This window comes from Triticum aestivum, chromosome 2B (genome assembly GCF_018294505.1).
Source record: "Triticum aestivum cultivar Chinese Spring chromosome 2B, IWGSC CS RefSeq v2.1, whole genome shotgun sequence".
Taxonomy (NCBI): domain Eukaryota; kingdom Viridiplantae; phylum Streptophyta; class Magnoliopsida; order Poales; family Poaceae; genus Triticum; species Triticum aestivum.
This window is the reverse complement of record NC_057798.1, coordinates 716,564,691-716,636,779: the sequence shown is the minus strand read 5'-3', so window position 1 is coordinate 716,636,779 and position 72,089 is coordinate 716,564,691. Positions and strand designations below refer to the sequence as shown.

Below are 72,089 nucleotides of genomic sequence, written 5' to 3'. Positions count from 1 at the left end.
GTGCTTGTGGGTGACTAGTAGTGTTGATTACATCTTGTAGTTGATTACTATATGGTTTATTTGGTGGAACATTATATGTTCAGATCCATTATGCTATTTAATACCCTTCTGATCTTAAGCATGATTATCATTTGTGAGTAGTTACTTTTGTTCTTGAGGTCACGGGAGAAGTCATGTTGCAAGTAACACTACTAGGGAAAACCTTATACACAACATCTTAGCAGTAGCGTTGGACAAAATCATGCGCTACTGCTACTTAGTAGCAGTGCGTATTATTAAACCGCGCTACTGCTATAACTTTATCAGTAGCGCATACTAGCAAAAAAGCGCTGCTGCTATGCTTGAACTGGGCGCACATGGCTAGCCCAACTTAGCAGTAGCGCGTATCCTCGCCCAGCGCTACTGCTATTCTCCTTAGCTGTAGCGCCTTTCTCGGACCCGCGCTACTACTAACCCTACCTTATCCTCCCCACGTGGCCGACCCTCTCTCTCTCTCTCTCTCTCTCTCTCTTGATGACCCACAAGTATAGGGGATCTATCGTAGTTCTTTCGATAAGTAAAAGTGTCGAACCCAACGAGGAGCAGAAGGAAATGACAAGCAGTTTTCAGTAAGGTTTTCTCTGCAAGCACTGAAATTGTAGGTAACAGATAGTTTTGTGATAAAGATAAATTGTAATGAGTAACAAGCAATGAAAGTAAATAAAGTGCAGCAAGGTGGCCCAATCCTTTTTGTAGCAAAGTAAAAGCCTGGACAATTTCTTATAATAATAAAAGAGCTCCCGAGGACACATGGGAATTATTGTCAAGCTAGTTTTCATCACGCTCATATGATTCACGTTCGGTACTTTGATAATTTGATATGTGGGTGGACCGGTGCTTGGGTACTGCCCTTACTTGGACAAGCATCCCACTTATAATTAACCCCTATTGCAAGCATCCGCAACTACAAAAGAAGTATTAAGGTAAACCTAACCATACCATTAGACATGTGGATCCAAATCAGCCCCTTACGAAGCAACGCATAAACTAGGGTTTAAGCTTATGTCACTCTAGCAACCCATCATCTACTTATTACTTCCCAATGCCTTACTCTAGGCCCAAATAATGGTGAAGTGTCATGTAGTCTATATTCACATAACACCACTAGAGGAAAGACAACATACATCTCATCAAAATATCGAACAAATACCAAATTCACATGACTACTAATAGCAAGACTTCACCCATGTCCTCAGGAACAAACGTAACTACTCACAAAACATATTCATGTTCATAATCAAAGAGTAATAATATGCATTAAGGATCTGAACATATGATCTTCCACCAAGTAAACCAATTAGCATCAACTACAAGGAGTAATCAACACTACTAACAACCCACAGGTACCAATTTGTGGTTTTGGATACAAGAGATGAACTAGGGTATTGAGAGGAGATGGTGCTGGTGAATATGTTGATGGATATTGACCCCCTCCCGATGAGAGGATCGTTGGTGATGACGATGGTGATGATTTCCCCCTCCCGGAGGGAAGTTTCCCTGGCAGAACAGCTCTGCCGGAACTCTAGATTGGTTCCACCAAGGTTCTGCCTCGTGGCGGCGGAGTTTCATCCCGCAAGCTTGCCTCTGATTTTTTTCCAAGGTAAAAGCCTTCATATAGCAGAAGATGGGCACCGGAGGGCCACCAGGGTGCCCAGGAGAGTAGGGGTGGGCGCGCCCCCCACCCTCTTGGCCAGGGTGTGGGCCCCCTCGTGTGCTTTCTTCGCTCAATAATTCTTATTAATTCCAAAAATAGCTTTCATGGAGTTTCAAGATTTTTGGAGTTGTGTAGAATAGGTTTCCAATATTTGAACCTTTTCCAGCCAGAATTCCAGCTACCGGCATTCCCCCTCTTCATGGTAAACCTTGTAAAATAAGAGAGAATAGCCATAAGTATTGAGATATAAAGTGTAATACCAACCCATAATGCAATAAATATTGATATAAAAGCATGCTGCAAAATGGACGTATCAACTCCCCCAAGCTTAGACCTCGCTTGTCCTCAATCGGAAGCCGAAATCGAAAAATATGTCCACATCTTTAGAGATAGAGGTGTCGATAAAATTAAAATATGGACATGAGGGCATCATGATCATTCTTATAACAGCAATATATATATATATATATATATATATATATATATATATATATATATAGAGAGAGAGAGAGAGAGAGAGATTTTGTCATATGATTTCTTATGCTCAAGTAACAATCAATTCACAATGTCAAGTATGGTTCAGAAACTTCATTGGGAACTAACAAACTATAATCTCAGTCATTGAAGCAATTGCAATTTATCATAACATCAGAAAGAGTCAAGAAGAGAGCCTTTCAGCAAGTCCACATACTCAACTATCATGCAGTCTTCTACAATTGCTAACACTCACGCAATACTTGTGGTTATGGAGTTTCAACCGGACACTGAGAAATATAGGGGCTTATTGTGTTGCCTCCCAACGTATTCACCTTTGGGTGATGTCAACAATAATAACTCATGCTAACTTACATCCAATTGGATATATATATCAAGATCTTTCAAACACGAGGAGCTTGCCAAAGGACAAAATGAAAAAAAGAGAAAGGTGAAGATCACCTTGACTCGAGCATAAAGTAAAAAGGTAAAGTAAAAGATAGGCCCTTCGCAGAGGGAAGCAGAGGTTTTCATGTGCTTTTAGGGTTGGATGCACAAAATCTTAATGCAAAAGAATGTCACTTTATATTGCCACTTGTATATGGACCTTTATTATGCAGTCCGTCGCTTTTATTGCTTCCATAACAAGATCGTATAAAGCTTATTTTCTCTGCACTAATAAGTCATACATATTTAGAGGGCAATTTTTATTGCCTGCAACATGACAACTTACTTGAAGGATCTTGCTCAATCCATAGGTAGGTATGGTGGACTCTCATGGCAAAAACTGGGTTTAACGATATTTGGAAGCACAAGTAGTATCTCTACTTGGTGCAAGAAATTTGGCTAGCATGAGGGGGAAAGGCAAGCTCAACATGTTGGGAAGATCAATGACAACATAATTTAACTGAGATGTGAGAAAACATAAACCATTACATTGTCTTCCTTGTCCAACATCAACTCTTTTAGCATGTCATACTTAATGAGTGCTCACAATCATAAAAGATGTCCAAGATAATATATTTGCATGTGAAAACCTCTCTTTCCTTATTACTTCCTATTAATTGCAACGATGACCAAAACTACGTTTATCAATTCTCCACAACTTTTATGCCTCATACTTTCTATGTGTGAAGTCATTACTATTCATAAGATCAATATGAACTCTTTTATTCTTTTTATTCTTTCTACTTTCTCAAGATCATGGCAAGATAGCAAAGCCCTTGACTCAACACTAATCTTTATTATAGATAGCTCACGGACTCGAATACATAAAGAGATCACAAAGCAAAACTCAAAACTAATTGCTACCAAAACTTCAATCTACTAGATCAAGATACTGCTAAAAGGATCGAACTAAATAAAACGGTAAAGATAGGAGTGTGATGGTATACCGGGGCACCTCCCCCAAGCTTGGCAGTTGCCAAGGGGAGTGCCCATACCCATGTGATTATGTCCCCGGAGGTGGTGAAGTAGGAGTTGTTGATGATGTAGGCTTTGATATGTCTCCAACGTATCTACTTTTCCAAACACTTTTGCCCTTGTTTTGGACTCTAACTTGCATGATTTGAATGAAACTAACCCGGAATGACGTTGTTTTCAGCAGAACTGCCATGATGTTGTTTTATGTGTAGAAAAGAAAAGTTCTCGGAATGTCTTGAAAATCCACGGAGGCACTTTTTGGAATTAATAAGAATTTCTGGGCGAAAGAAATACACCAGGGGGCCCAGGGCCTGTCCACGAGACAGGGGGCGCCCCCCCTATAGGGCGCGCCCCCTGGAGCTCCATCGACCTCAACTCCAACTCCATATATTCCGTCTCGCGGAGAAAAAAATCAGAGAGAAAGTTTCATCGCGTTTTACGACACGGAGCCGCCGCCAAGCCCTAATCTCTCTCGGGAGGGCTGATCTAGAGTCCGTTCGGGGCTCCGGAGAGGGGGATTCGTCGCCGTCGTCATCATCAACCATCCTCCATCACCAATTTCATGATGCTCACCGCCGTGCGTGAGTAATTCCATCGTAGGCTTGCTGGACGGTGATGGGTTGGATGAGATTTACCATGTAATCAAGTTAGTTTTGTTATGGTTTGATCCCTAGTATCCACTATGTTCTGAGATTGATGTTGCTATGACTTTGCTATGCTTAATGCTTGTCACTATGGCCCGAGTGCCATGATTTCAGATCTGAACCTATTATGTTTTCATGAATATATGTGTGTTCTTGATCCTATCTTGCAAGTCTATAGTCACCTATTATGTGTTATGATCCGACAACCCCGAAGTGACAATAATCGGGATACTTCTCGGTGATGACCGTAGTTTGAGGAGTTCATGTATTCACTATGTGTTAATGCTTTGGTCTGATTCTCTATTAAAAGGAGGCCTTAATATCCCTTAGTTTCCGCTAGGACCCCACTGCCACGGGAGGGTAGGACAAAAGATGTCATGCAAGTTCTTTTCCATAAGCACGTATGACTATTTACGGAATACATGCCTACATTACATTGATGAACTGGAGCTAGTTCTGTGTCACCCTATGTTATAACTATTACATGAGGAATCGCATCCAGCATAATTATCCATCACTAAACCATTGCCCATGAGCTTTTCATATATTGTTCTTCGCTTGTTTACTTTTCTGTTGCTGCTGTTACAACTACTACAAAAACCCAAAAACATTTATCTTTACTGTTGCTACCGTTACCATTACTATCATACTACTTTGCTACTAAATACTTTGCTGCAGATACTAAGATATCCAGGTGTGGTTGAATTGACAACTCAACTGCTAATACTCAAGAATATTCTTTGGCTCCCCTTGTGTTGAATCAATAAATTTGGGTTGTACTTCACCCTCGAAAGCTGTTGCGATCCCCTACACTTGTGGGTTATCAGGCTTCTTCCTCAATTTACGCTTGAGTATAGTATTTTGCTCCTTTAGGTCATCGATCTCCTGCTCAAGACTTAATATTCTTTTGCATAATTCCTGTTTATTTTCCTGCAAGAGACGAAAAGGGATAAACTCGATCTTTGGCTTCTTTGCTCTGTCAGGGAGGCTTGATTTTTTAAACTCCACATGCATGTCCCCAGGTTGAGGTAATGGGGCTTCGTCTTCGTCTGAACTCGTCTCCTCCTTTCCCTTAGGCTCATAGTCTTCCTCTTCTTCAGTGGTCCAGCCACCATGCCCCAAGTTCCTGTAGACCTTAAGGTCTGCAAGGTAATCAACCACATAGCTTTCCCCTTCTGAATCCTGAGACGACATATTGCTCTAAATCTGTAACAGAAACAACTCGAAACGAAAATAGAGGATATTTGCGTGATACGGTGGTCAAAACCGTCGGGAGATTACATAATGAATTTTTACCGACCAAAATACGTAACGTGCAAGAAAACGGAGTCCGAGAGGCACACGAGGTGGCCACGAGACAGGGGGGCGCGCCCTCCACCATCGTGGAGGCCACTGTCCTTCCCGGACTACTTCTTTCTTTCCAAAATTTTTAAATATTCCAAAACGGATAAAATTGCCATTAGAATTGTTTTGGAGTCGGTTTACTTACCGTACCACATACCTATTCCTTTTCGGAGTCTGGAACGTTCTGGAAAGTGTCCCTTATGTATTCCTCCGGGGTTACGATTTCAACAATATAAGTTTCAACATTGATAGGATTACCCGAGATATAATGTTTGATTCTTTGACCGTTCACCACCCTCGGACTTGTGCCTTCGAAGTTGTTGATTTTTATGGCACCGGAACGATAGACCTCCTCGATAAAGGACCTTCCCATTTAGAGAGAAGTATTCCTGCAAAAAATCTTAAACGAGAGTTGAATAATAACACATAATCACCTACATTAAACTCACGCTTTTGTATCCTTTTGTCATGCCAGCGTTTGACTTTTTCTTTGAATAGCTTGGCATTCTCATAGGCTTGGGTTCTCCATTCATCAAGTGAGCTAATATCAAATAACCTCTTCTCACCGGCAAGTTTGAAGTCATAATTGAGCTCTTTAATAGCCCAATATGCTTTATGTTCAAGTTCAAGAGGTAAGTGACATGCTTTTCCATAAACCATCTTATACGGAGACATACCCATAGGATTTTTGTATGCAGTTCTATAGGCCCATAATGTATCATCAAGTTTTTTGGACCAGTTCTTTCTAGATCTATTCACAGTCTTTTGCAAAATTAATTTGAGCTCTCTGTTGCTCAACTCTACTTGACCACTAGACTGCGGGTGATAAGGAGATGCAATTCTAAGATTAACATCATACTTAGCAAGCATCTTGCGGAAAGCACCATGAATAAAATGTGAACCACCATCAGTCATAAGATATCTAGGGACTCCAAACCTCGGAAAAATAACTTCCTTAAGCATTTTAATAGAAGTGTTATGATCATCACTACTAGTTGGAATAGCTTCTACCCACTTAGTAACGTAATCAACAACAACTAAAATATGTGTATAACCATTAGAGGCAGGAAAAGGTCCCATATAATCAAAGCCCCAAAGATCAAATGGTTCAATAACAAGAGAATAATTCATAGGCATTTCTTGACGTCTATTAATATTACCAATTCTTTGACATTCATCACAAGACAAGACAAACTTACGAGCATCTTTGAAGAGAGTAGGCCTATAAAAACCAGATTGCAATACCTTATGTGCAGTTCTATCTCCAGCGTGGTGCCCTTCATATTATTCAGAGTGACACTTGCGTAGGATCTGTTCCTGTTCATGCTCAGGTACACAACGTCTAATAACACCATCTACTCCTTCTTTATAAAGGTGTGGGTCATCCCAGAAGTAATGTCTTAAATCGTAAAAGAACTTTTTCTTTTGCTGCTATGTGAAACTAGGTGGTATAAATTTAGCAACAATGTAATTAGCATAATCAGCATACCAAGGAGCAGTACGAGAAGCATTAATGTCCGCTAATTGTTCATCAGGAAAGCTATCATCAATAGGCAGTGGGTCATCAAGAACATTCTCTAACCTAGACAAGTTGTCTGCAACGGGGTTCTCAGCTCCCTTTCTATCAATAATATGCAAATCAAATTCTTGGAGCAAGAGAACCCATCTAATTAGTCTAGGCTTAGCATCTTTCTTTTTCATAAGATATTGAATAGCAGCATGATCAGTGTGAATAGTAACTTTGGAATCAACAATATAAGGTCTAAAGTTATCACAAGCAAACACAACTGCTAAGAACTCTTTTTCAGTAGTAGCATAATTTCTCTGGACAGTATCAAGAGTTTTACTAGCATACTGGATAACATTCAATTTCTTATCAACTCTTTGCCCTAGAACATCACCTACAGCATAATCACTAGCATCACACATAATTTCAAAAGGTAAATTCCAATTAGGTGGCTGAACAATAGGTGTAGTGATCAAAGCTTTCTTAAGTATTTCAAATGCTTCTACACAATCATCATCAAAGAGAAAAGGAATATCTTTTTGCAATAAATTAGTCAAAGGCCTAGAGATTTTAGAAAAGTCCTGAATGAACCTCCTATAAAAACCGGTGTGACCAAGGAAACTTCTTATACCTTTTATGTCCTTGGGACATGGCATCTTTTCAATAGCATCAACTTTAGCTTTACCAACTTCAATACCTCTCTTAGAAATCTTATGCCCCAAGACAATGCCTTCATTAACCATCAAGTAGCACTTTTCCCAATTCAACACGAGACTAGTGTCTTCACATCTCTGCAAAACTCGATCAAGGTTGCTCAAGCAATCATCAAAAGAGGATCCATAAACGGAGAAATCATCCATGAATACCTCACAAATCTTTTCACAAAAATCAGAGAATATAGCCATCATGCATCTTTGAAAGGTAGCAGGTGCATTACATAAACCAAAAGGCATACATCTATAAGCAAAAGTACCAAAAGGGCAAGTAAAAGTAGTTTTTGATTGATCCTTTGCTGACACAGGTATTTGAGAGAAATCGGAATAATCATCTAGAAAGCAGAAATATGTGTGTTTGGATAGTCTTTCTAGCATTTGATTGATAAAAGGTAAAGGGTAATGATCTTTCTTAGTAGCTTTATTTAATTTACAGAAATCGATTACCATCCTATAACCTGTAATAATTCTTTGCGGGATCAATTCATCTTTATCATTAGGAACGACAGTAATACCTCCCTTTTTAGGAACACAATGGATAGGGCTTACCCAATCACTATCAGCAACGGGATAAATTATACCTGCCTCAAGGAGCTTTAGTATCTCCTTTCTTACCACTTCTTTCATCTTAGGATTCAATCGTCGTTGAGGATCTCTAACTAGTTTGGCATCGTCCTCCAAATTAATTTTGTGTTGGCATAACATGGGACTAATGCCCTTGAGATCATCCAGAGTATATCCAATAGCAGCACGGTGCTTCTTCAGAGTTTTCAATAATCTTTCTTCTTCTTGCTCTGAAAGGTTAGCACTAATAATAATAGGATATATTTTCTTTTCATCAAGATAAGCATACTTAGGATTATCAGGTAATGGTTTGAGTTCAAACACAGGATCACCCTTGGGTGGGGGGGGTCCCCTAGAATTTCAACGGTTAGATTGTGTTTTAGAATAGGTTCCTGTTGAAGGAACACTTTATCTATTTCCCTTCTTTCATTCATAAACATATCATTTTCATGGTCTAGCAAATATTGTTCTAACGGATCAGTAGGAGGCACGACAATAGAAGCAAGACCAATAATCTCATCCTTACTAGGTGATTCTTTATCACGGGATTGTCTACGAAACTTAGCAGAATTAAACTCATGAGACATATCCCCTAAGCCAATTGTAACAGTATCCTTTTCACAATCAATCCTAGCATTAACAGTATTCAAGAAGGGTCTACCAAATATAATGGGACAAAAATCATCTTGTGGGGAACTAATAACAAGAAAATCAGCAGGATATTTAACCTTCCCACACAAGACTTCAACATCTCTAACAATCCCAATTGGTGAAATAGTATCTCTATTGGCAAGCTTGATAGTAACATCAATACCTTCCAATTCAACAGGTGCAATATCATGCATAATTTCTTTATATAGGTCATAGGGTATTGCACTAGCACCCATATCACATAAGCCATGATAACAATGATCTCCTATTTTAACAGAAATAACAGGCATGCCTACAACAGGTCTATGTATCTTAGTATCTAGTCTAACAATATTAGCCGTCTCAAGAGATCTTTAACCATAGCAATACTAGGTTCAACTTTAATTTGCTCAGGAGGTGTATAAGTCCTAGTATTACTCTTACGAGCAACAGTTGAAGTTTTAGCATGATCCTTTATCCTAACAGGAAAAGGAGGTTTCTCAACATAAGTAGTAGGAACAATAGGATCACTATAACAATCTTTTCTTCAACTATAATAGGTGCAACTACTTTTACTTCAATGGGAGGATTATATTTAAACCACTTCTCCTTAGGGAGATCAACATGAGCAGTAAAAGATTCACAGAAAGAAGCTACTATCTCAGAGTCAAGTCCATATTTAGAGCTAAATCCATGAAAAACATCGGTATCCATAAAAGATTGAACACAATCAAACTTAGGTGTCATACCTGACTCCTTACCATCATCGGAACCCCAATCTTCAGAGTTGTGTTTAATTCTTTCCAATAAGTCCCATTTTAATTCAACAGTCTTCAGCATATACGAACCAGCACAGTAAGTATCGAGCATGTTGCGATCATTGGAAGAAAGTCGAGCATAATTTTTTTGAATAATCATTTCTCTTGAGAGCTCATGATTGGGGCATGAATATAACATTGACTTAAGCCTCCCCCAAGCTTGAGCGATGCTTTCTCCTTCACAAGGACATAAATTATATATGTAATTATGATCACGACGAACAAGATGCATAGGATAGAACTTCTGGTGAAATTCTAACTTCAATCATTTATAATTCCAAGATCCCGTATCATCACATAGCTTATACCATGTCAATGCATCTCCCTTAAAAGATAAAGGGAAGACCTTCCTTTTGACAACATCATCGGGAATACCTGCAAGCTTAAATAATCCACAAACTTCATCCACAAATATAAGGTGTAAATCGGGATGCAATGTTCCATCTCCTGTAAAGGGATTAGCTAGCAGTTTCTCTATCATACCCGAAGGAATCTCAAAGTAAATATTTTCAGTAGGTTCAGTAGGCTGAGGAGCAACTCTTTGCTCTTCTGGTCGGGGTGAAGATACCCCGAACAAGCCCCTCAAAGGATTAGTTTCCATGGTAACAAGCGACAAAAAATTTCAGCACACTATATAAATGTTTCCTTACCAAGTTCCACTCACCAAAGGGGCTTCACTCCTCGGCAACGGCGCCAGAAAAAAGTCTTGATGACCCACAACTATAGGGGATCTATCGTACTCCTTTTGATAAGTAAAAGTGTCGAACCCAACGAGGAGTAGAAGGAAATTACAAGCGGTTTTCAGTAAGGTTTTCTCTGCAAGCACTGAAATTGTAGGTAACATATAGTTTTGTTATAAGATGAATTGTAACGAGTAACAAGCAATGAAACTAAATAAAGTGCAGCAAGGTGGCCTGATACGTCCATTTTGCATCATGATTTTATATCAATATTTATTGCATTATGGGCTATTATTACACATTATATCTCAATACTTATGGATATTCTCTCTTATTTTACAAGGTTTACCATGAAGAGGGGGAATGCCGGCAGCTGGAATTCTGGCTGGAAAAGGAGCAAACATTGGAAACCTATTATGCACAACTCCAAAAGTCCTGAAACTCCCCGGAACAACTTTTTGGATTTATTAAGAATTTATGAGCGAAAGAAATAGGCCAGGGGGCCCACACCCTGTCCAGGAGATAGGGGGCGCCCCCCCCTATAGGGCGCGGCCCCCTATCTCCTGGGCCCCCTGGTGGGCCTTCGGCGTCCATGTTCTGCTATATCATCACTCTTTCCCTGGAAAAAATCGTGGGCAAGCTTACGGGACGAAACTCCGCTGCCACTAGGCGGAACCTTGGCGGAATCAATCTAGGGCTCTGGCGGAGCTGTTCTGCTGGGGACACTTCCCTCCGGGAGGGGGAAATCATCACCAACGTCATAACCAACGATCCTCTCATTGGGAGGGGGTCAATCTCCATCAACATCTTCACCAGCACCATCTCCTGTCAAAACCCCAGTTCATCTCTTGTATCCAATCTTGTATCAAACCACAAATTGGTACTTGTGGGTTGCTAGTAGTGTTGATTACTCCTTGTAGTTGATACTAATTGGTTTACTTGGTGGAAGATCATATGTTCAGATCCTTTATGCATATTATTACTCCTCTGATTATGAACATGAATATGCTTTGTGAGTAGTTACGTTTGTTCCTGAGGACATGGGTGAAGTCTTGCTATAAGTAGTCATGTGAATTTGGTATTCGTTCGATATTTTGATGAGATGTATGTTGTCTTTCCTCTAGTGGTGTTATGTGAACGTCGACTACATGACACTTCACCATTATTTGGGCCTAGAGGAAGGCATAGGGAAGTAATAAGTAGATGATGGGTTGCTAGAGTGATAGAAGCTTAAACCCTAGTTTATGCGTTGCTTCGTTAGGGGTTGATATGGACCCATATGTTTAATGTTGTGGTTAGGTTTACCTTAATACTCTTTTTTGTAGTTGCGGATGCTTGCAATAGGGGTTAATCATAAGTGGGATGCTTGTCCAAGTTAGGGCAGTACCCAAGTGCCGGTCCACCCACATATCAGATTATCAAAGTACCGAACGCGAATCTTATGAACGTGATGGAAACTAGCTTGACGATAATTCCCAATGTGTCCCCGGGAGCTTCTCATTATTAGAATTTGTCCAGGCTTATCCTTTGCTACATAAAGGATTGGGCCACCTTGCTGCACTTTATTTACTTTATTTACTTTTTGCTCGTTACTATTTATCTTATCACAAAACTATCTATCACCTACTATTTCAGTGCTTGAAGAGAAAACCTTACTGAAACCGCTTATCATTTCCTTCTGCTCCTCGTTGGGTTCGACACTCTTACTTATCGAAAGGACTACGATAGATCGCCTACACTTGTGGGTCATCAAGACTCTTTTCTGGCGCCGTTACCGGGGAGTGTAGCGCTTTTGGTGAGTGGAACTTGGTATGGAAACATTTATGTAGTGTGCTGAAATTTTCTGTTACTTGTCACTATGGAAACTAATCCTTTGAGGGGCTTGTTTGGGGTATCTTCACCCCAACCAGAAGAGCAAAGAGATGCTCCTCAACCTACTGAACCTTATGAAAATATTCACTTTGAGATTCCTTCGGGTATGATAGAAAAACTGCTAGCTAATCCTTTTGCAGGAGACAGAACATTGCATCCCGACTTACACCTTATCTTTGTGGATGAAGTTTGTGGATTATTTAAGCTTGCAGGTATCCCCGATGATGTTGTCAAAAGGAAGGTCTTCCCTTTATCTTTGAAGGGAGATGCAATGACATGGTATAGGCTATGTGATGATACGAGATTTTGGAATTATAAGCGACTGAAGTTGGAATTTCACTAGAAGTTCTATCCTATGCATCTTGTTCATCGTGATCGTAATTACATGTATAATTTCTGGCCTCGCGAAGGAGAAAGCATCGCTCAAGCTTGGGGGAGGATTAAGTCAATGTTATATTCATGCCCCAATCATGAGCTCTCTCGGGAAATGATTATTCAAAATTTTTATGCTCGACTTTCTCTTGATAATCGCAACCTGCTCGATCCTTCCTGTGCTAGTTCCTATATGCTAAAGACTATTGATTTCAAATGGGACTTATTGGAAAGAATTAAACGCAACTCTGAATATTGGGGTTCCGACGATGGTAAGGAGTCAGGTATGACACCTAAGTTCGATTGTGTTAAATCTTTTATGGATACCGATGCTTTCCGTGGATTTAGCTCTAAGTATGGACTTGACTCTGAGATAGTAGCTACCTTTTGTGAAACTTTTGCTACTCACGTTGATCTCCCTAAAGAGAAGTGGTTTAAATATAACCCTCCTGTTGAAGTGAAAGTAGTTGCACCTATTACAGTCGAAGAAAAGACTATTACATATAGTGATCCTATTATTCCTACCGCTTATGTTGAAAAACCTCCTTTTCCTATTAGGATAAAAGATCATGTTAAAGCTTCGACTGTTGTTCATAAGAGTAATACTAGGACCTATACACCTCCTGAGCAAATTAATGTTGAACCTGGTATTTCTATGATTAAAGATCTCTTGGATGAGGACTTAGATGGGCATGTTATCTCTTTCTTGGGTGAAACTGCTAATATTCCTAGATCCGATACTAAGACACGAAGACATGTTGTAGGCACGCCTATTATTCCTGTTAGAATAGTCGATCATTGTTATGATGGCTTACGTGATATGGGTGCTAGTGCTAATGCGATACCTTATGATCTTTATAAAGAAATTATGCACGATATTGCACCTGTTGAATTAGAAGACATTGATGTTACTATTAAGCTTGCTAATAGGGACACCATTAAACCTATTGGGATTGTTAGAGATGTTGAAGTCTTGTGTGGGAAGATTAAATACCCTGCTGATTTTCTTGTTCTTGGTTCCCCACAAGATGATTTTTGTCCCATTATTTTTGGTAGACCCTTCTTGAATACTGCTAGTGCTAAGATTAATTGTGAAAAGAATATTGTCACTATTGGCATAGATGGTATGTCTCATGAGTTTAATTTTGCTAAGTTTAGTAGACAACCTCGTGAAAGGGAACCACCTAGTAAGGATGAAATTATTGGTCTTGCTTCCATTGCTGTTCCTCCAACTGATCCGTTAGAACAATATTTGTTAGACCATGAAAACGATATGTTTATGAAGGAAAGGGAAGAAATAGATGAAGTGTTCCTTAAACAAGAACCTATGCTAAAACATAACCTTCCCATTGAAATTCTTGGGGATCCCCCTCCACCCAAGGGTGATCCCGTGTTCGAACTCAAACCTTTACCTGATAATCTCAAGTATGCTTATCTTAATGAAAAAGAAATATATCATGTTATTATTAGTGCTAACCTTTCAGAGAAAGAAGAAGAAAGATTATTGAAAACTCCGAAGAAGCACCGAGCTGCTATTGGATATACTCTGGACGATCTTAAGGGCATTAGTCCCACATTATGTCAACACAAAATTTCAGTGGAGAAAGATGTCAAACCAGTTAGAGATCTGCAAAGACGATTAAACCCCAAAATGAAGGAAGTGGTAAGAAAGGAGATTCTAAAACTCCTTGAGGCAGGTATTATCTATCCCGTTGCTGATAGTGAATGGGTAAGCCCTGTCCATTGTGTCCCTAAAAAGGGAGGTATTACCGTTGTTCCTAATGATAAAGATGAATTGATCCCGCAAAGAATTATTACAGGCTATAGGATGGTAATTGATTTCCGTAAGTTAAATAAAGCTACTAAGAAAGATCATTACCCTTTACCTTTTATTGATCAAATGCTAGAAAGGCTATCCAAACACACACATTTTTGCTTTCTAGATGGTTATTCTGGCTTCTCTCAAATACCTGTGTCCGCGAAGGATCAATCTAAAACTACTTTTACTTGCCGTTTTGGTACTTTTGCTTATAGACGTATGCCTTTTGGTTTATGTAATGCACCTGCTACCTTTCAAAGATGCATGATGGCTATATTCTCTGATTTTTGTGAAAAGATTTGTGATATATTCATGGATGACTTCTCCGTCTATGGATCCTCTTTTGATGATTGTTTGAGTAACCTTGATCGAGTTTTGCAGAGATGCGAAGACACTAGTCTCGTCCTGAATTGGGAAAAGTGTCACTTTATGGTTAATGAAGGCATTGTCTTGGGGCACAAGATCTCCAAGAGAGGTATTGAAGTTGATAAAGCCAAAGTTGATGCTATTGAAAAGATGCCATGTCCCAAGGACATAAAAGGTATAAGAAGTTTCCTTGGTCATGCCGGTTTTTATAGGAGGTTCATAAGGACTTCTCTAAAATCTCTATGCCTCTGACTAATTTATTGCAAAAAGATATTCCTTTTGTCTTTGATGATGATTGTGTAGAAGCATTTGAAACACTTAAGAGAGCTTTGATCACAACACCTATTGTTCAGCCACCTGATTGGAATTTACCTTTTGAAATTATGTGTGATGCTAGTGATTATGCTGTCGATGCTGTTTTAGGGCAAAGAGTCGATAAGAAATTGAATGTTATCTAGTATGCTAGTAAGACTTTTGAATCTACCAAGAGAAATTATGCTACTACTGAAAAAGAGTTCTTAGCAGTTGTATTTGCATGTGATAAGTTTAGACCTTATATTGTTGATTCCAAAGTTACTATTCACACTGATCATGCTGCTATTAAATATCTTATGGAAAAGAAAGATGCTAAGCCTAGACTCATTAGATGGGTTCTCTTGCTCCAAGAATTTGACTTGCATATTATTGATAGAAAGGGAGCTGAGAACCCCGTTGCAGACAACTTGTCTAGGTTAGAGAAGGTTCTTGATGGCCCACTGCCTATTAATGATAGTTTTCCTGATGAACAATTAGCGGTTTTCAATGCTTCTCGTACTGCTCCTTGGTATGCTGATTATGCTAATTACATTGTTGCTAAATATATACCGCCTAGTTTCACATACCAGCAAAAGAAAAAGTTCTTTTATGATTTAAGACATTACTTCTGGGATGATCCACACCTTTATAAAGAAGGAGTAGATGGTATTATTAGATGTTGTGTGCCTGAGCATGAACAGGAACAAATCCTACGCAAGTGTCACTCTGAATCTTATGGAGGACACCACGCTGGAGATAGAACTGCACAAAAGGTATTACAATTTGGTTTTTATTGGCCTACTCTCTTCAAAGATGCTCGTAAGTTTGTCTTATCTTGTGATGAATGTCAAAGAATAGGTAACATTAGTAGACGTCAAGAAATGCCTATGAATTATTCTCTTGTTATTGAACCGTTTGATGTTTGGGGCTTTGATTATATGGGACCTTTTCCTGCCTCTAATGGTTATACACATATTTTAGTTGTTGTTGATTACGTTACTAAGTGGGTAGAAGCTATTCCAACTAGTAGTGCTGATCATAAAACTTCTATTAAAATGCTTAAAGAAGTTATTTTTCCGAGGTTTGGAGTCCCTAGATATCTTATGACTGATGGTGGTTCACACTTTATTCATGGTGCTTTCCGTAAGATGCTTGCTAAGTATGATGTCAATCATAGAATCGCATCTCCTTATCACCCGCAGTCTAGTGGTCAAGTAGAGTTGAGCAATAGAGAGCTCAAATTAGTTTTGCAAAAGACTGTGAATAGATCTAGAAAGAATTGGTCCAAAAAATTTGATGATGCATTATGGGCCTATAGAACTGCATACAAAAATCCTATGGGTATGTCTCCATATAAGATGGTTTATGGAAAAGCATGTCATTTACCTCTCGAACTTGAACATAAAGCATATTGGGCTATTAAAGAGCTCAATTATGACTTCAAACTTGCCAGTGAGAAGAGGTTGTTTGATATTAGCTCACCTTATGAATGGAGAACCGAAGCATATGAGAATGCCAAGCTTTTCAAAGAAAAAGTCAAACGCTGGCATGATAAGAAAATACAAAAGCGCGAGTTTAACGTAGGAGATTATGTGTTATTATTCAACTCTCGTTTAAGATTTTTTGTAGGAAAACTTCTCTCACAATGGGAAGGTCCCTACGTCATCGAGGAGGTCTATCATTCTGGTGCTTTAAAAATCAACAACTTCGAAGGCACAAATCTGAGGGTGGTAAACGGTCAAAGAATTAGACATTATATTTCAGGTAATCCTATCAATGTTGAAACTAACATTATTGAAACCCTAACCCCTGAGGAATACATAAGAGACACTTTCCAGAATGTTCCAGACTCGAAAAGGCATAGGTACGTGGTACGGTAAGTAAACCGACTCCAAAACAACTCTAATGGCAATTTTCATTAGTTTTAGATTATTTAATAATTTTAGGAAGAAAGAAGTAGTCCGAAAGGGACATGAGGCTCCCACGAGAGAGGAGGCCGCGCCCCCTGTCTCGTGGGCACCTCGTGTGCCTCCCGGGCTCCGTTTTCTTGTATGTTACATTTTATGGTCGGTAAAAATTCATTATATATACTCTCGAAGGTTTTGACCATCGTATCATGCAATTATCCTTTGTTTTCATTTCGAGCTATTCCTGTTGCAGAATAAAGCAAGATGTCTTCTCAGGAATCAGTTGGGGAGAGTCGGGTGTCTCACCCAACGCTAGGTCCAGGAGCGAATAACGATGCCTATCACTTTGGACCATTAACGGAGGATGAGATGGAGGCTGATTTGAAAAGGATAGATGCCATGGAGGAAGATCAAGAAGTTACCTCTCGTCTCCAAGCAGAATTCACTATAGGGGAACTACCTAGCCTGGCTGTCCCTGCTCCGGTCATCCCTTCCAACTCTAGATTTCTTTCTTATGAAAATATGAAAAAGAGTTTTACATGTTCTCCAGAAGCTATGCAACATCCTTGGGTAAAAGGAGCTTTGGCCATTACGGGCAAGCTCCATAAAGAAATTATGGACCTCAAACAACAAGTCAATAAGCTCGAGGAGGAGAACCGTATCCTGAAGGGCATCATCGCCAAGAAGATCATAACACCAACCGTGAAGAAGGAGAAATAATCACATGGGTATGGGCACTCCCCTTGGCAACTGCCAAGCTTGGGGGAGGTGCCCCGGTATCGTATCACCATCACAGTACTCCTACCTTTACCGCTTTATTCAGTTCGATCCTTTTAGTAGTATCTTGATCTAGTAGATTGAAGTTTTGATATCAAGTAGTTTTGAGTTTTGCATTGTGATCTCTTTATGTAAGCGAGTCTGTGTGCTATCTATAATAAAGATTAGTGTTGAGTCAAGGGCTTTGCTATGTTGCTATGATCTTGTGAAAGTAGAAAGAACAAAAGGAGTTTATATTGATCTTATGGATAGTGATAACTTCACACATAGAAAGTATGAGGCATAAAAATTGTTGAGAGTTGATGAACGTAGCCTTGGTCATCGTTGCAATTAATAGGAAGTGATAATGAAAGAGGGGTTCACATATAGATATATTATCTTGGACATCTTTTATGATTGTGAAGCACTCATTAAGTATGACATGCTAAAGGAGTTGATGTTGGACAAGGAAGACAATGTAATGGTATATATTTTCCGACATCTCAGTTAAAGTATATTGTCATTGACCTTCCAAACATGTTGAGCTTGCCTTTCCCCCTCTTGCTAGCCAAATTCCTTGCACCAAGTAGAGATACTACTTGTGCTTCCAAATATCCTCAAACCCAGTTTGCCATGAGAGTCCACTATACCTACCTATGGATTGAGTAAGATCCTTCAAGTAAGTTGTCATCGGTGCAAGCAATAAAAATTGTTTTGTAAATATGTATGACTTATTAGTGCAGAGAAAATAAGCTTTGTACGAACTTGTTGTGGAAGTAATAAAAGCGACAGATTGCATAATAAAGGTCCACATACAAGGGGCAATATAAAGTGACGTACTTTTGCATTAAGATTTCGTGCATCAACCCTAAATGCGCATGACAACCTCTGCTTCCCTCTGCGAAGGGCCTATCTTTTACTTTATGTTTTTACTTTTTGCTTGAGTCAAGGTGATCTTCACCTTTCCCTTTTTCATTTTATCCTTTGGCAAGCTCATCGTGTTTGAAAGATCATGATACATATATCCAATTGGATGCAAGTTGGCATAGGCTATTATTGTTGACATCACCTAAAGGTGAATACGGGGGAGGCAACACAATAAGCCCCTATCTTTCTCAGTATCCGGCTGAAACTCTATAACCACAAGTATTGCGTGAGTGTTAGCAATTATGGGAGACTACAAGATAGTTGAGTGTGTGAGCTTGTTGAAAAGTTTTATTGTTGACTCTTTCTGATGTTACGATAAATTGCAATTGCTTCAATGACTGAGATTATAGTTTGTTAGTTCCCAATGAAGTTTATGAACCATACTTGACATTGTGAATTGCTTATTACTTGAGCATAGAAAATAATATGACAAAATCTATATATGTTGCTATTATTAGAATGATCATGATGCCCTCATGTCCGTATTTTATTTTTATCGACACCTCTATCTCTAAACATGCGAACATATTTTTTGATTTCGGCTTCCGCTTGAGGACAAGCGAGGTCTAAGCTTGGGGGAGTTGATACGTCCATTTTGCACCATGCTTTTATATCAATATTTATTGCATTATGGGCTATTATTACAAATTATATCTCAATACTTATGGCTATTCTCTCTTATTTTACAAGGTTTACCATGAAGAGGGGGAATGTCGGCAGCTGGAATTCTGGCTGGATAAGGAGCAAACGTTGGAAACCTATTCTGCACAACTCCAAAAGTCCTGAAACTCCTGAAACAAAGTTTTGGATTTATTAAGAATTTATGAGCGAAAGAAATAGGCCAGGGGGCCCACACCCTGTCCAGGAGATAGGGGGGCGCCCCCCTATAGGGCGTGGCCCCCTATCTCCTGGGCCCCCTGGTGGGCCTCTGGCGTCCATCTTCTGCTATATCATCACTCTTTCCCTGGAAAAAATCGTGGGCAAGCTTACAGGATGAAACTCCGCCGCCACGAGGCAGAACCTTGGCGGAATCAATCTAGGGCTCTGGCGGAGCTGTTCTGCCGGGGACACTTCCCTCCGGCAGGGGGAAATCATCACCAACATCATCACCAATGATCCTCTCATCGGGAGGGGGTCAATCTCCATCAACATCTTCACCAGCACCATCTCCTCTCAAAACCCTAGATCATCTCTTGTATCCAATCTTGTATCAAAACCACAAATTGGTATCTGTTGGTTGCTAGTAGTGTTGATTACTCCTTGTAGTTGATACTAATTGGTTTACTTGGTGGAAGATCATATGTTCAGATCCTTTATGCATATTATTACTCCTCTGATTATGAACATGAATATGCTTTGTGAGTAGTTGCGTTTGTTCCTGAGGACATGGGTGAAGTCTTGCTATAAGTAGTCATGTGAATTTGGTATTCGTTCGATATTTTGATGAGATGTATGTTGTCTTTCCTCTAGTGGTGTTATGTGAACGTCGACTACATGACACTTCACCATTATTTGGGCCTAGAGGAAGGCATAGGGAAGTAATAAGTAGATGATGGGTTGCTAGAGTGACAGAAGCTTAAACCCTAGTTCATGCGTTGCTTCGTCAGGGGTTGATATGGACCCACATGTTTAATGCTGTGGTTAGGTTTACCTTAATACTCCTTTTTGTAGTTGCGGATGCTTGCAATAGGGGTTAATCATAAGTGGGCTGCTTGTCCAAGTTAGGGCAGTACCCAAGTGCCAGTCCACCCACATATCAAATTATCAAAGTACCAAATGCGAATCTTATGAACGTGATGAAAACTAGCTTGAGGATAATTCCCAATGTGTCCTCGGGAGCTCCTTTCTCATTATTAGAATTTGTCCAGGCTTATCCTGTGCTACATAAAGGATTGGGCCACCTTGCCCAGGCGTTTGATACCCGTCTGTCTAGATGAAAAAATCATGATCTATCAGTGCCCGGGCATACGAGGCGCCCGGCTGTAGATGCTCGCCGATCGGGAAGAAAACGATGCTCTGGCAGAAGAAAACAATCAAGCAAGGTGGCCCAATCCTTTTTGTAGCAAAGGAAAAGCCTGGACAATTTCTTATAATGAGAAAAGAGCTCCCGAGGACACATGGGAGTTATCGTCAAGCTAGTTTTCATCACGCTCATATGATTCGCGTTCGGTACTTTGATAATTTGATATGTGGGTGGACCGGTGCTTGGGTATTTCCCTTACTTGGACAAGCATCCCACTTATTATTAACCCCTATTGCAAGCATCCGCAACTACAAAAGAAGTATTAAGGTAAACCTAACCATAGCATTAGACATATGGATCCAAATCAGCCCCTTACGAAGCAACACATAAACTAGGGTTTAAGCTTCTGTCACTCTAGCAACCCATCATCTACTTATTACTTCCCAATGCCTTCCTCTAGGCCCAAATAATGGTGAAGTGTCATGTAGTCGACGTTCACATAACACCACTAGAGGAAAGACAGATACATCTCATCAAAATATCGAACGAATACCAAATTCACATGACTACTAATAGCAAGACTTCACCCATGTCCTTAGGAACAAACGTAACTACTCACAAAACATATTCATGTTCATAATTAGAGGAGTAATAATATGCATAAAGGATCTGAACATATGATCTTCCACCAAGTAAACCAATTAGCATCAACTGCAAGGAGTAATCAACACTACTAGCAACCCACATGTACCAATTTGTGGTTTTGGATACAAGATTGGATACAAGAGATGAACTAGGGTTTGGTGAGGAGATGGTGCTGGTGAAGATGTTGATGGAGATTGACCCCCTCCCGATGAGAGGATTGTTGGGGATGAGATGGTGATGATTTCCCCCTCCCTAAGGGAAGTTTCCCTAGCAGAACAGCTCTGCCGGGGCTCTAGATTGGTTCCGCCAAGGTTCCGCCTCGTGGCGGCGGAGTTTCGTCCCGTAAGCTTGCCTCTGATTTTTTCCAGGGTAAAAGCCTTCATATAGTAGAAGATGGGCACTCGAGGGCCACCTGGGGGCCCAGAAGACAGGGGGCGCGCCCAATAGGGGTGGGCGCGCCCCCACCCTCCTGGCCAGGGTGTGGGCCCCCTCATGTGCTTTCTTCGCTCAATAATTCTTATTAATTCCAAAAATAGCTTTCGTGGAGTTTCAGGATTTTTGGAGCTGTGTAGAATAGGTTTCCAATATTTGCTCCTTTTCCAGCCAGAATTCCAGCTGTCGGCATTCCCCCTCTTCATGGTAAACCTTGTAAAATAAGAGAGAATAGCCATAAGTATTGAGATATAAAGTGTAATAACAGCCCATGATGCAATAAATATTGATATAAAAGCATGATGCAAAATGGACGTATCATCTCTCAGTCACTCTTGCCCACGCCGATACCCGTCGTCCGCTGTCGCCGCCGCCGTCGTCCGTCCGCCACCGAGGTACTCCCTCCTTCCATCCCTCCTCCTCCCACCGTGCCCTCCTCCCTCCTCCTCCCACCATGCCCTCCTTCCTCCGCCTCCGACCGCCCCCTCCTCCCTCCTCCACCGACAACCCTCCTCCCACCGCCCCTCCCTCCTCCTCCTCCGGCCGGCCCCTCGCCCTCCTCCTCCAGCCGCCCCTCCCCCTCCTCTCTCCTCCCTCCTTTCCTTGTCTCTGTTCTTGCAAATTTTAAGTAATTTAAATGTAGATTTAAGAATGTAGACATCGTAGAATGAAGGTTTTTTAATAGAATATTTTTTTGACTATTTTAGGTGTTTTGAATAAAACAGAAGTAAGAAAATTTAGGGTAGGAATAGGGTAGTAGAATTTTTAGCAAGTGTTTAATAGAAATAGTTTATTTAGTAAGTGATTAATATAACTAGTTTATTTATATTAAGTGCTTAACAGAACTAGTTTATTTAGTAAGTGCTTAATAGAACTAGTTTATTTATTGTAAGTGCTTAATAGAACTAGTTTATTTAGTAAGTAGTTAATAAAACTAGTTTATTTCATAAGTAGTTAATAAAACTAGTTTATTTAGTGTTAGGATTATATATAAGATATTTTGAAATGTTTTTGTTCATATTTTCAACCATTGAAATGCAATGACCATCGATACGTGGCCTATGAGTGTCGATTAATTTCCATTCCGACAAATTTCAGGCACTCAATATGTCCTTTCTTACCAAAGGTCATGCCGTATTTTTTGGGTTTTGCCATTGAGTTATAATTTTGAATTTTGAACATAGGAGATGTCTAATGACGATGGGATCTCGGAGTGCAGGTACTGCTACGATGACCGGGGTTTGTGCGATAGGTTTCCTCACCTGCAAAACGATAGGTTTTTCACCATGAAGCTGGAAAAGACCTTTGATGTTTGCACGGTACGCAATGACAAGCATTTCATCGTAACTAATATCATCACTTGTGCTTCTTTTGTTCAACGTGTAATTTATGGATTTTTTTTTTCAATTCGATTAGTACATCCCGTGCCATGCTAGAACATATGTATTGGAGAAGCTTGGTTTTGGTTTAGATGACTTTGAGAATGTGGAGACGAGGAGGGCTCACTTAAGAACTAAACATGGTTATGAGTTTCTGGTTAAGATGTACAATGAGGTCGATCGCTCCCATTTCGGTTGCTATAATTGGGAAGCTCTCTGCAAAGCATATGGATTTGAGGAGGGAATGCGAATAAGATTTTATATTCACCTCGAAGATTATGATGATGATGATAATATCGACATCTGGGTGGATGTGGATATGCCTCCAGTTTTGCCTAGATGTGAGTTTGTCGAACTAATTTGCTAAGTTCAGTAATTTATGTTGTTAATTTAAAAATATTTGGTGTTCGTCGGTACTAAACTTATTTATTTATAATTGTCAGCTTATTTCTTAGCTTCAAGAAATACTCGGAAGGTAGTAGACAACACATACTATAGCTATGATTCCAAGCTTAATTGTGAGGAGAAAGGTTATCTTGTCTCATTCATAGAAGATGTTGAGGCCTTTAAAACCAGTCACTCTATCAGCCCAAATTATACTAGATACGTGCCACTAGTCCATAAATTGCTTGATGGTAACTTCATTGCCAAAAACTTGGTAAGATTTTGTTAATGATGGTAAATTCATTGCATACATTATTTTTAAGTAAAGTACATTGCTAACTATATATGTTACTATTATGTTTTTGAACAGAGGCTCCCGAAGCAGGTTGTGCCTGACATGCTATTTACCGAAGGTGATATGCATATGGTTAGCTTACGACCAACTCCTTTGAAGGCTTACCATACTGCATACTCGATTTCTTCAGATGATGGAAGGCTCAAAATCAAAGAATGGAGCAGAATGATGAATGTGCACACGCAAATATTGGAGACAAAATGAATGTGCACAAGCCACAAGTTGGAGATAGGTTTATGTCCATTCTCCATTATGGTGAAGGACCGGTTTATCTGTTTTATGGTATTTTAGCTAGGAGAGAGGAGTAGGTCCTAAGTATTAAGAAAAATTAGTTAGTGTTGATTATATATGACTATGATGATGATGAGAGGCTTTTATTATGTGCTACAATGTCTTAGACTTGATGGTGATGCTGAGTAGGAGTAGTGATTATGAGTACTATGATGATGATTATGAGGAGTTGTCATTATAACTAGTGACCAAGCTTTTATATGATGTCTCATGGATGAAAATGATGATGAGGAGGAGTTATATGACAATCATATATTATGATGATAAGTTGTTAATGATATTATGATGATGATGATGATGGTGATGATGATGATGATGATAAGTTATTATGTCATTGGGTGAAAGAACCGCAGATTAGTTTCAAATGGATGGATCCAAAGTGACCATTGGTTACTTTGGATCCATGCACTTGAAACTAATCCAAGGTTCTTTCACCTAGTGATTTAATAACTCATTATAATGTAAAAACATTCTCTAAATTGCTACTGCATGAAAAATTGTATAAAGGTGTATGAATACGACCTAAAATTCAAAAGAAATAGAATACGGAATAATAGTAGTAGCGGTTGTTTTGGAAAGCGCTACTAGTAATAAGCAGTAGCGGTTGTTCTGGAAAGAGCTACTACTAAGCAGATATAGCAGTAGCGAGTGCCAATAGGCGCTACTGCTAAGCTTTAGCTGTAGCGCTACTGATAGGCCAAAAACCAGCGCTACTGCTAGGCTTTTCCCTAATAGTGTAATCATGTGAACTTGATATGTGTTCGATGTTTTGATGATATGTATGTTGTGATTCCCTTAGTGATGTCTATGAACGTCGACTACACGATACTTCACCATATTTGGGCCTAAGGGAATGCATTGTGGAGTAGTTATTAGATGATGGGTTGCTAGAATGACAGAAGCTTAAACCCTAGTTTATGTGCTATTTTGTAAGGGACTGATTTGGATCCTAAAGTTTAATGCTATGGTTAGATTTTATCTTAATACTTTTGTCGTAGTTGCGGATGCTTGCGAGGGAGTTAATCATAAGTAGGAGGTTTGTTCAAGTAAGAACAACACCTAAGCACGGGTCCACCCACAATCAAATTATCAAAGTAGCGAATGCAAATCAAACCAACATGATGAAAGTGATATGATGAAATTTCCGTGTACCCCCAAGAACGCTTTGCTTATCATAAGAGACCATTTTGGCATGTCCTTTGCCACAAAAGGATTGGGCTACCTTGATGCACTTTATTTACCGTTACCGTTACTTGCTTGTTACAAATTATCTTGCTATCAAACTACCTGTTACCGATTATTTTAGTGCTTGTAGAAAATACCTTGCTAAAAACCACTTCTCATTTACTTCTGCTCCTCGCTGGGTTCGACACTCTTACTTATCGAAAGGACTACGATTGATCCCCTATACTTGTGGGCATCAGCGGCCACATCACATAATCATCGTGTTTTCGCTGCAAAGTCAACCACCCGGCATCAACAAGGCCCTCCCAGGCATTTTGATCCAGCGCGGCGAGCACCTTAGCTTCATCGAGCAGTCGACCGGTTGTCTTCTTCTCGCATTGTAGGTGTTCGACCAATTGCTTACAACCTATTCTTTGCTTTCTTGTTTGTGTTGTGCACCAATGACGGCCAATAGGTTGGAGCAACGTAGAATGTCGCACCGGGCGGCTTGCACCTTCTACGACCAACAACCAGTGAGTTTATAACACATTCTTCTTGGGTGTGTCTGAGGGAGTCCTGGATTAGGGGGTGTCCGGATGGCCGGACTATGACCTTTGGCCTGACTCCCAGACTATGAAGATACAAGATTGAAGACTTCGTCCCGTGTGCGGATAGGACTTTCCTTGGCGTGGAAGGCAAGCTTGGCGATTCGATATGAAGATCTCCTCCCATTGTAACCGACTCTGTGTAACCCTAGCCCTCTCCGATGTCTATATAAACTGGAGAGTTTTAGTCCGTAGGACGAACAACAATCATACCATAGGCTAGCTTCTAGGGTTTAGCCTCTCTGATCTCGTGGTAGATCAACTCTTGTACTACCCATATCATCAATATTAATCAAGCAGGAGTAGGGTTTTACCTCCATCAAGAGGGCCCGAACCTGGGTAAAAACATCGTGTCCCTTGTCTCTTGTTACCATCCGCCTAGACGCACAGTTCGGGACCCCCTACCCGAGATCCGCCGATTTTGACACCGACATTGGTGCTTTCATTGAGAGTTCCTCTGTGTCGTCACCTTTAGGCCCGCTGGCTTCTTCGATCATCAACCACGACGTGGTCCAGGCTGAGACTTTTCTCCCCGGACAGATCTTCGTATTCGGCGGCTTCGCACTGCGGGCCAACTCGCTTGGCCATCTGGAGCAGATCGAAAGCTACGCCCCTGGCCATCAGGTCAGATTTGGAAGCTTAAACTACACGGGCGACATCCGCGGGGACTTGATATTCGACGGATTCGAGCCACGATCGAGCGTGCCGCACTGTCACGATGGGCATGATCTAGCTCTGCCGCCGGACAGCGCCCAGAGCGCCGCTCAGGTGTCCGCTCCGACCCCTAGCTCGGAGCCGACCACGCCAGTTGGGGACGGACGGTTGGACGCCGCCCCAGGAGCCGCAATTTCTACGGCGATCGAGCCGAATACCGGCCTAGTCCTTTGCGAGGCCTGTGACTCCAAGGTGCCGGACTCCTTTCCGGACTCCGAATCTTCCGCACCCCTTCCGATCGAACCCGATTGGGCTCCGATCATGGAGTTCACCGCCGCGGACGTCTTTCAGCACTCGCCCTTTGGCGATATCCTGAATTCACTAAATTCTCTCTCTTTGTCAGGAGAGCCCTGGCCGGACTATGGTCAGCAAGGTTGGGATGCGGACGACGAAGAAATTCGAAACCCACCCACCACCCACTTCGTAGCCACTGTCGACGATCTAACCGACATGCTCGACTTCGACTCCGAAGACATCGACGGTATGGACGCCGATGAAGGAGACGACCAAGAACCAACACCTATAGGGCACTGGAAAGCCACCTCGTCATATGACATATACATGGTGGACACCCCTAAAGCAGGGGATGGCGATGAAAAAACGGAGGACGACCCCTCCAAGAAGCAACCCAAGCGCCAACGTCAGCGGCGCCGCTCTAAATCCCGCCAAAGCAAAAACGGCGAGTCCGGCACTGGAGACAACAACACCCCGGACAGTGCCGAAGACAACCCCCTCCAGCAGGATTCAGCGCAGGAGGACGGAGGAGCCAGCCCTCATGAGAGAGCGGCAGACAGGGAGGTCGAGGACGACAATTATATGCCTCCCTCCGAAGACGAGGCAAGCCTCGACGACGATGAATTCGTCGTGCCAGAGGATCCCGTCGAACAAGAGCGTTTCAAACGCAGGCTTATGGCCACGGCAAGCAGCCTCAAGAAAAAACAGCAACAACTTAGAGCTGACCAAGACTTGCTAGCCGACAGATGGACTGAAGTCCTGGCGGCCGAAGAGTATAAACTCGAACGCCCCTCCAAGAGCTACCCAAAGCGCAGGCTGCTACCCCAACTAGAGGAGGAAGCAACTAAACCTACATCACCAGCGTACGATGCGCCCGATCGGCCACCCCGTGGCCGCGACAGAGAGGCCTTTCGGCCCTCAACTCAAGCTGCACCCCGGCGCCGCTCCAAAAATACCAGAGCACGGGGAAACGCAACAGACCTGCGAGACATATTGGAGGATAAGGCAAGGCAAACAAGATCGATCTACGGATCGCGTGGGCGCCCCACGTCACGTGACGATAACCGTCACGCCGGATATGATAAATACGGCCAGGCCGAACACAACAGACAAAGCTCATCCGAGCTACGTCGCGATATAGCCCAGTACAGGGGCGCCGCACACCCACTATGCTTCACAGACGAAGTAATGGATCATCAAATCCCCGAGGGTTTTAAACCCGTAAACATCGAATCATACGATGGCACAACAGATCCCGCGGTATGGATCGAGGATTATCTCCTTCATATCCACATGGCCCGTGGTGATGATCTACACGCCATCAAATACCTCCCGCTCAAGCTTAAAGGACCAGCTCGGCATTGGCTTAACAGCCTGCCAGCAGAGTCAATTAGTTGCTGGGAGGACCTGGAATCCGCATTCCTTGACAACTTCCAGGGCACTTATGTGCGACCACCAGACGCCGATGACCTAAGCCACATAATCCAGCAGCCAGAGGAATCGGCCAGACAATTCTGGACACGGTTCCTAACCAAGAAAAATCAAATAGTCGACTGTCCGGACGCAGAGGCCCTTGCAGCCTTCAGGCACAACATCCGAGACGAATGGCTTGCCCGGCACCTAGGACAGGAAAAGCCGAAATCTATGGCAGCCCTCACGACACTCATGACCCGCTTTTGCGCGGGAGAAGACAGCTGGCTAGCTCGTAGCAATAACATAACCAAGAGCCCTGGCAATTCGGATACCAAGGACAACAATGGCAGGTCACGTCGCAACAAGCACAAGCGCCGCATTAACGGCGACAATACTGAGGATACGGCAGTTAATGCCGGATTCAGAGGCTCTAAACCCGGTCAGCGGAAGAAGCCATTCAAAAGAAACCCTCCGGGCCCATCCAGTTTAGACCGGATACTCGATCGCTCGTGCCAGATACACGGCACCCCCGAACAACCAGCCAACCACACCAACAGGGATTGTTGGGTGTTCAAGCAGGCAGGCAAGTTAAGTGCCGAAACCAGAGACAAGGGGCTGCATAGCGATGACGAGGAGGAGCCCCGGCCGCCGAACAACAGAGGACAGAAGGGCTTCCCCCCGCAAGTGCGGACGGTGAACATGATATACGCAACCCATATCCCCAAAAGGGAGCGGAAGCGTGCTCTCAAGGACGTCTATGCGTTGGAGCCAGTCGCCCCAAAGTTCAACCCATGGTCCTCCTGCCCGATCACTTTTGATCGAAGGGACCACCCCACTAGCATTCGTCACGGCGGATTCGCCGCATTGGTCCTAGACCCAATCATTGACGGATTTCACCTCACTAGAGTCCTCATGGACGGCGGCAGCAGCCTGAACCTGCTTTATCAGGATACAGTGCGAAAAATGGGTATAGATCCCTCAAGGATTAAACCCACAAAGACAACCTTTAAAGGCGTCATACCAGGTGTAGAAGCCAGCTGTACAGGCTCGGTTACACTCGAAGTGGTCTTCGGATCCCCGGATAATTTCCGAAGCGAAGAGTTAATCTTCGACATAGTCCCATTCCGCAGTGGCTATCACGCCCTGCTCGGACGAACCGCATTCGCAAAATTCAATGCGGTGCCGCACTACGCATATCTCAAGCTCAAGATGCCAGGCCCTCGCGGAGTCATTACGGTCAATGGAAACACCGAACGCTCTCTCCGAACGGAGGAGCACACGGCGGCCCTGGCGGCGGAAGTACAAAGTAGCCTCTCAAGGCAATTCTCCAATCCGGGTGTTAAACATCCGGACAACGTCAACCGTGCCTGAAGTAACCTACAACAAAACCGGCTGGCACGTTCCGAGCAAGCATAGCAGTGCGGCCCCAACCCCAGCCCTCGCCAAATGGCGATAGCGGTACCACGCGTACATAATTACGCTCTGGAAATACCATGGGCACAAGGGGAGGGGCACAACCACGGCACGCCCAGAATGCGGCTCAACCGCACTAGGGGCTCCCTATTCTGCCGTTTCCTTTTTTATATATACTTTCAGGACCCAACTATCCGGAAGGCCTGTCCGGCAATACACTCGCCGAACACACGATGCAACAGCCAGGGAGACAACAAGCCACGTCAAATGTCCAGGTGGTCTCTATAACGAGCTAAATACCTGTTTTACTTAAAATCTTGCAGCTTGCCCCTGGGGGGGGGGGCATGTAAAATAACCCCATCTCTTGCTTATCGCACTATTTGTATCGTTCTGCTTTCATAGCAGCCCTTTTTAATAAACAATACATAGCTCTTATCTATTATTGTATTCATTTATTTTTATACAAATATGTTCAGTCATGACATTATGCAACCGTACACTTTGGTACGGCCAATACACCAGGGGCTTAAGCACCCCATAATACGGTGTGAGAAGACCGAACACTCTCATGAGTGCGGCACCCCGAACTTATAGCACTATATGCATCGGCTCCGAATCATGTCTTGGGTCAATAGTTGGGTTTTCCCGGCTCCCATGTTTTGGTACCTTACGTTCCGCAATGTTGGCTAAGGTAGCGCTGGGAGAACTACTGCGATTGTGCCCCAGTTGAGCTAGGTTAACACCTCAGTAGAGAAAGCTAAAACTGACCGTCATGATAGTGCGAGAGACCGGTCGCTGTTCGCGAGGTTTTTCGAGTCCCTAAAGACTCATGCCGCTTAGAGCGAGGAGCCGGATTTATCCGGCCTAGGCGTGGATAGGGCCCCGAACTCGGTCTTCCGAATACTAGGGGCTTCGCCGAAATTTAAAATTATAGAATTCTATGGCTAGGTGAGAGTGATAAAGCATTATAAGTCTGATGGCCTTGTTCGTTGTGATGAGCGCCTCCCTAGATGGAGCCAAGAATGGGAACAAGAGCGCTCAGGTTTATCCCGAACACCCCAGCACTCGTGGCATGGGGGTAGAAGCCGACGACTTGCATTTCTCAGATTTCATAAACGGCCGCACAGAAGGTAATATTATAAATTCAAAAAGCGTTGCTTAGCGCATCTGAACAAGTTTTCAGCGCACAGGATAAACACGAGCGAGTTTACTAAAAAATTACATCCATGGTACATTCCTCCGCCACAAGACGGGCACCCTTTAGGACACCCTCATAATACATCTCGGGCTTGCGATGCTCCTTCCCCTCCGGTGGCCCATCCTTCACCAGCTTCTCAGCATCTTTAGCACGGGCAAAAGCCCTACGGGCGCCCTCGATACACACAGAACACTTGATAACTTCAAGCCATGGACATGCATCCACCAGCCGCCGCACCAGCCCAAAGTAGCTCAAAGGCAAGACCTCACCAGGCCACAGCCGGCCTATCAGGCCCTTCATGGCCTGTTCGGCCGCCTTATGAAGCTCGACCGGCTGCTTCAGCTGGTCGCTCAAGGGCACCGGGTGTCTGGCCTCAGCATACTGGGACCAGAACACTTTCTCCGTTGAGCTTCCTTCCTCGGATCGGTAGAATGCGGCGGCATCGGATACACTGCGGGGCAGATCTGCGAATGCTCCTAGAGAGCTCCGGATTCGGGTAAGTAACAGGTAATTTACTTTCACATGCTTGCTTTGCATAAAGAATGCCTTACCCGCCGCAATCTTTTTCATCGCCTCAATCTCCTGGAGGGCTTTTTGGGCTTCGGCCTTGGCAGATTTGGCGCTTTCAAGTGCCGAGGCAAGCTCGGACTCCCGAGTCTTCGAGTCAAGCTCTAACCTCTCATGTTTTTTCACAAGAGCATCGAGCTCTTGCCGCACCTCCGCCGCATGCGCCTCTTGCTTCTCTCGCTCTGAGCGCTCCATGGCCGCATTGTCTTCGGCCTTGGAAAGCGCTTCCTTCAGGGTTGCCACCTGAGTTGTGGCCCCTGCAACATTCACGTTGGTCCTGTCATTATTTGCAACCAGGTATTTCTATATACATTTACATACGGTATTACATACCCTCCTTGTCCTCGAGCTGCTTCTTGGCACGGCCGAGCTCGTTCTCGGACCGCTCGAGGTTCTGCTTCAATGCGTCGACCTCCGCAGTCAGTGCGGCAGAGGTCAGCAGCGCAGCCTGCATTCGCATATTGACATATTTATATTAGACTCCTGCGTATATCTTTTTAGATCCTCAGTCCGGCTTTTCTTTCGGAACACCAAACTGAGCATCAGGGGCTACTGTCTATGCGGTAACATTTTTATATGTTTTGAATACATACCTCAAAGCCTGTTAGCAGGCTGGTACAGGCTTCTGTCAGCCCGCTCTTGGCGGACTGAACCTTCTGAATCACCGCACTCATAACAGTGCGGTGCTCCTCGTTGATGGAGGCGCCGTTAAGCACATCCAGCAAATTGCCCGGCGTCTCCGGTTGGACGGAGGCCGCCGGCGTCGTAGGCGTGCCCTTCTTGCGAAGGCGCCGCCTACCGGACTCTGGAACCGTTGGTGGTTCCGGAGCGGTGTCCGGGCCAGGGCCGGACTTAGATCCCTCTGGGGCTTTACCCCCTTTGGGCCTGGAGTCCGGGAGGTCGCCTTGCGGCGCCTCCAGGACCACCTCCTCCTGGTTTAGTCCCTTTTGGGACTCCACCTCGGCGTCGTCCGTAGGGAGAGGGGAGGAGGCCGTCGGAAGTGAAGCGCTATTCACATCCGACGAATCCAGGGAGCCGCTCGACGAATCGCCGAGCTGAGCCTTGGGCGGACTGCATGATTGAATTCGGCGTCAGAAGGTACCATACATTAGAGGAGCGCCATAAGTTATTCTGGTATCCGGATACTTACGATTTTGCCAGGGGCTTGACCCTGGATGTCCATTCCTCCCCGCCGTCTTCGGCATCGGAGGCGTAGTCCGGCAGAAGGGTCCTCCCCTTCTTGGACCCTCCGGCCTCCCCAGTTGGGGCGGCCTTCCTTTTCTTTCCTCCCCCCGCTGGAGGGGGAGAGGCTTCTTCTTCTTCCTCCTCCTCGTCCTCAGAGGCGGAGGGTGCTTCGGGGTTGTCAGGCGATGAATCCGACACCACCAGGCACCGGGAACTCTTTCGAGTCCCCGTGACCTTCTTCTTGGCCTTCTTCTCCAGCACCACGTGAGGTGCCGGAACCAGCAGCTTCGTCAATCTTGCGTCTGCTGGGCCTTCGGGCAAAGTGGCCGGACAGTCAAACTGTCCGGACGTCCTCTTCCAGTCCTGTCAAAGGAGCAGGAGTTTAGATCCTACATGGAGTCAAACTATGAAAATCAAGTGTCCCGTGGAGGACTAAAAGCAAGCTTACTTCGGTGGCTTGGCGCTTGGCGCAGAATCCGCGACCCTCGGTGACGAGAGGGGAGACCTCGGAGCTCTTGAATAGCACCTTCCAGGCGTCCTCGTGCTTTGTGTCGAAGAGCCGGGACAGAGTCTGGTGCTGGGCCGGGTTGAACTCCCACAAGTTGAAGGCCCGTCGTTGACATGGAAGGATCTGGTGGAAGAGCATGACCTGGACTACGTTGACAAGCTTAACCTTCTTGTTCAACAGGTCTCGGACGCAGGTTTGGAGTCCGGTCACCTCTTCCGGACTACCCCACAACAGGCCCGTCTCTTTCCAAGATGTGAGCCGTGTGGGGATGCCAGATCGGAATTCGGGGGCCGCTGCCCATTCAGGTCACGCGGCTCGGTGATATAGAACCACCCCGATTGCCACCCTTTGATGGTCTCTACGAAGGCGCCCTCGAGCCATGTAACGTTGGCTATCTTGCCCACCATGGCGCCTCCGCACTCCGCTTGGCGGCCGCCCACGACCTTCGGCTTGACGCTGAAGATCTTCAGCCATAGGCCAAAGTGAGGCTGGATGCGGAGGAAGGCCTCACACACGACGATAAACGCCGAGATGTTGAGGATGAAGTTCGGGGCCAGATCGTGGAAGTCCAGGCCGTAGTAGAACATGAGCCCCCGGACGAACGGGTGAAGGGGAAAGCCCAGTCCGCGGAGGAAATGGGGGAGAAATACGACCCTCTCATGGGGCCTAGGGGTGGGGATGAGTTGCCCCTCATCTGGAAGCCGGTGCGCGATGTCGTCAGACAAGTATCCGGCCTTCCTCAACTTTTTGATTTGCCCCTCCGTGACGGAGGAGGCCATCCATCTACCTCCCGCTCCGGACATGATTGGAGAAGGTTGAGGTGGGAAGTGCGGACTTGGGCGCTGGAGCTCGAGTGCGCAGGGAATGGATAAGCAAAGGAGGAAGAAGGCGTAAATGGAAAGGGTGGATCCTTATCCCCTTATATGGGCGGCCGAAACTATAAGCCCCCACCAGCCTAATAAAACTCGCTTATCTCCCAAGCGCCGCGGTTAATGGCGCGGTTGGGTTACCCACGCCCGTATTGATGAGAATCCCGGAATAAGGGGACACGATCTCTGCTTTGACAAGACGTGCCAAGGAAACCGCCTCGCTAAACGCGCTGAGGTGGAACAGTAAAATGATTCGAATAAAGGCTTGGCCGTGGCGTGATGTCACGCTGCGGAATACGTCAGCAGATTAGATTTGTGCAGATATTATTCTCTCTACGATGGTATGTGGAACTTATTTTGCAGAGCCGAACACTATCCTTGTGTTCAACATCTTCTATGAAGTATTCGGAGGAGGAACCCGCCTTGCAATGCCGAAGACAATTTGCGCGCCAAACTCGTCGTCATTGAAGCCTGGTTCAGGGGCTACTGAGGGAGTCCTGGATTAGGGGGTGTCCGGATGGCCGGACTATGACCTTTGGCCGGACTCCCGGACTATGAAGATACAAGATTGAAGGCTTCGTCCCGTGTTCGGATAGGACTTTCCTTGGCGTGGAAGGCAAGCTTGGCGATTCGATATGAAGATCTCCTCCTATTGTAACCGACTCTGTGTAACCCTAGCCCTCTCCGATGTCTATATAAACCGGAGAGTTTTAGTCCGTAGGACGAACAACAATCATACCATAGGCTAGCTTCTAGGGTTTAGCCTCTCTGATCTCGTGGTAGATCAACTCTTGTACTACCCATATCATCAATATTAATCAAGCAGGAGTAGGGTTTTGCCTCCATCGAGAGGGCCCGAACCTGGGTAAAAACATCATGTCCCTTGTCTCCTGTTACCATCCGCCTAGACGCACAGTTCAAAACCCCCTACCCGAGATCCGCCGGTTTTGACACCGACAGTGTCCTTGCGAGAGAGGTGTGAACGGTCATCCCCAAGCATTGGGGAAAGCATGAGTGGATTCCTACAATGGACAGGAACCTGGTGGATTGGTGGGTGAGCAAAGAAACTGCAGGCAGCTCACCAGTGACATTCGGACGACGATCTTGCTTGTTTGATGGACCTTTAGATACAGGAACCACATGGTGTATAATGGCGTAACCCCTAGGTATGTACTCCAAAATGTCCAATGAGAAGGGACTAACTGGAGGATGACTACCTGTGCTACGGGCCTCGTAGATGGGTTGAGATGTAGCGAGTAGTCGGTTTTTCGGTTTTCAGTTTTTGTCTTCTCTCTCTTGGAGAGGGCGTTGTAGCCGTTCCTCATGTTGTACCTGGCGTCTTGTCTTCCGTTCTACACTACCACGTGCAACTTAAACGTATCCTTGAAAAAAATGTAGGATGAATGCTATGTATGTCTATGTCACTTCCGTATCTCCTATCAAATCTCAGCCTTCATGTTCTGGAAAATAAAGCAGAGTCAATGGACCAAAAGTGAATTGTCACGCAAACACAATATTTAGAGTTGGGTCAGTTGTCGGCATGGGCAGAATGCAACTATCTAGTGCTTCCATGCCGGCCGAAGAGAGAAAAACTTGATTAAATTGAGTAAACAAAAGGCCAAAAAATAGGATTAAATTCAGAGAGAATGCAATCACACCATGTCGGTGTGCAAACGTCATTCGTTTTCCTTTTCTTTTTCTTGAAGTAGTCGGTTTTTCGGTTTTCAGTTTTTTTTTCTTACCCCTCTTGGGGAGGGTGTATCATGCGTCTTGTCTTCCATCCTACACTACTAGTATGTGTAGTTTAAACATATCGTTAAAAGAAAACTATTATAATGTGAGATGAATGCTATATATGTCTATGTCACTTCCGTATCTCCTATCAAATCTCACCTTTCATGTTTTGGAAATAAATGCAGAGTGAACGCATCAAAAGTGAACTGTCACGCAAACACAGTATTTAGAGCCGAATCCAGTTCTCGGCATGGGAAGAACTTTGTCACGGTCTAGTGCTTCCATGCCAGCCGAAGAGAGAAAAAACTTGATTAAATTGAGTAAACAGAAGGCCAAAAAAAAGTATGTGTGAGAGAAAAATGCAATCACACCATGTCGGTGTGCATTTATTTTGTTTTCTTTTTCTCTTCCTTCTCCTCCTTTTTCTTCTTCTTCTTCCACAATAATTGTCATAACTTAACTTAAGATAGCTGATCACACATGTCATGTGGTGCTAGTAATGCCCGGGGAGCGGCTTATAAATTAGCCGGACTTAATCAAGCTAAGCAGTATGGTACTAATACAAAAGAACAGACTCTCTACATCTGCGTGACTGCGTCACCGCGGCTCCAGCCGGACGCTACACGTTGGCCCATAGAGCTGGAAGTGCTTACGGCTGACGGGCCAGAAAGGCTGAATTAAGCCCCATTTTCATACAATCAAATATTATCATTCCTCAAAAAAAAATACAATCAAATATTATCGCTCATGCCTAGCTTCGCATATATTGATGCTAGGATTTCCTAAAAAAAATCTGATGCTAGGAAAGAGTTTTCTTCATTCTTTGTTCAAATAAAAAATCAGAATACATTCTTTAGGAATATTGCTAAAATTCTAAATATATAAGTTATTAACAAAATTATATAATAAAGTCAAAAGTTTAAAAGGAATATTTTATGAAGAAGTATTTAAAATCACAATTTAAAACAATAACTGAAAACTGTAATTTTAAGTTAACAACATAATTAATAAAGATAAAAATAAAAAAAATAAAACCGTACATGAATTTTTTAAAGGAAAAAATGTCAACGGCCTCGGGCCCAACCGCGCTACACCCCAGTGCGGACCCAGAGAGCATGCCCCAGCGCCGATGCCTCGGGCGCTTACTGGGTCGGCCCAACGCACGTCGCCTTAGCGTGTCCCGCAGACCCCCGAGGTATAGTACCACCTCGCCGCGCAAGGAGTGCGTCGACCGGCTTAAATAGCCGATCAGGCCCCACCACGTCAATCTACTGTAAATATTACGCCCCATGTTTTGACGTGGCCACCTTGTGGGGCCCGACCGTCGCTGCTGCTGATGCCGAAAGGCCTGTTCTGGGCGCTTTTTTGTGAAAAACTAGAAATGTCTTCATAGACGAGGTGGCACCGGCGGATCGGATGGGCAAACTTCTATGTGTCCAAACCGCTCGTATGTCCCAGAAAAAGACCATACGGTAGTGGGTATATGTTCTTGTCGAAAGACCATATTGTCCTTATATGAGGGGGGTGTACCGAAGTGAAGCTCTTGATCTAATAGAATGTACAAATGAGTCATATATATTGTCAAAATAACCAATCTTTTAAACCTAAAGCCGACTAAAGATCATTTATGCACAATTATATTTAGTTACATAATATTTTAGTGGCTACGGAACCACACTATTATTATGCATATACTGCTAATATCAAAGAAGTCATAAAATTAATTCTCATTTTTTTTAAAAACATTAAAGAAGTTGCCCTCACATAGTTGTAAGAAAAAGGAAAGGAAGATGGGAAATAGGGACCATCACTGGAGTTTTGGGTATGAACAAATAGGTCGGTCACGTATAGAGTTTTTGGGTCTGAACAAATAGGTCAGTCACATATAGATTTCCGGGGCTTTGAAAATAGGAGATATTGCTCCAGTTTAACTGGTGAGCTTGGTGTACCACACATACCCTTTTTTGCAGAAATAAAACTTGTATTATTCAATCATAATGTTCTTACAATCATCAAGCACCACTTCTAGGACCTTTGGGGACCCGAGCCGATCCATGTAACAGTTCTATCTTCAACTCTAGTGAAACTAGCAAGGCAATCACTAGCCTTATCCTGACTACGATTTACATGAGTAATACATGTTTCTTGAAGGCTTCCCAGATGCTTGATTTCCTTCAAAGGGAAGCGTAGACTGATCTATCTATTCCAATATCTTGGATCATGGCAACCGCCGTAAGCAAATCCATCTCGATGGCAATGGGAGAGTTACTCGGTTGAATTGCAAATGACAAACCTTCGATACATGCACACAACTCCGCCTCCAGTGCATCCCGACATTTGAATAATTGCTTGCAAGCAGAGAAAATAATACCTGCTACTATAGTTAGAACTGCAAAAGACGATGGTGACTGATTTTACAACGTGTGCATACGGGTGCGCCGAAAAGGATATGCTAGACCGAATGGTTGTCTCAACTTGTCAGGGACGGCTTGATAAGGCCACAAATTAAATAATGTGTGTTGATGTGAGGTTAGACACATCATCTCATCAAACTTATAGATATGGTGACTGGTTGTCAGCAAGGCGATTTTGGGTTGATGCATGTATTTGTTTTATCTAATTTTATTTTATGTATAATAAAAAGACTGTGCACCGGCCGGGTTATCCTGCTTAGGAAAAAAAAAGATAGCGCTAGCGTACCATTTAAAGAATTTCAAGATTCCTGAGGCAATGATACTTATTTCTTTTTGAGTCAAGACAATGATACATGACGCTGGACTAGTGAGTGACCTCACATCGGAAGACGGCGACTTACGCCGGCCGCGACCATTGAAAATGACAGTTGACATGATAAGCAATTCGGCATGCCAAACAACAAGAAAACACATGACCGGACGACTCGAGTAAACATGACTCGGTCGACTCTTATTGCAATGGCTAGACTGACACAGACAATGCCATGCGACGGGGCATAATTTCCCCCCTTGTGCATAATCGGACGCAACGGGGCATAATATTTCTTCTTCGAGATCACCGGCTAGAGGCCCCGCCGGCCGCCGCCGTGGCCGGAGCTCCAGGCGCGCCCGGCGCGGTGGACGCCGAGGTGGAACCTCAGCATGGCCGCGACGAAGGCGCCAGCCTGCTCCGCGTCCGGGGCCAGCACCCCGACGACGCCGCGCACCGTGCGCTCGCGGAGCGCGTCGCCCGCGGCCAGCAGCACGCGGAGCGACCGCCCCACCGCGGCCACGGCCTCGTCGGCCTGGACGCCGTTCCGCGGGTGCTGCCGGCGCTGGCGCAGCGCCTCCAGCACGCGTGGCCCCGCCAGCGACTCCTGCACGGCCGCCACCTCCCGGTCCACCTCCTTCTCGGCCGCCGCCGTGGCCGCGCGCAGGTCCTCCAGCTCGCGGCGCTGGCGCGGGCCCACGGCGCCGCCGTCCACGAAGCGGAACACCAGCGCGGGCCGCCACCCCCACGCCCACAGGAAGGTGCGCTCCAGCGGGTTGAGCCAGCGCTGGTCGAGCGCCGCCACCACGTCGCGGTCGGCGAGGCTCGCCTTGTGCTCGTAGTAGGTGGCCACGTGGTCCATGGCGGCGTCCACGAGCGGCGCCAGCGCGTCGCGCCGGCGCGCCCCGAGCGCGGCCGTGAGGTCGGACACCATCTCCTCCTCGCGGCCCACCCAGGCGTCGTAGAAAGCCACCATGTCACCAGCGTGCGCCATGTACCAACTACCAACTGCGGCGTTCTTGGGGTGCGGCGGCATCTTGCTGGGCGCGGGAGGGCTGGCATAAATCGGCGCGTTTTCTTGGCCTGGAAGGGTTGGGACGTGGTTTGCTTAGGCGCGGAGGCAATCATGCTCGTGCACGGCAGTCGGCAGGGGAAGACGGATAAGCTTGGGCGGTCGCGAGGAAGGAGACGACCCTTAGATCAGACAGTGCGCAGGCCGGTGGCCTCGTGCTGGCATGCTCTGGTTTGTTTACTCCCATGCAGTGCAGCAGTCGAATAGAGCAACCGCTTTGACCTTTCCAGTTCGGGGCTAGCCTCTGTCTCCGGCTGTCAGGCAGGCAAACCGCGTTACCAGGGCACGTGATGCATATTCTGCACCAGTATGCCGATGCGATTTCTCCTCCGTTTCTTGGACGACATATGGGGAGACAGCTTCAGCTCGGCTCACATTAGGGCATCTTCAGCCGTTGGCCCCTCCAGGACGCATACAAATCACTTCATGGAAACGAGCCGGCGATACACTCGGCGCTGGGGGCGGTTTTGCGCCCAGTCGTCGCCCCCAGCTCGCCCCAGGCACCGAAATTGGCCCACTTTGCAGCCCAATTTCGGCGAATAAACGGCTCATATGGGCGAGAATAGGCCCATATTCGGCGTGGTTTCGCCGTGTCTCGGCGTTCAATTATCAACACAATTATTCCTTATCACATATTTCATTACAGAAAAATCAAATACTTCAACAAAATACTACAACAACAAATAGTTCAATATAAATTATATAGTTCAACAAATAAAAACTCGTATTTCATCACGCGGCGTCCCCCTTGAGCCTCCATAGGTGCTCAATCAGATCTTTCTGCAGTTGATGATGCACCTGTGGGTCTCGGATCTCCTGACGCATACTGAGATAGGCAGTCCAAGTTGCCGGGTCTCGAACTCCCGGATGGAATTCATAATCCTGAGGAAGAGCTTTCGGCTCATCCGATAACGGCGCCGAAATGTTCTCTCGCCATGAAGTGGAGCATCGGCGAAGTAGTCGGAGTAGAGCATGCAGTAGCCTTGCAGACGATGCCGGTTCTTTGCTTTCACCCGCCCCGGCGCCAAGCCACCTCGACGCGGCTTTTCATTGCTCGCCAGCAGCTGGGCGAGGGCGGCGAGCACCATCAGATGCTCTTCTTCCTAGACGTCGGCCGCGGCTTCCTCCTCCAGCAGCGCGGCGAGCTCTTCCTCCTCATCCGAGTCCATCGCAGAGACAGTCAAAACGCCGAACACCTTGCGCTCGGTGGGCGTGTACCCGACGTTAAACCGCGCCTCCGCGGCCGGAAACGGCGGTCGGAAACGCCCAACTGTTGCGGGAGGGGCTGCCGCAGCGAAGCGCTGCTATTTTCCGGCGGGGAATGGCTATCTAGCGGAGTAGGCCGGCGGCCGTCGCCGGGATATAGCTAGTGGTGGCCGAGGACGCGGGGGTGCGAGGCGAGTCGGAGGAAGAAAACCTTGACTTTTCCCTTGTCGGTGTGGGCTAGGCGTGCTTCTCCCTAGCGCCGGAGCCTCCAACGGCTCCCCAGCGCGCCGGGTTCGGCCTGTGACCGCCGGGCGAAAAAAGATCCGAACCGGCGATTTTCGGCGTCCTGGAGGCGCGACTGAGCCGTTTTTTGGGCGCAGGCGCCAAAAAAAATGGTCTAGGGGGGCCTGTTGGGGGCGCGGCTGGACATGCCCTTAGTTGCTGTGCTAGTGGCTCCCTCCAGGCTACATAAGTACATAGCTCCCCAGTAAAAGCGGTGCAAAGGCCAAAGGGTACTTGGGCAAGCACTACTTTTTCTTGTGTGTACGTATAAAGGAAATGTGCACACGATTCCTTGAGTCTAAAAGCATCTTTAAATCCGTTAAAAATGTTAGAGAAGTCAAAAATCGGTTTTACTCTAAACTGATCCCTTATTGGCGCCATAGGGTAAAAAATTTAGGACGCTGATAGCGCCCACACGTGTGATGAGAGCAACACCCACCTACACACCCTATACAATAAATTGCATCACATCACGGCATGCATGCATACATATCCGAATCTTTTTAGATTTCCAGTTTCTAAGAGGAGGCACTTCAATGGCAAGCTGAGAAGAGGATTTGACTCCATTACGATCATAATTGCCTGGGCACTATGAAAGCAATGAAATGCATGAGTATTCAACAATATTTCAAGGCAAAGATCGGCGGCTCAACTTAAGGAAGAGATCCTTGATGAGATTGATGACCGGAGGAAGGCCTAGCTTGGCCGAGTTGGTGCTTTAGACCCTTTCGTGAGATAGTAGTCTTAGTAGCTAGGGCGTAGGTGTTAAGTGGGTTTGCCCTACGATTTGTTTGCATCTCGTCAGGGCTCTTGTATATAATTCTCTGCCTTCTATAAAAATACGATATGCCATTGGCATACTCTCGAAAAAAAATATGTTATATCTCTTACATGAAAAATCCGATTGAAGATCCGTTTTCACCATTAAATCCATCACGACGAGATCTTCGAAATTAGATCTCATATCAATATGTTTCGACGACCTTTTTTATTTGTTAAAAGTTGTCATGTCTATTGCACATGAATTGCCATGGTGTTTATGTTGGGGAACGTAGCATGCAATTTTTTTTAAAAAAACCGTACGCTCACGCAAGATCTATGTAGGAAATGCATAGCAACGAGGGGGAGAGTGTGTCTACGTACCCTCGTAGACCGAAAGCGGAAGCGTTTCACAATGTGGTTGATGTAGTCGAACTTTCTTCGCGATCCACCGATCGAGTACTGAACGTACGACACCTCCGAGTTTGGCACACGTTCAGTTCGGTGACGTCCCTCGCCTTCTTGATCCAGCAAGAGGTCGAGGTAGTAGATGAGTCCCGTCAGCACGACAGCGTGGTGACGGTGACGGTGAATTGATCTCCGCAGGGCTTCGCTTAAGCACTACGAAGTTATGACCAGAGGCGTAAACTGTGGAGGGGGGGGTGCCGCACACGGCTAAGATAATGCCTGGGGTGTGCTAGGCGCCCCTCCTCCCACATATATATAGGTAGGAAGGAGGGGGCAGCCAGGGGGCGCCCCAAGTAGGATCCGAATCCTACTTGGGTTTTCCCCAAGTGGCGCCCCCTGCATTTTTTCACCGGAGAAGAAAGGAAAGGGGAAGAGAGAAAGGAAGGGGGAGGGGGAGGGGGTGAGGCAGTCCTGGATAAGGGGGTATCCGGATAGCCGGACTATATACTTTGGCCGAACTGTTGGACTATGAAGATACAAGATTGAAGACTTCGTCCCGTGTCCGGATGGGACTCTCCTTTGCATGGAAGGGAAGCTTGGCGATCCGGATGATAGATCTCCTTCTCTGTAACTGACTCTGTGTAACCCTAGCCCCCTCCGGTGTCTATATAAACCGGAGGGTTTAGTCCATAGGCCAACAATCATACCATAGGCTAGCTTCTAGGGTTTAGCCTCTACGATCTCGTGGTAGATCAACTCTTGTAATACTCATATCATCAGGATCAATCAAGCAGGAAGTAGGGTATTGTTGGGGAACGTAGTAATTTCAAAAAAATTCCTACGCACACGCAAGATCATGGTGATGCGTAGCAATGAGAGGGGAGAGTGTGTCCACGTACCCTCATAGACCGAAAGCGGAAGCGTTATGACAACGCGGTTGATGTAGTTGTACGTCTTCACGATCCGACCGATCCAAGCACCGAACGTACGGCACCTCCGAGTTCAGCACACGTTCCGCTCGATGACGATCCCCGGACTCCGATCCAGTAGGGTGTCGGGGATGAGTTCCGTCAGCACGACGGCGTGGTGACAATGATGATGTTCTACCGACGCAGGGCTTCGCCTAAGCACAGCAACGATATGACCGAGGTGGAATATGGTGGAGGGGGGCACCGCACACGGCTAAGGAACGATCACGAAGATCAACTTGTGTTGTCTAGAGGTGCCCCCTGCCCCCTTATATAAAGGAGGGAGGGGGAGGTGCGGCCGGCCCCCTTGGGGTGCGCCTGGAGGAGTGCTACTCCCACCGGGAGTAGGACTCCCCCCTCTTGCCTTGTTGGAGAAGGAAGGGGAAGGGGGAAAGAGGAAAGGGGGGCGCCGCCCCCCCTTCCTTGTCCTATTCGGACTAGGGGGGAGGGGGCGCGCGGCCTGCCCTGGCCGGCCCTCCTCTTCTCCCTTATGGCCAATGTAGGCCCATTAACCCCCGGGGAGGTTCCGGTAACCCCCCGGTACTCCGGTAAAATCCCGATTTCACCCGGAACGATTCCGATATCCAAATATAGGCTTCCAATATATCAATCTTTATGTCTCGACCATTTCGAGACTCCTCGTCATGTCCGTGATCACATCCGGGACTCCGAACAACCTTCGGTACATCAAAACTTATAAACTCATAATAAAACTGTCATCGTAACATTAAGCGTGCGGACCCTACGGGTTCGAGAACTATGTAGACATGACCTAGAACTGTTTCCAGTCAATAACCAATAGCGGAACCTGGATGCTCATATTGGCTCCTACATATTCTACGAAGATCTTTATCGGTCAAACCGCATAACAACATACGTTGTTCCCTTTGTCATCGGTATGTTACTTGTCCGAGATTCGATCGTCGGTATCCAATACCTAGTTCAATCTCATTACTGGCAAGTCTCTTTACTCATTATGTAATGCATCATTCTGCAACCAACTCATTGGTCACATTGCTTGCAAGGCTTATAGTGATGTGCATTACCGAGAGGTCCCAGAGATACCTCTCCGACAATTGGAGTGACAAAACCTAATCTCAAAATACGCCAACTCAACATCTACCTTTGGAGACACCTGTAGAGCTCCTTTATAATCACCCAGTTACGTTGTGAGGTTTGGTAGCACACAAAGTGTTCCTCCGGTAAACGGGAGTTGCATAATCTCATAGTCACAGGAACATGTATAAGTCATGAAGAAAGCAATAGCAACATACTAAACGATCAAGTGCTAAGCTAACGGAATGGGTCAAGTCAATCACATCATTCTCCTAATGATGTGATCCCGTTAATCAAATGACAACTCTTTTGTCCATGGCTAGGAAACATAACCATCTTTGATAAACGAGCTAGTCAAGTAGAGACATACTAGTGACACTATGTTTGACTATGTATTCACACATGTATTATGTTTCCGGTTAATACAATTCTCGCATGAATAATAAACATTTATCATGATATAAGGAAATAAATAATAACTTCATTATTGCCTCTAGGGCATATTTCCTTCAGTCTCCCACTTGCACTAGAGTCAATAATCTAGTTCACATCATCATGTGATTTAACACCAATATACACATCTGTATGTGATTAATACCCATAGTTCACATCGTCATGTGATCAACACCCAAAGGGTTTACTAGAGTCAATAATCTAGTTCACATCGCTATGTGATTAACACCCAAAAGAGTACTAAGGTATGATCTTGTTTTGCTCATGAGAGAAGTTTAGTCAACGGGTCTGTCACATTCAGCGCCGTATGTATTTTGCAAATATTCTATGTCTTCAATGCTCTGCACGGAGCTACTCTAGCTAATTGCTCCCACTTTCAATATGTATCCAGATTGAGACTTAGAGTCATCTGGATCAGTGTAAAAGTTTCCACCGATGTAAATTTTACGATGAACACCTCCATAATCGAGAAACATCTCCTTAGTCCTCACTAAGGATATTCTTGACCGCTGTCTAATGATCTACTATTAGATCAAAATTGTGTTCCTTGCCAAACTTAGAGCAAGGTATACAATAGGTCTGGTACACAGCATAGCATACTTTATAGAACCTATGACTAAGGCATATGGAGTGACTTTTCATTCTCTTTCTATTTTCTGCCGTGGTCGGGATTTGAGTCTTACTCAATTTCACACCTTGCAACACAGGCAAGAACTCCTTTGACTGTTCCAGTTTGAAGTATTTCAAAAAAAATTTATCAAGGTATGTACTCATTGAAAAATCTTATCAAGCGTCTTGATCTATCTATATAGATCTTGATGCTCAATGTGTAAGCATCTTCACCGAGGTCTTGCTTTGAAAAACTCTTATTCAAGTATCCTTTCATGCTATCCAGAATTTCTATATCATTTCCAATCAACAATATGTCATCCACATATAATATTAGAAATGCTACATAGCTCCCACTCACTTTCTTGTAAATACAGGCTTCTCAAAAAGTCTGTATAAAACCATATGCTTTGATCAACTCATCAAAGTGTATATTCCAACTCCGAGAGGCTTGCACCAGTCCATAAATGGATCGCTGGAGCTTGCACACTTTGTTAGCACCTTTAGGATTAACAAAACCTTCTGGTTGCATCATATACAACTCTTCTTTAAAAAATCCATTAAGGAATGCAGTTTTGACATCCATTTGCCAGATTTCATAAAATGTGGCAATTGCTAACATGATTTAGACAGACTTAAGCATCGATACAAGTGAGAAAATCTCATCATATTCAACACCTTGAACTTGTCAAAAACCTTTCACAACAAGTCGAGCTTAGTAGATAGTAACACTACTATCAGTGTCCGTCTTCCTCTTGAAGATCCATTTATACAATATGGCTTGCCGACCATCGGGCAACTCCACCAAAGTCCACACTTTGTTTTCATACATGGATCCCATCTCAGATTTCATGGCCTCAAGCCATTTCGCGGAATCTGGGCTCATCATCGCTTCCTCATAGTTCGTAGGTTCATCATGGTATAGTAACATGACTTCCAGAACAGGATTACCGTACCACTCTAGTGCGGACTGTACTTTGGAAGACCTACGAGGTTTTGTAGTAACTTGATCTGAAGTTTCATGATCATCATCATTAGCTTCCTCACTAATTGGTGTAGGAATCACTAGAACTGATTTATGTGATGAACTACTTTCCAATTTGGGAGAAGGGACAAATTACCTTATCAAGCTCTACTTTCCTCCCACTCACTTCTTTCGAGAGAAACTCCTTCTCTAGAAAGGATCCATTCTTAGCAACGAATGTTTTGCCTTCGGATCTGTGATAGAAGGTGTACCCAATAGTTTCCTTTGGGTATTCTATGAATACGCACTTCTCCGATTTGGGTTTGAGCTTATCAGGTTGAAACTTTTTCACATAAGCACCGCAGTCCCAAACTTTAAGAAACGACAACTTTGGTTTCTTGCCAAACCATAGTTCATAAGGTGTCGTATCAACGGATTTTGATGGTGCCCTATTTAAAGTGAATGCAGCTGTCTCTAATGCATAACCCCAAAACGATAGTGGTAAATCGGTAAGAGACATCATAGATTGCACTATATCTAATAAAGTATGGTTATGACGTTCGGACACACCATTTAGCTGTGGTGTTCCAGTTGGCATGAGTTTGTGAAACTATTCCACATTGTTTTAATTGAAGACCAAACTCGTAACTCAAATATTTGTCTCCGTGATCAAATCGTAGAAACTTTATTTTCTTGTTACGATGATTCTCCACTTCACTCTGAATTTCTTTGAACTTTTCAAAATATTTCAGACGTGTGCTTCATTAAGTAGATATACTCATATCTGCTCAAATCATCTTGTGAAGGTCAGAAAATAACGATACTCGCCACGAGCATCAACACTCATTGGATCGCATACATCGGTATGTATTATTTCCAATAAATCAGTAGCTCGTTCCATTCTTCCGAAGAACGGAGTTTTAGTCATCTTGCCCAAAAGGCACGGTTCGCAAGCATCAAATGATTCATAATCAAGTGATTCCAAAAACCCATCAGTATGGAGTTTCTTCATGCGCTTTACACCGATATGACCCAAACAGCAGTGCCACAAATAAGTTGCACTATCATTATCAACTTTGCATCTTTTGGCATCAATATTATGAATATGTGTATCACTATGATCGAGATCCAACAAACTATTTTCATTGGGTGTATTACCATTGAAGGCTTTATTCATGTAAACAGAACAACAATTATTCTCTGACTTTAAATGAATAATCGTATTGCAATAAATATGATCAAATCATATTCATGCTCAACGCAAACGCCAAATAACATTTATTTAGGTTCTACACTAATCTCGAAAGTGTAGGGAGAGTGTGATGATGATCATATCAATCTTGGAACTACTTCCAACGCACATCATCACTTCACCCTCAACTAGTCTCTGTTTATTCTATAACTCTTGTTTCGAGTTACTAATCTTAGCAACCAAACAAGTATCAAATACTCAGGGGTTACTATAAACACTAGTAAGGTACACATCAATAACCTGTATATCAAATATACCCTTGTTCAGTTTGCCATCCTTCTTATCCACCAAATATTCAGGGAATTTCCGCTTCTAGTGACCATTTCCTTTGCAGTATAATCACTCAGTTTCAGGCTTTGGTCCAGCTTTGGGCTTCATCGCGGGAGTGACAACTTGCTTTCCATTCTACTTGAAGTTCCCTTTCTTTCCCTTTGCCCTTTTCTTGAAACTAGTGGTCTTGTCAATCATCAACACTTGATGCTCTTTTCTTGATTTCTACCTTCATCGATTTCAGCATCACGAAGAGCTCGGGAATCGTTTTCGTCATCCTTGCATTATAGTTCATCACGAAGTTCCTGTAACTTGGTGATGGTGACTAAAGAACTCTGCCAATCACTATCTTATCTGGAAGATTAACACCCACTTGATTCAAGCGATTCTAGTACTCAGACAATCTAAGCACTTGCTCACTAGTTGAGCAATTCTCCTCCATCTTTTAGGCGAAGTATTTGTCAAAGGTCTCATACCTCTTGACACGGGCATGAGTCTAAAATATCAATTTCATCTCATGGAACATCTCATATGTTCTGCGACATTTCAAAAACGTTTTTGTAGTCCCGGTTCTAAGCCATAAAGCATGGTGCACAAAACTATCAAGTAGTCATCATATTGAGCTAGCCAAACGTTCATAATGTCTGCATCTGCTCCTGCAATAGGTCTGTCACCTAGCAGTGCATTAAGGACATAATTCTTCTGTGCAGCAATGAGGACAAACCTCAGATCACGGATCCAATCCGCATCATTGCTACTAACATCTTTCAACACAATTTTTCTCTAGGAACATATCAAAAATAAACATATGAAAGCAACAACGTGAGCTATTGATCTACAACATAATTTGCAAAATACTACCAGGACTAAGTTCATGATAAATTTAAGTTCAATTAATCATATTACTTAAGAACTCCCACTTAGACAGACATCTCTCTAGTCATCTAAGTGATCACGTGATCCAAATCAACTAAACCATGTCCGATCATCACGTGAGATGGAGTAGTTTTCAATGGTGAACATCACTATGTTGATCATATCTACTATATGATTCACGCTCGACCTTTCGGTCTCCGTGTTCCGAGGCCATATCTGTATATGCTAGGCTCGTCAAGTTTAACCTGAGTACTCCGCGTGTGCAACTGTTTTGCACCCATTGTATTTGAACGTAGAGCCTATCACACCTGATCATCACGTGGTGTCTCAGCACGAAGAACTTTCGCAATGGTGCATACTCAGGGAGAACACTTCTTGATAATTTAGAGATAGATCATCTTAAAATGCTATCGTCAATCAAAGCAAGATAAGATGCATAAAAGATAAACATCACATGCAATCAATATAAGCGATATGATATGGCCATCATCATCTTGTGCTTGTGATCTCCATCTCCGAAGCACCATCATGATCACCATCATCACCAGAGCGACACCTTGATCTCCATCGTAGCATCGTTGTCGTTACGCCATCTATTGCTTCTACGACTATCGCTACCGCTTAGTGATAAAAGTAAAGCAATTACAGGGCGTTTGCATTTCATACAATAAAGCGACAACCATATGGCTCCTGCCAGTTGCCGATAACTTCGGTTACAAAACATGATCATCTCATACAATAAAATATAGCATCACGTCTTGACCATATCACATCACAACATGCCCTGCAAAAAAAAGTTAGACGTCCTCTACTTTATTGTTGCAAGTTTTACGTGGCTGCTACGGGCTGAGCAAGAACCGTTCTTACCTACGCATCAAAACCACAATGATAGTTCGTCAAGTTAGTGTTGTTTTAACCTTCGCAAGGACCGGGCGTAGCCACACTCGGTTCAGCTAAAGTGAGAGAGACAGACACCCGCCGGTCACCTTTAAGAAAATAGTGCTCGTGGCGGTGAAACCAGTCTCGCGTAAGCGTACGCGTAATGTCGGTCCGGGCCGCTTCATCTCATAATACTGCTGAACCAAAGTAGGACATGCTGGTAAGTAGTATGAATTATATCGCCCACAACCCACTTGTGTTCTACTCGTGCATATGACATCTACGCATAAAACTAGGCTCGGATGCCACTGTTGGGGAACGTAGTAATTTCAAAAAATTTCCTACGCACACGCAAGATCATGGTGATGCATAGCAACGAGAGGGGAGAGTGTGTCCACGTACCCTCGTAGACCGAAAGCGGAAGCGTTATGACAACGCGGTTAATGTATTCATATGTCTTCACGATCCGACCAATCCAAGCACCAAACGTACGGCACCTCCGAGTTCAGCACACGTTCAGCTCGATGACGATCCCCGGACTCCGATCCAGCAGGGTGTCGGGGATGAGTTTCGTCAGCACGACGGTGTGGTGACGATGATGATGTTCTACCGACGCAGGGCTTCGCCTAAGCACCGCAACGATATGACCGAGGTGGAATATGGTGGAGGGGGGCACCGCACACGGCTAAGGAACGATCACAAAGATCAACTTGTGTTGTCTAGAGGTGCCCCCCTGCCCTCGTATATAAAGGAAGGAGGGGGAGGTGTGGCCGGCCCCCTTGGGGTGCGCCTGGAGGAGTCCTACTCCCACCAGGAGTAGGACTCCCCCCTCTTGCCTTGTTGGAGAAGGAAGGGGGAAGGGGGAAAGAGGAAAGGGGGGCGCCTCCCCCTTCCTTGTCCTATTCGGACTAGGGGGGGGGACGGGCACGCGGCCTGCCCTGGCCGGCCCTCCTCTTCTCCCTTATGGCCCATGTAGGCCCATTAATCCCCGGGGAGGTTTCGGTAACCCCCCGGTACTCCGGTAAAATCCCGATTTCACCCGGAACGATTCCGATATCCAAATATAGGCTTCCAATATATCAATCTTTATGTCTCGACCATTTCGAGACTCCTCGTCATGTCTGTGATCACATCCAGGACTCCGAACAACCTTCGGTACATCAAAACTTATAAACTCATAATAAAACTGTCATCGTAACATTAAGCGTGCGGACCCTACGGGTTCGAGAACTATGTAGACATGACCTAGAACTGTTTCCGATCAATAACCAATAGCGGAACCTAGATGCTCACATTGGCTCCTACATATTCTACGAAGATCTTTATCGGTCAAACCGCATAACAACATACGTTGTTCCCTTTGTCATCGGTATGTTACTTGTCCGAGATTCGATCATCGGTATCCAATACCTAGTTCAATCTCGTTACCGGCAAGTCTCTTTACTCGTTACGTAATGCATCATTCTGCAACCAACTCATTGGTCACATTGCTTGCAAGGCTTATAGTGATGTGCATTACCGAGAGGGCCCAGAGATACCTCTCCGACAATTGGACTGACAAAACCTAATCTAGAAATACGCCAACTCAACATCTACCTTTGGAGACACCTGTAGAGATCCTTTATAATCACCCAGTTACGTTGTGACGTTTCGTAGCACACAAAGTGTTCCTCCGGTAAACGGGAGTTTCATAATCTCATAGCCACAGGAACATGTATAAGTCATGAAGAAAGCAATAGCAACATACTAAATGATCAAGTGCTAAGCTAACGGAATGGGTCAAGTCAATCACATCATTCTCCTCATGATGTGATCCCGTTAATCAAATGACAACTCTTTTGTCCATGTCTAGGAAACATAACCATCTTTGATAAACGAGCTAGTCAAGTAGAGGCATACTAGTGACACTATGTTTGTCTATGTATTCACACATGTATTATGTTTCCTGTTAATACAATTCTAGCATGAATAATAAACATTTATCATGATATAAGGAAATAAATAATAACTTTATTATTGCCTCTAGGGCATATTTCCTTCAGGTATTACCTCCATCGAGAGGGCCCGAACCTGGGTAAACATCGTGTCCCCAGTCTCCTATTACCATTAGCCTTAGACGCACAGTTCGGGACCCCCTACCCAAGATCCGCCGGTTTTGACACCGACATTGGTGCTTTCATTAAGAGTTCCTCTATGTCATCATTATAAGGCTTGATGGCTCCTTCAATCTTCAACAACGCAGTCCAGGGTGAGACTTTTCTCTCCGGATAGATCTTCGTGTTCGACGGCTTCGCACTGCGGGCCAAGTCGCTTGGCCATCTAGAGCAGATCGACAGCTACCCCTCTGGCAATCAGGTCAGGTTTGGAAACTTAAACTACATGGCCAATATTTGCGGAGACTTGATCTTCGACGGATTCGGGCCTGCATCAGGAGTGCCGAACAGTCACGACGAGCATGGCTTGAATCTGCTATCGGACAGTATTTCGGATATCGCCCCTGCAACCGCTCCGCACCTAAATCCGGGGCAGATCGCTTCGACCGAGGACGGGTGGATAGACCATGCCATGGAGGCCGTATACTCTTCGGCGGTAGAGTCGAGCACAGACTCCACTGTCAAGGGGATCTGCGTCACCGGACCCCCGGACCTGTGTCCGGGCGTGGGCTCCGAACTGCACGCGTCCAGACCCATCGAGTCCGATTGGGCTCCAATAATGGAGTTCACCGCCGCGGATATCTTTCAGCACTCCCCCTTTGGCGATGTGCTAAATTCATTAAAGTCTCTCTCTTTCTCAGGAGACTCTCGGCCGAACTATGCCCGGCCTGTGTGGGACACGGATGACGAAGAAAATCGCAACCTACCCACCACCCACTTTATAGCCACTGTCGATGACCTAACAGACATGCTTGACTTCGACTCCGACAACATCGATGGTACGGACGTCGATGCAGGGGACGATCTGGAACCACCACCCACGGGGCACTAGACTGCCACTTCATCATATGCCGTCTACATGGTGGATACGCCTAAAGAAGACAATGGTGACAAAAAGGACACAATGGAGGACAAACCCCCCGGAGAAAAGCCAAAACGACGACGCAGGAGCCATCCTAAGTCCAGTCACAGTAAAAATGGCGATAACAACGCAAGAAAGGTTGACACTCCGGTTGACTGGAAAGGCAACAACGACCATATGGACCCAACGATGGAGCAGGATAAGCCAGGTCACGCCGAACACAGCTCGGAGCAGACGCCTGATAACAGCGACCCTGAAGGCCGAACTCATCAAACCACCCCCGGAGAGGATGAGAGTCCGGTCGACGATGAAGGAAATATGCCCTAGAGGCAATAATAAAGTTATTATTTATTTCCTTATATCATGATAAATGTTTATTATTCATGCTAGAATTGTTTTAACCGGAAACATAATACATGTGCGGATACATAGACAAAAAGATTGTCACTAGTATGCCTCTACTTGACTAGCTCGTTGATCAAAGATGGTTATGTTTCCTAGCCATTGACATGAGTTGTCATTTGATTAACGGGATCACATCATTAGGAGAATGATATGATTGACATGACCCATTCCGTTAGCTTAGCACACGATCGTTTAGTATGCTGCTGTTGCTTTCTTCATGACTTATACATGTTCCTATGACTATGAGATTATGCAACTCCTGTTTACCGGAGGAACACTTTGTGTGCTACCAAACATCACAACATAACTGGGTGATTATAAAGGTGCTCTACAGGTGTCTCCGAAGGAACATGTTGGGTTGGCGTATTTCGAGATTAGGATTTGTCACTCCGATTGTCGGAGAGGTATCTCTGGGCCCTCTCAGTAATACACATCACTTAAGCCTTGCAAGCATTGCAACTAATGAGTTAGTTGCGGGATGATGTATTACGGAACGAGTAAAGAGACTTGCCGGTAACGAGATTGAACTAGGTATTGAGATACCGACGATTGAATCTCGGGCAAGTAACATACCGATGACAAAGGGAACAACGTATGTTGTTATGCGGTCTGAACGATAAAGATCTTCATAGAATATGTGGGAGCCAATATGAGCATCCAGGTTCCGCTATTGGTTATTGATTGGAGACGTGTCTCGGTCATGTCTACATAGTTCTCGAACCCGTAGGGCCCGCACGCTTAAGGTTTCGATGACACTTATATTATGAGTTTATGAGTTTTGATGTACCGAAGGAGTTCGGAGTCCCGGATGAGATCAGGGACATGACGAGGAGTCTCAAAATGGTCGAGACGTAAAGATCGATATATTGGACGACTATATTCGGACTTAGGAAAGGTTCCGAGTGATTCGGGTATTTTTCGGAGTACCGGAGAGTTACGGGAATTAGTCGGGAAGTATATGGGCCTTATTGGGCCATACGGGAATAGAGGAGAGAGGCCAAAAGGAAGGAGGCCTACGCCCCCCCTCTGGTCCGAATTGGACAAGGGGCGCAGCCACCTTTTCCTTCTTCCTCTCCCCCTCTTTCCCCTTCTCCTACTCCAACAAGGAAGGAGGGAGTCCTACTCCCGGTGGGAGTAGGACTCCCCTTGGCGCGCCCCCTCCTAGGCCGGCCGCCCCTCCCCCCTTGCTCCTTTATATACGGGGGCAGGGGGGCACCTCTAGGCACAACACAAGTTGATCTTCGTGATCGTTCCTTAGCCGTGTGCGGTGCCCCCCTCCACCATATTCCACCTCGGTCATATCGTAGCGGTGCTTAGGCGAAGCCCTGCATCGGTAGAACATCATCATCGTCACCACGCCGTCATGTTGACGGAACTCTTCCCCGACACCCTGCTGGATCGGAGTCCGGGCATCGTCATCGAGCTGAACGTGTGCTGAACTCGGAGGTGCCATACGTTCGGTACTTGGATCGGTCAGATCGTGAAGATGTACGACTACATCAACCGCATTGTTGTAACGCTTCCGCTTTCGGTCTACGAGGGTACGTGGACACACTCTCCCCGCTCGTTGCTATGCATCACCATGATCTTGCATGTGCGTAGGATTTTTTTTTGAAATTACTACGTTCCCCAACAGACGATGCATTCATCATCCCGAAAAAATGTTTGGAAAAAGATAACCTTCGCAGAAGGCTTATTGCCATGGCAAGGAGCTTAAAGAAGCAGAAGCAAAGGCTTAACGCTGTGCAGGACATGCTCAAACGAAGATAGAAGAAAGTGCTAGACACTGAAGAAAAATATGGCGACGATCGCCACACAAAGAGCTACCCAAAGCGCAAGCTACTGCCTGAATTTGACAATGAAGCATTAGAGCCCATTCCGCCAAAGAATACTACGGCCGATTAACCGGACCAACCACCTCATGGCCATGATAGAGCAGCCACTGGTGCCGCACACAAGCCAGCCCATGATCTACATGAGCTCTTGGACCAAAAGGCTGGTGCGAACAGGTTCATTTATGGATCTAGAGGACGAGTTCCGGTACAAGATTATGGTCACCAAAATCATAATGATCAAATGCCAGTTCGGAATAAAACCCGGACACAACAACCATCGACAACACGTCACAACATGTCCAAGTACAGAGGGGCTGCGCACCCCCTGTGTTTCACCGACGAGGTGCTGGATCACGAATTCCCACAGGGATTCAAACCCGTGAACATAGAGGCATACGACAGAACGACAGACCCTGGGGTCTGGATTGAAGATTTTATCCTTCACATACACATGGCTCATGGGGACGACCTCCACGCCATCAAATACCTTCCCCTCAATTTGAAAGGACCAGCTCGACATTGGTTGAAAAGCCTCCCCGAAAACTCAATTGGAAGTTGGGAGGAACTTGAGGACGCTTTCAGGGCAAATTTCCAAGGGACCTATGTGCGACCCTCGGATGCAGACGATTTAAGTCATATAATACAACAGCCAGGAGAGTTAGCCCGTAAGCTTTGGAACAGATTTCTTACTAAGAAGAATCAAATTGTTGATTGTCCGGATGTCGAAGCCTTAGCGGCCTTCAAGCATAGTATCTGAGACGAGTGGCTTGCCAGACACCTCGGCCAAGAAAAGCCAAGGACGATGGCGGCCTTAACAAGCCTTATGACCCGCTTTTGTGCGGGCGAGGACAGCTGGTTGGCCCGTAGAGGCACCAGCGACCCAGGCACATCCAAAATTCGAGATGGCAATGGGAAGCCACGAAGCAACAAGAATAAGCGTCCGAACAATGAAGATAGTCCGGACAACACGGCGGTCAACGCCGGATTCAGGGGCTCGCGACCCGGTCAAAAAAAGAAGCCATTTAAAGGCAGCAAAGAAGGACCGTCCGGCCTAAATAAAGTCCTGGACAGACTATGCCAAATCCATGGCACCCAGGAAAAACCTGCAAACCATACTCACAGAGAATGTTGGGTCTTCAAGCAGGCCGACAAGTTAAATGCCGAACACAAGGGAAGGGAAACACCAAGCAAAGACGAGGATGAGCCTCGCCAGCCAAACACTAGGGGACATAAAAAATTCCCACTAGAAGTTAAAACAGTAAACATGGTCCACACAACTCACATAGAGTTCGTTGCCCCCAAATTAAACCCCTGGGCGTCACTTTTGATCACATGGACCACCCGGCCAGTATCCGGCACGGAAGATCGACTGCCTTGGTGCTCGACCCAATAATTGATGGATACCATCTCACTCGAGTCCTAATGGACGGCGGCAGTAGTCTTAATCTGATATACCAGGACACCATCTGCAAGATGGCGATAGACCCATCCAGAATAAGCCAGAGTAACACCACCTTTAACGAAGTGATACCAGGCTTGAGGCCCACTGCTGGGGCTCCCTCATGTTAGAAGTGACATTCGGTTCTCCCAACAACTTCAGAAGCGAGGAATTACTCTTTGATATTGCTCCCTTCAACAACGGTTATCATGCATTACTCGGAAGAACGGCCTTCGCTTGCTTTAATGCAATACCGAACTACGCCTGCCTTAAACTTAAGATGCCCGGTCCACGTGGCGTCATAACGGTTAATGGAAACACAGAGCAGTATGCGGCAGCTCCTGTAGCCGGACACTAAGCGACCTCTCCCACCAGAACGCATGATCGGTCATCAAGACCACGAACACGGTTAGACGAGTCCGGTGCACCACCATCAACAGCAGCCCGGATAAACCCGGGCTGGGTGCTATACATATATCCCCATATATGGTACTAGGGGCTGTCACCACATAATAAAGCCCACAATTCGGCTTGCCTTATCAATAGGCCAATATCTCATATTTCTAATATCCATTGAGAATAACCAACTTCCCGCATGCTTACTCCTCTATACGAGTTTTCGTTTTTACAGACACTACTCATGCGACACCCTTCCAGGATAAGGCACAACAAAGACAAAGGCGCAGACGTGCAGCAGGGCCCCGCTCAAAGGTTTCTCTTTAGATTAAGCCCCTGTGTAAACCTTCTTTACTGTCTTTTGTTGCTTGACATCCCATGGATATTCCATACACTCACAAGGGACACTGCCGTTATAGGCTTTTCACCACGACAGATTAATGCACGTACCTGGAAATACAGGGTCAAGGGCATTACTCAGCCCAGTATATGTTATAAAGTCCGAATACCTTCGGGAGTGTTCGGCGTCGCGAGTTTGGCCTTATATGCATCAGCTCTGAATCATGTCTTTGGTCAAATGTTGGGTTAGCCCGGCTCCTGGGTTTGCTGCCTTACGTTCCGTTCTATCTGCTAAGGCGGCCAAAGGAGAACTACTGCGATTGTGCCCTGGTTATTTTGGATGAGCACCTCAGTAGAGAAAGCCGAAAACTGACTGTCATGATACAGCGAGAGACTGGTCAACCACTCGAGTACTCATCAGAATCTATAGGATTCCTCCGCATAAAGGAAGGACCGGTTTTCCGGTCAAGTACGTACGTGCACCGTATCCGGATACACGCGGAAGTACCAGTGGCTACATAGTAGCCCCACCTTTCAACTCCTATGGCTAAGTGAAAGTGTTACAGCTATATAGTCCGGTTGCCTGGTTTGACGCACGATCACCTCCTTAATGGACCAAGACGTTGGATCAAGAGTGTTTAAGCATATTTTTTCTAACACCCCCTGCATTATATGCGTGGGGGCTAAAGCCAACGACTACGAACTTTCATGTTATATGTATACATAAACGGCCACATAGGAGACATTATAATACTTTCAGGCAAAAGTATAAAAACAGCCTCTCTAATTAACACATAATTTTTTACAATCAACAGACTTGTCACTCGAACATGACATTCTTCGAGCACTGAGCTTCTATTCTATGGGCACCCTCTATGACCTGCTCAAAATAGTGCTTGGCTAGGTCTTGGCTTCCTGCCGGACCCTGGTTTGCAATGCTGGTGGCCTCCATATCCGCCCAATATGTCTTAACACGGGCAAGAGCCATCCGCGCACCCTCTATGCACGCCGACCTCTTCACGACATCGATTCGCGATCTGGCGCCAAATAGTTGTTGTACTAAACCGAAGTAACCGTCCGGCCTCGGTCCTTTCGGCCATAGATGGTCTATTACAAACCTCATTGCAAGACCGGACAACCTATGGGGCTCGGCTATAACGGCCATCTTCTCACTTAATGGCAATGAGTGCGTTGGAGCGCTAAATTGCGACCAGAATAGCCTTTCTATTTCATTATCTTTATGATCCTTGAATAACTTGGTCGCATCAGCCGTACTCTTCGCCAAGTCCGCATACTCATCAGCAGCGCTCCAAAGTTGATTCAAAGGAGCATACTTTGGATCTAAGAACTTCAGCCGCAACAAATAGGGGTTTCCAGCCACGATTTCTCTGGCTTGTCGAAGTTCCTCCCGCGCGTCTCTTATGTCAGAGCGCATCTCCTTAGAAGAATCCAGCGCCTTCTTCAGGTCAGCCGCCTTTGCCTAATTCTCCTTCTCGAGAAGCTCATACCGGCTGGCGGCGTCCCTCAGCTCCACAGCCATCTCGGCTATCTTTTCTTCGCTTCAGAGACGAGCAGCCTGTTCGGCTCTCAAGTCTTTGGCTGCCTTTAGGGAAGCCGCATTGCTAACCCGGGCTTGTTCCTTGGCTATGGCAAGTTCCGCCCTCAGGGCCTCAATAGCAGCAGCCCCGCCTGCAACTACATCATATCATATTAATATTTCAACCTTCTTACAATTTCCTAAACAAATAAGGAAATACGATCGCATACTCTGCGACTCATCGAATCGCTTGTTTACAAGCGTGATGTCGGCGTCCACCACATCAATCCGTCGCCTCAATTCGGCGAATTCAGCGGCCTGGTCTACCGCCAGATCCTTAGCAACTTACACATAAATACAGTGCGATCATTATCTCGGAGTGTGATCCTCCGTTTGCCGCCATGAGCTGGCAACCAGAGTCTCATGGGCTACTATCTGTACAGAGCACATCTATCGCGTGCGGTGCAACCAAAAATTACGTATTTCATTGCTTACCTCAAAGCCTTTGCGCAAGCTTCTAAAAGCTTCATTTAACCCGCTTGTGGCGGAGGAAATTTTCTTCAACACCATACCCATTAGTGTACGGTGATCCTCTGAGATAGAAACTTGCTCCAGGAGGCCCGTCAGTATGTTCGGCCGGGCACCGGACTCTCCCAGACCCTTCTCACTGCCCTCCACAGGAGCCGAACACGCTGGGCTCGGGACGACCGAAGTGTTAGCTTCTGGCCTTAGTGGATCTTGACTCCTCCGTGACGACACCTCAGGGTCGCTTGCCCCATGGGGCGGAGAGGCAGGTGGGGTTTCAATCTCCATCATCTCCGGAAGAAGATCCCCCGAGGACGAACCCTGTTGAGACGAACTGCTAGCCGGACTGCAAAAAATAGATCCTGGTTATTACTCTCAGGGGAAAAAGCAAAAAAACTTCTTGCTTATTAACTTATAGCTCGGTGGAGGGCTGGCCCGTTTGCGGGCATGGTGCGGTAAGAACGCCCTTCGGGGCAGGGCTCTTTGGTGAAGCTTTCTTCCCTTGTTTAGGTGCCTCCATTTCCAAGTCTTTAGAGGCGGCCCTCTGCTACGTCTTGAGCTTGCGTTGGTTTTCCTTGAAGAGGAAAGGGTGATGCAGCAATAGTAGCGCAAGTATTTCCCTCAGTTTTTGAGAACCAAGGTATCAATCCAGTAGGAGGCTCCTCAAAAGTCCCACACACCTACACAAACAAACAAAGAACTCGCAACCAACACAATAAAGGGGTTGTCAATCCCTTCACGACCACTTGTGAAAGTGAGATCTAATAGAGATAATATGATAAGATAAATATATTTTTGGTATTTTATAATATAGATGCAGAAAGTAAAGATGCAAATAAAAGTAGATTGGAAGCAAATATGATAAGAGATAGACCCGGGGGCCATAGGTTTCACTAGAGGCTTCTCTCAAGATAGCATAAGTATTACGGTGGGTGAACAAATTACTGTCGAGCAATTGATAGAAAAGCGAATAATTATGAGATTATCTAGGCATGATCATGTATATAGGCATCACGTCCATAACAAGTAGACCAACTCCTGCCTGCATCTACTACTATTACTCCACACATCGACCGCTATCCAGCATGCATCTAGAGTATTAAGTTCATAAGAACAGAGTAACGCATTAAGCAAGATGACATGATGTAGAACGATAAACTCAAGCAATATGATATAAACCCCATCTTTTTATCCTCGATGGCAATAATACAATACGTGTCTTGCAACCCTTTGTGTCACTGGGTAAGAACACCGCAAGATTGAACCCAAAGCTAAGCACTTCTCCCATGGCAATAAAGATCAATCAAGTAGGCCAAACCAAACCGATAATTCGAAGAGACTTGCAAAGATAACTCAATCATATAAAAGAATTCAGAGAAAATTCTATTATTATCCATAAGATAAATCTGATCATAAACCCACAATTCATCGGATCTCGACAAACACGCCAAAAAAAGAGATTACATCGAATAGATCTCCACAAGAGATGGGGAGAATATTGTATTGAGATCCAAAAAGAGAGAAGAAGCCATGTACTCCCTCACTCCCTTAATATAAGACGTTTTTTGACACTACACTAGTGTCAAAAAACGTCTTACATTATGGGACGGAGGGAGTAGCTAATAACTATGGACCCAAAGGTCTATGGTAAACTACTCACAACTCATCAGAGGGGCTATGGTGTTGATGTAGAAGCCCTCCGTGGTGGATTCTCCCTCCAGCAGAATGCCGGTGACGGCTCCAAGATGGGATCTCGCGGATACAGAAGGTTACGGTGGCGGAAATATTTCTTCGGTGGCTCTTGGATGTTTTCGGGGTATGCAGGCTTATATAGGAGGAAGAAGTACATCGATGGCCGCCCGAGGGGCGCACGAGACAGGGGGCACACCCTATAGGGGGGGGGCGCCCTACCCTCTCGTGGCCGCCTCGGCTGCTTCTTGACTTGCAATCCAAGTCCTCTGGATCACGTTCGTTCCAAAAATCATGCTTCTGAAGGTTTCATTCCGTTTGGACTCCATTTGATATTCCTTTTCTTCGAAATACCGAAATAGGCAAAAACAACAGCAATACGGGCTGGGCCTCCGGTTAGTAGGTTAGTCCCAAAAATGATAATAATGTGTAAAATAAAGCCCATAAACATCCAAAACAGGTAATATAATATCATGGAACAATAAAAAATTATAGATACGTTGGATACGTATCACCCTCTTCTTCCCGCGGGGGGAAGGAACCATAGATTCACCTCCCTGATTGTCCTCCTCCGTGGAGACATTAATTCTCGCGGTTCGGATGCACAATGTGTGAATCTCACTCTTGGCTTCTCCACTCCTCCCTTCATCTCTCTCCGATGGCACCTGACTTAGCGCCCGTTTAAGAATCCTGGATATTGCCGGACCGGGCGAGCCTTCGGGAAGCGGGGCCGGACACCTGATTCTCTCCGCCTTACTGAGCCAATCCTGGTCGCGGACAGTTTTTCAGAACAATATTATGATAAATATAAACGAAGTGTTCGGTCACAGGGTTACTTACTTGGGTATCCGGGCGGTTGCAGCTCAGACCCGCATCCTCGGTGGTGTCCGGACACTTTATTCGTGGTCCGAAGAACAACTTATACATTCCTTCAGGCGTCATGCCGAAGAAGTGCTGAATGGTTTGCGAACCTTCTGGATTGAACTCCCACATCCGGAGAGGTTGACGTTTACATGGCAAGGCCCGCCGAACTAGCATTACCTGCATTACTTTGACAAGACTAATATCCCTCTCGAGGAGCTCCTGAATGCAGCTCTGCAACGTCGGTACATCATTTGCAGGCCCCCAGTCCAGTCCCACGTTGGCCCACAACGCCAGTTGAGGCGGAGGGCCCGAGCGGAAGGCAGGGGCGGCCGCCCACTTTGAGCCTTGGGGAGCTTTGACATAGAACCACCTCCGTTGCCATAGATCGAACACCTCCGGGAAGGAACCTTCGGGCCACGGGGCATCGGCGTTTCCGCTTATTGAGGTGCCTCCGCACTCTGCGTATTGCCCCTCGATCACCCTCGGCTTCACATTGAAGGTTGATACGTCTCCAACGTATCTATAATTTATGAAGCATTCATGCTATTATATTATCTGTTTGAATGATTATGGGCTTTATTATTCACTTTTATATTACTTTTGGGACTAACCTATTAACCGGAGGCCCAACCCATATTGCTGTTTTATTGCCTATTTCAGTATTTTGAAGAAAAGGAATATCAAACGGAGTCCAAATGGAATGAAACCTTCGGCAGCGTGATTTTTGGAAAGATTATGATCTAGGAGACTTGGAGTGCAAGCCGGGGGGTCATCGAGGAAGCCACGAGATAGGGGGGCGCGCCCACCCCCCCTAGGCGCGCCCTACCCTCTCATGGGCCCCTCGAGGCTCCCCCGACCAACTTCTTTCACCTATATATTCCCTCGTACCCTAAAAACATCAAATAAGAAGATAGATCGGGAGTTCCGCCGCCGCAAGCCTCTGTAGCCACCAAAAACCTCTCGGGAGCCCTTCCCGGCACCCTGCCGGAGGGGGGATCCTTCACCGGTGGCCATCTTCATCATCCCGGTGCTATCCATGACGAGGAGGGAGTAGTTCACCCTCGAGGCTGAGGGTATGTACCAGTAGCTATGTGTTTGATCTCTCTCTCTTGTGTTCCCTCTATGGCACGATCTCGATGTATCGCGAGCTTTGCTATTATAGTTGGATCTTATGATGTTTCTCCCCCTCTACTCTCTTGTGATGAATTGAGTTTTCCTCTTGAAGTTATCTTATCGGGTTGAGTCTATAATGATTTGAGAACACTTGATGTATGTCTTGCCGTGATTATCTATGGTGACAATGGGGTATCATGTGCCACTTGATGTATGTTTTGGTGACCAACTTGCGGGTTCCTCCCATGAACCTATGCATAGGGGTTGGCACATGTTTTTGTCTTGACTCTTCGATAGAAACTTTGGGACACTCTTTGAAGTACTTTGTGTTGGTTGAATAGATGAATCTGAGATTGTGTGATGCATATCGTATAATCATGCCCACGGATACTTGAGGTGACAATGGAGTATCTAGGTGACATTAGGGTTTTGGTTGATTTGTGTCTTAAGGTGTTATTCTAGTACGAACTCTTGAATAGATTGATCCGAAAGAATAACTTTGAGGTGGTTTCGTACCCTACCATAATCTCTTCTTTTGTTCTCCGCTATTAGTGGCCTTGGAGTGACTCTTTGTTGCATGTTGAGGGATTGTTATATGATCTATCTATGTTATTATTGTTGAGAGAACTTGCACTAGTGAAAGTATGAACCTTAGGCCTTGTTTCCTACCATTGCAATACCGTTTACGCTCACTTTTATCATTAGTTACCTTGCTGTTTTTATAATTTCAGATTACAAATACCTTTATCTACTATCCATATTGCACTTGTATCACCATCTCTTCGCCGAACTAGTGCACCTATACAATTTACCATTGTATTGGGTGTGTTGGGGACACAAGAGAGTCTTTGTTATTTGGTTGCAGGGTTGTTTGAGAGAGACCATCTTCATCCTACGCCTCCTACGAATTGATAAACCTTAGGTCATCCACTTGAGGGAAATTTGCTACTGTCCTACAAACTTGTGCACTTGCAGGCCCAACAACGTCTACAAGAAGAAGGTTGTGTAGTAGACATCAAGCTCTTTTCTGGCGCCGTTGCCGGGGAGGCTAGGTAAACGGTACTCACACCCCGTCAACTAAGCTCTTTTCTGGCGCCGTTGCCGGGGAGGTGAGTGCTTGAAGGTATATCTTTAGATCTTGCAATCGAGTCTTTTAGTTTCTTGTTTTATCACTAGTTTATTTTATAAAAGAAAACTACACAAAAAATGGGATTTAGTTTGTCTCATACACTTCATCTTTTTAATATCTTTCATGAGTATGATGGAAAGGAAAATTGTGCTCAAGTGCTAGAAGAAGAAATCTATAAAATGTTTTGCACTAAATCTTTGAATGATGAGCATGATTGCAATGTTGTTAGTATGAGTTCCTTGAATATCCATGATGCTAATGATATGCAAAGCCACAAGCTTGGGGATGCTATGTTTGATGAACTAGATGATACCCCACACGTTGTTGCGGGAACCGGTTGTAATATATTTCAATGCAATTTGATTGTATGAATCAGAGTTTGGATTAATAACATATTGTATATCTTTGATAACATTCTATAAAAGATATAGACTATCAAAAAACTAAAAATTGGCAAGGAAAATATGGAGGCAATTGGTAAAACAATATATGGATAGGGAAAAATATAACAGGTTGAAAATCTGAAATATATAGGAATATTTTACATGACAATATAAAGACAAAATTTGAAAGGTAGGCATTGTTGAAATAATAATCTCGCATATACAAATAAACTAAAGGGGAAGTTGAGTATTCTTGTGTGTTAAGCACTTTTAGGACAACATGTGAAGTAAATCCTTTGTGCACTTCATTCTGTCTAAAAAATATTCATAGGTAAACTGAGAAATTTCTAGTGCTACCTCGTGTGGTTCTTTGATGTCTGTCAGCACATTAAATTTGAATTCAGATCTGCCAAAAATGATATATTCCCGTGGTAATAACAACTATATGGAGACATGCACAAAGAGGAATCAATTCGATCCATATGTGTAGATTCTATCGGACTTGCAGGCACATAATTTTCTTATTGGATTTTTTATGAGACCATATAGAATATTGGTTATGCCAAACCATTAGCAGCAATAGTTCAAACTTTGCACCCAATAAAACTATGTGAAAACCTTGGCTTGCTTAGTGCATAGGCCCTCACGGGATAACTTGGATAAAATCACCATGTGTCTTGTGTTTCTACATCCATGGAATAGCCAAACATAGCTAACGGTAGCTAAAGATTAGATGACCATAATCATAGATCTTAAGTACTCAGCTACATCAGTTTCAACGGTTTGTTATTGCAAACATGAAGAAGTAATATTAGGAAATTAATATAATGTACTATATAACTCACACTCATAAGCATTTTCGCTTTTTCTTAAGTAATGCCAATCTAAAGATGAAAATATAGAACTAACCACAGGCATAGACACGCCCGCGCGCAATTAGTAAGTCAGCTCATAGCATGTACTGTTCCTAAGTCATATGCCCACAAGCAATTATCATTTTGTGAGCTATGTTTGTCTCTTTGTTTGCACCTAAAAATATCCCGGATCTTCAATGGAGGCCAACTGCAATAATATCACCAATTTCACGGAAGTTCAAAGTCATTTAGGAAATATTTGATCATAGCAGGGAAAATGCTTACATGAAAACAGAACCGACCATTCCCCATCTAGCTGGATAGGTGTGTATCGATGGTGCTTAAACTGGTATAAACCGGCAAAAAATCGTTCATGAGAAACTCAACCTGTATCATGGATTGCTCTCCATAATCTGAGTGATGGCAGTACCATACCCATGTATCTAGATGTTTCCCATACTAAAACTTCTTTTCGGCTTGTCATCGGCAGCTTCATGTGCTTCAAGCACAAATAAAATTCAAATAATACGGGTTTGGTTATATGTAATAAGTTGATGCCTGCATGTGGTGCAGAGCCTTGGGAGTCGATGCATAAATCGATAGATGGGTACCTTGGCAATCATCAGTGGAATCTAACTGGACATCAGCTCTAGATAGAGAGATGGTTTCCTGTAAAAAAGATATTCTGTTAGTGCCTTGGACTGCAAGATGCATCTCTAGCAGAGAGCCCATCATGAGAGGTGAACTATGAATGACAGATTGGAGGTTGAGGGTGACATGGACGACCACATGTGGAGAGAAACAATTGAGAAAAGGAACTCCACATGATCACCTCCATCTACTCTTGCCGGAATGAAGACAGTAGGGGACGATGAAAGGCAAATTGGCCAAGGTGCATCAGTGGTTTTTCCGGACCGGTATATTCGTCAGAGATGGGAGACCGGCGGCCAGAGCCGGAGGAGTGAACAGCCAAAGAAAATCTCGAAGAGCCATCGGAGGAGGACCGGTAGTCACGGTGGACCAAGAGACTCATCGGAGGAGAATCGGACCGGTGATCATACCCGAGCCGGAGAGACGACGACGAGAAGTGGAACCCTGTAGAATTGCGGAGGGTATTCGGGCCGGCTGTCCTGCCAGACGGCCGTAAGATGAGATCTCCGCCGTCGCCACATAGCGGAGGCCGGCCATCAGTCATGCAGGAGGGTGTCAGAAGGGAGCCTGGTCGCTGTGCTAAACAAAGAGGGGAGTCGGGATAGCAGTCCTGCCCAAGGAGCGTGAGACGGGAGCATGTTCGGCAAGCCGGACGGCTGCCACGGGAGGCATGAGACGCGATCATGGACGGTGCGCAGGATGTACAGAGGGGAAAAGAGGCGATGGGTTTGGGCTGAATCAGGGAGATATATGGCGTGGGCAGTGGGGAATCCTAAACGCTTAAGTTTTTTTTCATGGAAAATATTGGGTCAGAATTGAAGAGGTGGGCTTGAGTGGGATTGCATGAGATGTGACATGGCAGGATATGATTGGATGTTGACGTGTCTATGCTGCATGTTGAGATAAATCAAGTAGTGGGGGTGAACTTCTTAAGTATATAGGATATGATAATTTTTGTCCCCCAAGTTTTGATGAGCAAATTTACTATGATGAAAGCATGCCTCCAATTTATGATGATTATATTGATGAAAGTGGGTTTGGAAGAGTGTCAACTTTATGTATTATTGATCCCACTATTTTGGAGGATGCTGAATCTTATTGTGATGAATATGAAAGTGGATTTGGAAGAGTGTCAACTTTATTTAGTGATTCCACTATTTCGGAAGAGGTTCCAATTGATTATGAGAACAAAGTTGCTATCTATGATGATTATTGTGATGACTTGTATGCTATTAAGAATAATGATAACCATGAAACTTGTCATCATGATTTTAGTTTTCAATTGGATTATGCCTCACATGATAATTATTTTGTTGAGTTTGCTCCCACTACTATTGATGAGAGTAAATTTGCTTATGTTGAGAGTAGTAAATTTTCTATGCTTGTAGATCATGAAAAGAATGCTTTAGGTGCTTGTTATATTGTTAAATTCATTCATGATGCTACTGAAAACTATTATGAGGGAGGAACATATGCCTGTAGGAATTGCAATAATATCAAGTTTCCTCTTTATGTGTTGAAAATCTTGAAGTTATGCTTGTTTTGCCCTCCTATGCTAGTTGATTATTGTTCCCATAAGTTGTTTGCTCACAAAATCCCTATGCATAGTAAGTGGGTTAGACTTAAATGTGCTAGTCATATTCTTCATGATGCTCCCATTATGTTTCAATTCTTATCCTTTATGTGAGCATCATTGCCATCATCATGCCTAGCTAGAAAGGCATTAAAGAAAAGTGCTTGTTGGGAGGCAACCCAATTTTATTTTTGTTCCTTTATTTTTGTTCCTGTTTAATAATAAATAATTCATCTATCCTCTGGTTAGATGTGGTTTTATGTTTTAATTAGTGTTTGTGCCAAGTAGAACCTTTGGGAAGACTTGGGTGAAGTCTTTATGATCATGCTGTAAAAAACAGAAACTTTAGAGCTCACGAGATTAGCTGTCACTTTTTACTGGAGAGTGATTTTAGGTTGATTCATTTTGCAGATGATTAATAGACAAATTCCTCAGGTCCACAAATTTATTTCATAATTGTTTGAGTTCCATAAGTATATGTTTGATAAAGATTACTACAGACTGTTCTGTATTTGACAGATTCTGTTTTCATTGTGTTGTTTGCTTATTTTGATGAATCTATGGCTAGTATGTAAGGGTATGAACCATAGAAAAGTTGGAATACAGTAGGTTTAACACCAATATGAATTTATAATGAGTTCATAACAGTACCTAAGTGGTGATTTATTTTCTTATACTAACGGAGCTTACGAGTTTTGTCTTGAGTTTTGTGTGGTTGAAGTTTTCAAGTTTTGGGTAAAGATTCGATGGACTATGGAATAAGGAGTGGTAAGAGCCTAAGCTTGGGGATGCCCAAGGCACCCCAAGGTAATATTCAAGGACAACCAAGCAACTAAGCTTGGGGATGCCCCGGAAGGCATCCCCTCTTTCGTCTTCGTTCATCGGTAACTTTACTTGGAGCTATATTTTTATTCGCCACATGATATGTGTTTTGCTTGGAGCGTCAATTTATTTTGTTAGTATATGCTTGCTGTTACTTAGAATAATGTTTTTCATCTTTATTTTGAATAAAAATGTCAAGGATAGCCTTTACCATGCTTGTTTTGCTAGTATACATGTTGCTGTTTGAAAACAGAAAGTTTACCGCTGTTGCACAAATTCCCTAGAAAAGTCAGAGAATGATATAATGTTGAATCTTTTTGCATAATTAGATATGATAAAACTTCTACAGCGTAGTATTTTTATTTTAATTTTTGGAGTAAGGGAAGTATGATGAATCTTGCATTCTTTACAGACTATACTGTTTTGGCAGATTGTTGTTATGTTTGCATTGTTTGCATATGTTTGCTTGTTTAATGATTCTATTTGAGGATAGGAGTGTTAAATATGCAGAGACATTTAGTATGTAATGTTGAATAATAATGTTAGTAATTTGTTACAGTAGAAAATGATAAGGTTTTGCATTGGTTTATACTAACCTATCTCACGAGTTCTTGTTGAGTTCGTTGTGGATGAAGCTTTTCATAAAAAGAAGAGAAACCATGATATAAAAGGAATTAAGGAGACACAAAAGTCCAAGATTGGGGATTCCCAAGGCACCCCCAGATAATATTTCAAGAAGTCTCAAGCATCTAAGCTTGGGGATGCCCCGGTAGGCATCCCACCTTTCTTCTTCAACTACTATCGGTTAGTATCGGTTGAACCTAAGTTTTTGCTTCTTCACATGAGTCGTGCTATCCTTGCAACGCCATTTTATTTTGTTTTGCTTGCTGTTTGAATACAATACCAAGATCTGAAATTCTTTAATGAGAGAGAGTCTTCATATAGTTACATAATTATTTAGCTACTCATTGATCTTCACTTATATCTTTTTGGAGTAGTTTGTCATTTGCTCGTGTGCTTCACTATATCCTATGAGTAAATGGTTGAATGAGTTGAATGTCATAAATCTGAAATTATATATGTTTCATTTGCTTATCCCATGGGGAGTAATGACATCACATCTAAGAATTAGAGGTAGTAAATTTATTGAAGGTTAGCAAGAATTGTATTGGTCATTTGAACAATTCATGAAAGAATATTGAAGGAAGAGAGATTTCACATATAAATATACTATCATAGACATCTTTTATAATTGTGAGCACTCATTAAGTATGACATGCTAAAGAGTTGATGTTGGACAAGGAAGACAACATAATGGGTTATGTTTTCTCACATCTCAGTTAAAGTATATTGTCATGGATCATTCAAACATGTTGAGCTTGCCTTTCTCCCCTTGCTAGCCTAAATATCTGTACTAAGCGGGAATACTGCTTGTGCATCCAATATCCTTAAACCCAGTTTTTGCCATGAGTGTCCACCATACCTACCTATATGCGGTATTTACCTACCGTTCCAAGTAAATTTGCATGTGCCAAACTCTAAACCTTCAATTTATAATCTGTTTTGTATGCCCGAATTGCTCATGTAGCAACTAGGGGCTGTCAGTGTCTTCCATGCTAGGTGGGTTATTCTCAAGAGGAGTCGACTCCGCTCCTCATTCACGATAAAGTGGCGGTAACCGGGATGCCCATTCTCATGATCAAAAAGATCAAAATCAAATCAAAATAATTGCAAACAAAACTCCCCCAGGTTTGATGTTAGTTGGAGGCACCCGTTGTTTCGGCCAAGCCATGGATTGATGATTGTTGGTGGAGGGGGAGTAAAATCTTTACCATTCTGTTTGGGAACCGCCTATAATGTATGTAGTATGTTAGATATTGGGAACTCTTGGTTGTTACGTTGACAATGAGATCATACCTCTCAAAATTATTTATCTCTATTTCAAAATCGAGCTCTGGCACCTCTGCAAATCTCTGCTTCCCTCAGCGAAGGGCCTATCTTTGATTTTATGTCTTTTACTTTATGCAAGAGTTAAGGTGATCTTCACCTTTCCCTTTTTCATTTTATCCTTTGGCAAGCACTTTGTGTTAGGGTGATCCTGATATATATATATATATATATATACATATATATATATATATATCCAATTGGATGTACGTTAGCATGAACTATTATTGTTGACATCACCCAAAGGTGAATATGTTTGGAGGCAACACTATAAGACCCTATCTTTCTCTGTGTTCGATTATTACTTTGGACACATTAATATCACGTGAGTGTTAGCACTTGTAGAAGACTATATGATAGTTGAGTATGTGGAGTTTGCTAAATCAATGCTCTAACATAGACCCTTCCTTAAAATAAGATGAATTGCAATTGTTTTATGACTAAGAATAAAGTTTGCTAGTTTTCAAGAAAGTTTATGGTCTATGCTTTAACATGTGAATAGTTTGTTACTTGATCGTGAAAATCTTTATGAGATGAACCACTATTATGACATATAATGATGCTAGTAAAGGTGATTGAAATTATCATTGATCAAACTTGTGCACCTCTAGCATTCACACTTCATAAATTCTTTCTTTTATCATTTACCTACTCAAGGACGAGCATGAATTAAGCTTGGGGATGCTGATACGTCTCCAACGTATCTATAATTTATGAAGCATTCATGCTATTATATTATCTGTTTTGAATGATTATGGGCTTTATTATACACTTTTATATTACTTTTGGGACTAGCCTATTAACCGGAGGCCCAGCGCATATTGCTGTTTTATTGCATGTTTCAGTATTTCGAAGAAAAGGAATATCAAACGGAGTCCAAACGGAATGAAACCTTCGGCAGCGTGATTTTTCGAAAGATTGTGATCTAGGAGACTTGGAGTGCAAGCCGGGGGGTCATAGAGGAAGCCACGAGACAGGGGGGCGCGCCCACCCCCTGGGCGCGCCCTACCCTCTCGTGGGCCCCTCGAGGCTCCCCCGACCGACTTCTTTCGCCTATATATTCCCTCGTACCCTAAAAACATCGAATAAGAAGATAGATCGGGAGTTCCGCCACCGCAAGCCTCTGTAGCCACCAAAAACCTCTTGGGAGCCCTTCCCGGCACCCTGCTGGTGGGGGGATCCTTCGCCAGTGGCCATCTTCATCATCCCGGCGCTATCCATGACGAGGAGGGAGTAGTTCACCCTCGAGGCTGAGGGCATGTACCAGTAGCTATTTGTTTGATCCCTCTCTCTTGTGTTCCCTCTATGGCACGATCTTGATGTATCGCGAGCTTTGCTATTATAGTTGGATCTTATGATGTTTCTCCCCCTCTACTCTCTTGTGATGAATTGAATTTTCCTCTTGAAGTTATCTTATCGGATTGAGTCTTTAATGATTTGAGAACACTTGATGTATGTCTTGCCGTGATTATCTGTGGTGACAATGGGGTATCATGTGCCACTTGATGTATGTTTTGGTGACCAACTTGTGGGTTCCGCCCATGAACCTATGCATAGGGGTTGGCACACATTTTCGTCTTGATTCTCCGATAGAAACTTTGGGACACTCTTTGAGGTAGTTTGTGTTGGTTGAATAGATAAATCCGAGATTGTGTGATGCATATCGTATAATCATGCCCACGGATACTTGAGGTGACAATGGAGTATCTAGGTGACATTAGGGTTTTGGTTGATTTGTGTCTTAAGGTGTTATTCTAGTACGAACTCTTGAATAGATTGATCCAAAAGAATAACTTTGAGGTGGTTTCGTACCCTACCATAATATCTTCGTTTGTTCTCCGCTATTAGTGGCCTTGGAGTGACTCTTTGTTGCATGTTGAGGGATTTTTATATGATCTATCTATGTTATTATTGTTGAGAGAACTTGCACAAGTGAAAGTA

The 72,089-nt window shown here is 44.3% G+C and overlaps 1 protein-coding gene across 1 annotated transcript; it reads right to left on the bottom strand.

The window, feature by feature from the left end:
- Nucleotides 1–38,581: 38,581 nt before the first annotated feature.
- Nucleotides 38,582–40,054, bottom strand: LOC123042264 (protein DOG1-like 4). The gene has a single exon (XM_044464749.1). The coding sequence runs from the start codon at nt 39,613–39,615 to the stop codon at nt 38,893–38,895; it is 723 nt and encodes a 240-aa protein (XP_044320684.1). The 5' UTR covers nt 39,616–40,054; the 3' UTR covers nt 38,582–38,892.
- Between the last annotated feature and the right edge of the window lie 32,035 nt (nt 40,055–72,089).

Coding starts and splice junctions, on each gene's coding strand:
- LOC123042264 (XM_044464749.1), bottom strand. CDS start 39,615: ATGCCGCCGCACCCCAAGAACGCCGCAGTTGGTAGTTGGTACATGGCG.